General features: G+C 42.9%; 4 protein-coding genes across 6 annotated transcripts; 3 read left to right on the top strand and 1 right to left on the bottom strand.

Annotated features, from left to right (window-relative positions):
- Positions 1-36,325: 36,325 nt before the first annotated feature.
- LOC119654531 (probable U3 small nucleolar RNA-associated protein 11) lies at positions 36,326-37,303 on the top strand. The gene is made up of 2 exons (XM_038059974.1): positions 36,326-36,961; positions 37,017-37,303. Exons 1-2 carry the CDS (start codon positions 36,410-36,412, stop codon positions 37,224-37,226), a joined length of 762 nt encoding a protein of 253 aa, XP_037915902.1. The 5' UTR covers positions 36,326-36,409; the 3' UTR covers positions 37,227-37,303.
- A 205-nt stretch (positions 37,304-37,508) lies between these two features.
- LOC119656016 (RNA cytidine acetyltransferase) lies at positions 37,509-45,875 on the top strand. Its single transcript, XM_038062266.1, has 12 exons — positions 37,509-37,711; positions 37,782-37,876; positions 42,487-42,646; positions 42,716-43,003; positions 43,061-43,224; positions 43,284-43,773; positions 43,833-44,354; positions 44,416-44,929; positions 44,988-45,160; positions 45,216-45,461; positions 45,531-45,670; positions 45,729-45,875. Exons 1-12 carry the CDS (start codon positions 37,604-37,606, stop codon positions 45,829-45,831), a joined length of 3,003 nt encoding a protein of 1,000 aa, XP_037918194.1. The 5' UTR covers positions 37,509-37,603; the 3' UTR covers positions 45,832-45,875.
- Positions 45,876-47,117: 1,242 nt separating this feature from the next.
- On the top strand, positions 47,118-59,040 carry LOC119653847 (asparagine synthetase domain-containing protein CG17486). Of its 2 annotated transcripts, none has more exons than XM_038058894.1 (8): positions 47,118-47,318; positions 54,067-54,149; positions 54,204-54,437; positions 54,503-54,668; positions 54,729-54,940; positions 54,989-55,422; positions 58,333-58,516; positions 58,571-59,040. In XM_038058894.1, the coding sequence occupies exons 2-8, from the start codon at positions 54,081-54,083 to the stop codon at positions 59,024-59,026; spliced, it is 1,755 nt and encodes a 584-aa protein (XP_037914822.1). In that variant the 5' UTR covers positions 47,118-47,318; positions 54,067-54,080; the 3' UTR covers positions 59,027-59,040. The 2 variants fall into 2 exon arrangements, with proteins under 2 accessions (XP_037914822.1, XP_037914823.1); XM_038058895.1 differs by having other exon boundaries at positions 58,581-58,861.
- LOC119653846 lies at positions 59,035-69,239 on the bottom strand. Of its 2 annotated transcripts, none has more exons than XM_038058892.1 (9): positions 69,031-69,239; positions 67,338-68,485; positions 67,164-67,285; positions 66,914-67,104; positions 66,735-66,855; positions 66,435-66,671; positions 59,624-61,751; positions 59,429-59,544; positions 59,035-59,374 (listed from the first exon to the last, which is right to left on the bottom strand). In XM_038058892.1, exons 1-9 carry the CDS (start codon positions 69,057-69,059, stop codon positions 59,213-59,215), a joined length of 4,254 nt encoding a protein of 1,417 aa, XP_037914820.1. In that variant the 5' UTR covers positions 69,060-69,239; the 3' UTR covers positions 59,035-59,212. The 2 variants fall into 2 exon arrangements, with proteins under 2 accessions (XP_037914820.1, XP_037914821.1); XM_038058893.1 differs by lacking the exon at positions 69,031-69,239 and adding an exon at positions 68,631-68,674.
- Positions 69,240-71,646: the final 2,407 nt, after the last annotated feature.

Raw genomic sequence — 71,646 nt, 5'->3', positions numbered from 1 at the left:
AAGAGATCCTTGAGATTGAGAGCCTGCGTCCTAATTTCGAAATTGTTACAAGCAACCATGCTGATACAATTCTGTTCCTAGGACCTAGTTTCGGTTATCTTACAATACCAGATTAATGGCAAAAGAAAGGTGAGTTTTCCATAGAAAATTCACATAAATCAATAAAAAAAATCGACGAAACAACAAGGAAAGGGGAAGAGCTGAGTGTGTTTGGGATCCAAAAAAGAAGGCAAAGAAGGAAAAAAGGAAACAACTGACTACGCCGCCAGAAACACGTCTGTCCAAACACAAGGAGGCTGCAAACCAAAAGCCAGGAGCAGAGAAGACGAGGAAACGAAGAAAGACTAGACTGTCGGCTCTGCCCATTAAGCCGACGGAAGGCAAGACATTTACGCGAGTTCTTAGTGAAGTCCGCTACAGGATGAACCCCGAAGACAGCGAAGCAGCGATGTCTTCCATACGGAAAACGAGGAATGGACAAAGCGTCGTTGAACTGGGCCCGAAGATGAGCAAGGGTACGCTCTACGAAGCGGCCAAAGGGTTATTGGGGAAAACACTCTCGTGTCCAACCTAGAGCCCATGTGCTCTTTAGAAATCAGGGATCTTGACTGCCTCACAGAAATGGTCGAAGTGGAGGAGGCGATAAAGCGTGAATGTCCAGAGGTAACCAATGCCCGAGTAGGTATCACCTTCGTAAATGCTCGAGGCCAAAAACTCGCCGTGGTTGAAGTCCCCGACCAATATACGAGGAAACTCCTTAGCAGCGGGATAGTCTCCACCAAGTGCTACAGGTATCTGGACTATGGACACACGTCAGCAGCTTGCAAGGGACCGGAAAGAAGGACACCATGCCGGAGATGCGGCCAAGTAGGCCATCAAGCGAAGACCTGCAATAAAAACGAGAGTTGCGTTCTCTGCAGGGATCTTGAGAGCGGAATTGGAAAGGGCTAGGGTGCGAATGGCATGAACCGCATTTTATAAATTAACATGCATCGGAGTGCAACCATTCACCAGTTGGTAGCATAGTTCGATGCGGAAGTAAATGCTGAGGTAGTGCTAATTAGCGAGCAATACCGAAATAAGGACCCGGCCTTATGGCATCTCGACTTATCGGGCACCGGTCCGGATCCGGTGTGTAGATCAGCAAACTCCGCAGCGCTATAAATAAAAGTAAAGCTCGCGGCTCGCAGAACCTTGTCAACGAGATGAATGAGAACCCATGGGGACTTGGCTATAAGCTTGCACCCGGAAAATCGGGGCTCTGCGGAGGCCTTCATACTAAGTAGACATCCTGTACGGGTTGAAGTCAATAGCACGGAAAGTGTCGAGGATTGCCCCGTTTTCACAATGAGAAAGCTCGAAAAAGCGGTTCTCACCATGCAAAACAAGAAGGCCATCTGCACCAGGTGCAAAGTAGACTTGGCATATTGATACGACGGGTAAGCGGATGGATGACTGCTGATGGTTTCAGCCTTACGCTGGAGAAAACCGAAGTAGTGATCTTGACTAGAAGGAAAATCCCAACCCTGCGTCCCATATCGATTAACGATTAGAGTCAAAACCAGCGATTAAATACCTTAGTTTAATGCTCGACTCGAGGATGAGCTTCTTCGAGCAAATCAGAGCAGCAGCGGACAGGGCTACAGCTAGTGTCGCGGCCTTGTGTCGGCTAATGGCGAATGCTGGGGGCTCTATCTACTAGGAGACATCTCCTTATGGGAGCAACGCAGTCGGTTCTGCTCCATGGCATGCAGGTATGGACTGATGCCCTTGACAAGAAAGTGCATCGTAAGCGCCTTGCTCAAGTGCAGAGGCGGAGAGCTTTGCGAGTGGCGTCTGCTTATCGCACCGTCTCCGAACCGGCTGTGATGGTGATCGCGGGAGTGATTCCCGTTGCCCTCCAAGGAGCCCAAAGCTATCTACCGAGGTAAGGGCGACAACTTAAGAGAGGTAGTGGCCCGTGAAGAACATCAACGCAACCTTACCGAGTGGCAACTCTATGGCAAAATGAGCCAAGAGGCAGATGGACTGCGCGGCTCATCGACAATTTAGACCCCCAAACGCACGGCGAGATTGATTACTTCCTTACCCAACTTCTAAGGGGGCATGGAGGTTTTCAGTCTTACCTGTACAGAATTGGGAAGGCGCGATCTCCTGATTGTGTGTTCTGCAATGGAGTGGCGGAAGACGCTAAACACGCCTTTTTATTTTGCGAGAGGTGGGACGGCTTTCGTCAGCAGCTTTATGCAGACACAGGGGAGCAGAAACATTATCAGAGAGATGCAGAAGAACGCTGGCAGCTGGAATGGTGTTGCGCATTATGTTCGGGCTCTTCTTATTGCGAAGAAGATTGAACTCGACCGGCTGAGGGATCGGATGGTAAGGGGTTCCCTGAACTAACAACTCCCTTCCTCTCCCCCCTCCCGTTGGTGGAAGCGATTCCCTGACTTGAAGGCTCCAAAAACCGGGAGAGCGAGAGGGCTAGCTCAAAGTAATGTGTCAAACGGTTCCAGGCTAATTCTCTGATGACAGGGAGGTTTTTAGTTCGTAGTCCGACAGCGTACTGTTGCGGGAGTTGAATACTCTGTGCGTAAACGCATTCACCTACCCTACTCGCAAAAAACAGAAAAAAAAAAGTGGCAACAGGCAAAAAAGGTCATGATTGCATCTGCTTGTATATCCCATGATTCTTTGTATCTTCCGATGACGCAAGAACTAAGGGATCTGGTAATGTATGCGGTATTAAGTAGCCTTGAACTCTTAACAGATTGTGGCCACCAAAAAACCAAACATCATGTAGAGGAACAGGATGAACAGCCTCGAACAGCATTGATGACACAAAAAGATCCTGGAAGGTTAGGTCACTAAACAAATCTGGTGCTGTCAAAGTCCTACTTCAACAGTACAAAGTCAGGGTTCTAGCGGTACACACAATCTTCAAAAGTAGGAAGTTATCAGGGAAACGTGAGTTTGCAGTCGCTTTAATCGCGGATAGGAATTTTAAAGCAAATGTTATCGACTTCAAACCCATACACGAAAGATTATGTGCGAATTGACTTTACAAATAGCAAAAATTTAGTTATAAAATCGACGTACTTCCTCCACAAGCGCGCTAACAAAAGAACATTGGCTTCTTCAGATGGCATTACCTTCAACCAAACAGACCAAGTTCTCATCACCAATAAGATGGTCACCTACCATCCTCAACGTGAAATCATATCGAGGAACAAACTGTGACTCCGACCGATACATGGTGAAAAGCGTCTACACGCACCGTATTGTAAATACACGCGGGATAAAAACTAGCCCACTTCGAACATTTGACGAGTTAAAGCTAAAAAATGGTTTAAACTAAAATATTGATTTAATAGAGGGAGAATAAAAGGCAAAACTGGACGAACGATTAGGTCCTATTCTCCGAAATCTCATGGGGAAACCTATACATATGACCTAAACCGCGCTATCAAAACAACAGCAGAAGTGGCTGGATATGAATCCCAGCGCCGAAGAAATTATTGGTTTGACGGTAAAGAAGAAATGCTGCTTATTAGGAAATGCACTTTCTCGGCAGCTTGTCACTGGACAAAGCGAACGAAATGCGCATAGACTGCCTCCCATCTGCCCTGGGAGCTGGGGACTCAATCCCTAAACAAAATGTGAAGCAGAAAGAATTTAAGCTTGCATGTTGCAGGGACATTCAAAAGGCTGGTTAGCAAAAATCGACATGATCGATTTTCTAAGATGGTCTCCATTTTTACAAGTCTAATGGTATAACGTCACAACCAAACGCAGACATGGAGTTTGGTTTGCCATTATATTCGCCGAAGTGAGCAATATCAAATTAGGGCAAACGATACCTTTTCAAATGATTTATGAATAAGAATCCGTGAAATCAAGCGGGTAAAGGAACACTTCACTGCTGAGAAGCGAAGACAAATGCCATCCCAATCATATAGTCATATTTGCAGATGCATCTTTAACATAATCGTAAGATATTAAGAGAGTAAGAGACTTATGGGAAGATATTCACATCATAATTGTCATAAAAGAAGTCTTGAAAGTGGTAACCACTATAATATTTCTGTTCAGAACTACAGGAGCAGATGTACCCTACATGAGCACATGAGCCTGAAAATATCCAAAATTATATTTTTCACTTTTTCCTTCACCAACTCGAAACAAAACAACGTTTTGTAACACTTTTCATTTCAACTGAATGAAATTACGAGAGAAACGTGCAAGTACGTCGTTCGAGCAATTAGCGACGGTTTAGGATAAAAAGGAAATGTTCAACATGAAATAGAAATCTACATACATAAACAGTTTAACTGCTCACTTAATTACACGTGTATCATATTCTGTGGGCAATTCTGGTTGAGAATTCTCCCACATTTTCCACGCCAACTGCATGGCGTAGATTTCTAAAGGTGAAGGCGAGAACTTATTACTAAAATGACCTTTTCATTCGACCTCGTTGATTTATGAACACCCGCGAAGATATTCAACGACAATTTTCACATGATATGAGATCACATGAGGGGTGTGATAATGCAGAGTGAACTCCGCAGCGAAAAGGATGTGGAAAGTAGCTAGATATTCTCTCTCCTGTCTCCGGATCTGAGGAAGACGTATTTGTATCTTTTTCAAAAAATGGATTCAAAGTGGATGCACAGCGACTAGAGGACTTAAACACCCCCGGTGCTATCATTTCTATTGGCTTTATAATACGTACTTCAAATGTGGTACGAACGTATGAATCCCCTTCAGAGCGTAGCTCTGCCAAGGTGGTAGTTGTGACGTGTATCAGGAGCCAGCCCCTTCGGGACTCTGGTCGGGAAGTGTGCATTGAACCGGTGTTAGTAGACCGCGCTGCCCCGAGCGAGCGCTGATCCGTCCATGAATTCCGGGATCAGCTAAGCGTAGGTCAGGCCTCAGGGAACTGATGGGGGCTGTGTCGCCGAGGGTATACCCATTCCTGACTATTGCGGCCCGCTCCCTTGCACACGATGCGCTGGTTACTTTTTGATGGAGAATATTCATAAACTTATAAAAAAATCGACGAAATAACAGGCAAAAGAGGCACCGAGGGCTGACATACCCGATGTGGCACCGGGGCGCCCAAATAAAAGAAAGCCTCATCAAGTGGCGCGCCTGACCGTGCGGAAATGGCAACTCCAATACCTTGCAGTGCCCCTGTTCTGGAAGTAAGCTCAGTCAGAATCGCTAGTCCTGAGATGGATTCGGACACAAACCGAGTGGAAGTGCAGTCGACCGTCCTCGCTAGAGCTGAAAAGGAAAGGCTCATCAAGAAGTGCGCAGCAGTGGTGAAACGTATACGGTCGGCAACGTCCCTGCAGAGGAACGTCAGCAAAGGCGTCAAAAACGAGCTGATGGAACTATAGGAACTACTGAACCGCATCTCCTTTATAGACGAACGTGGAGAGCAGCGGAAGACGATTGTGCAAAGTGCTCGAGAAGCTCATCAGGAGTAGACTCGCTGAAGCGATCCGTGCTGCCGGGGACTTATCCGCAAGGCAGTTCGGGTTTAGAACAGGGAAATCTACAGTGGATGCTGTTGTGGAGGTTGTAGATGCGGTTAATCGAGCCGGGGGACACAGCCGCCGATCTTCACGGATAGTGCTAATCATAACGCTTGATGTCAGAAATGCCTTCAATTCCGTAAGATGGACAGATATGCTAGACACACTAGAGAACTCCTTTCACGTGCCAAGCTATCTCCTGCGGATATTGAGGGATTATCTGAAAGACCGCTCCCTGCTCTATGAGACGCTAGAGAGCCAAAGGAGGATGGAAATCACATCGGGAGTAGCACAGGGATCCGTCCTAGGGCCGGACCTCTGGAACGCTTCCTACGATAGTCTGCTGAGACTCGATACGCCCAAAGAGTCGCGCCTGGTCGGTTACGCAGACGACGTTGCGGCACTTGTTGCCGGACGCACTGATGAACAGGCGCAAAATAGACTTGGCATATTGATGCAACGGGTAAGCGGATGGATGACTGCTCACGGTTTCAACCTTGCGCTGGAAAAAACCGAAGTCGTCATCCTGACCAGAAGGAGAATCCCGACCCTGCATCCCATATCGATCGCGAGTTGACTATAGAGTCAAAACCACCGATCAAATACCTTGGTTTAATGCTCGACTCGAAGATGAGCTTCTTCGAGCAAATCAAAGCAGCAGCGAACAGGGCTGCAGCTGGAGTCGCGGCCTTGAAGTCGGCTAATGGCGAATGTCGGGGGCTCTATATCAACTAGGAGACATCTCCTCATGGGAGCAACGCAGTCGGTTCTTCTCTATGGTGCGGAGGTATGCGCTGATACCCTTGACAAGGAGGTGTATCGTAAACGCCTTGCTGCGCCGTCTGCGAACTGGCTGTGATGGTGATCGCGGGAGTGCCCTCCTTGCCAAGGAGCGCAAAGCTATCTACCGCTGTAAGGGCGTAAACTTAAGAGAGGTGGTTACCCGTGGAGAACGTCAACGTACCCTTACCGAGTGGCAACTTTCTTGGCAAAATGAGCCAAGGGGCAAGTGGACTGCGCGGCTCATCGACAAATTAGACCCATGGTTGAACAGAATGCACGATGAGATTGATTACTTCCTTACCCAACTTCTAAGTGGGCATGGAGGTTTTCAGTCTTACCTGCACAGGATTGGGGAGGCGCGATCTCCTGATTGTGTGTTCTGCAATGGAGTGGCGGACGACGCTGAACACACCTTTATCTCTTGCGAGAGGTGGGAGGCCTGCACCAGCAGCTTTATGCAAACACATGGGAGCTCTCTCCAGACAACATTGTCAGAGAAATGCTGGAATCGTATTACGCATTATGTTTGAGCTCTTCTTATTGCAAAGAAAATTGAACTCGGCCGGCGGAGGGATCGGACGGTAAGGGGTTCCCTGAACTAACAACAACTCCCTTCCCCCTCTCTCCCGTTCCCTGATTTGAAGGCTCCCAAAGCCGGGAGAGCGGGAGGGCTAGCCCGAAGTAAAGCCTGGAACCGTTTTATTTCAGGCTAGTTCTCTGATGGCAGGGAGGTGTTTAGTTCGCAGTCCGCCAGCGTGCTGTTGCGGGAGTCCAACACTCTGTGCGTAAACGCATTCACCTACCCTACTCCCCAAAAAAAGAAAAAAAGTATGAATATACTGAATCCTAAGAGATTTGTTTGAGAAAGTGTTGAATAGTGTGCGAAACACATATTCGCATCCTACCACTATTTTAATAATTAGATTTATGTATCTAAAAGGCATATATTCCCTCATCGACTTGGAAAGCAATTCCAGGCATCAATTCATGCATTTTCCACCTCGAACCATTCGTGACTGAGAAAAGACCACCATCGCTCCCGCCACCGTGCAAATCACGCCAAAATTTAAATGTTATGCTCTGATTTGAACAACCCATAATTTAAACATTAGCTAATATACAAGAAGGCATCGTTGCATAAAAAGTTCTAACCCAGATTCAACCTCATTCGTTAACTAGGAAGGGAGCCGTTTGCTTGCCAATCATCCCTTCAATGGGAAATTGGTATGTATATCGAACTGTTATCCACAGCACTTGGTCACGTGTTGTTATTACACGTGCCGACACGTGTACCCCTACTATCGCTATGTTACCGGATTAGAATGTCATTCACATCAATTTCATTTTTTTTATCCTGCAAACGAGATGATAAGGTATACAACGTACACGCGGGAGGTCATGGCGCCTGTCACACTCTGCCTACGCATTTGCAACGATATTCGAATGAGTTGAAGATAAGAGGAATCAGTACAAACTGTTAATCCTTTGACCATTCTTATGTACGTTTCCTGTCAAGGGACATGTTCACAGTTAGATGGATGCCACGATCTTATCTTTAATCGCTTCAAAGAGATGACGTAAACACTCAAGTAGGGTTTAGACGTGAGAAAAGCGGGGGCTTAAAAAGGGACGAAAGTGGCTATGGACGATAAAATCGCTAAAAAATGTCAACTGGCAAGATGCGATTTAGTTAAAAATCTAGTCTAACACTCATCCATTTTAAGATTTTGTGAAAACACTGAAACAATAGTTCATATGAAAATACAGTTCATGTGCGTAAAAAGTTGCCTCCATCCTAATACTCTATCCATTGCAATGGGGGCCAACGGGTAGTAAAGGCCTCAGGGCGAAAAGTGGATTGGTACCCACGATGAAGCATAAGATCTGTGAAACCCATGCTGAACCAACACCAACTGGTCTAATATCGAACCCTACCTTCTTCTCCACATAGTGATAGCTGGAAGTTCTTCCCTAATGAGAAACTACACATGGAGAAGGGTGAAGGCGAGTCTTCCGCGCCTGAAAACAGGACAAATTGTACCACCTGGTTCTCCAGGTTGGAGTTATGAGGCCCAGAAAAGGGCCTCGTACTGGACGAATTATACAACGACGGACTCGACAAGGAAAACGGAATAACGATTTGCGCATGTACTCATGGAAGGTGTACGAGGCAGTAGAAGGAACCCTCGAAGCCTGTCGCAGGAATGATATCGAAATCATACTAGAAGATTTTAATAGCCAAGTAGGGACGCATCCCATATTCCGCCGATACCTTGCTTCCCATAGTTTACATATTACTATTGACAACGGACTGCGGATTATTCAATCATGAAATGGTTGTTGCGAGTACCTAGTTCGAAAACGCTTCACAAACATACGTGCGCCTCTCCAGACGAGACCACTTTCAAACCTTGATGAATGTCAGAACATATAGAGGGGCCAAAATATAGACTCGGACGTTGACATAGAGCTACGAGCTCGAATAACAATACCATCTCGAGTCCCCTCCGACCATCAGGTGGGAGCGAACACTGAAGCCATCCATAACAGAGTCCTCCATGTAACCTTTGAGGGGGAATTGAATGCCGCAATAACCGCAGCTAACAGAGGTCCTCGAGGTGAACTACCAACAAGCAACCCCCTAAAGAACGATATTATTGGTACGGCCACAAACATACTTGGTTCGACGATGAATTTAAGCTGACAACGGAACGGAAGAACGGCCAGAGTCCCACCACGAACTTTGCCGAGTGAAGAAGCGACTTCACAGAAGGAAAAAAGGCGTTCTGCTGATTTCCGATCGAATGGACATAATGGAGCGATGGGTTGAGTACTGAATTGCTCAATAACCGAAATATCGGCGAATTAGAGGTCTCGCCAACTAAAGACAACGGACAAATGCTGCCACCATCAACTTTGCAAGAAACAATCTATGCAATCCATCGGCTTAAAAATCATAAGTCGCCGGAAGCCGATAGAATTACAGTCGAACTGGTTAAATGTGGAGGCAACCAACTACATCAAGTGGTTCATCAATCAAAGATAATCTACACTATCTTGTTAGATTGGATAGTCCCATACACCCAGAACATCATCGACCCGTACCAAACAGACTTCAATCCAGGTTGTATATGGTTGCCATTCACCCCTTGGTGGAGTATAGCGCGCCCGCCACACCTACGCGCCATCGTTCGCGATTACCTGATATGTGCTTCAGCTCCTCCATGACTTCCCGAGACACTCGCACTCCACCTCTACCGTCCCGACCCACTCGTCGGCCATCTTGGAAGAGTGAAGTCCACAGCATGGCGTAGCCCGCAATGCACCTCTTTAAAGTGGGAGCTAACCACTGCCACTTCCTTCTTCCGATCACAATGCGTACGAGTGCCAGGTCTTTCTGCCGACCAAGTTCTTTGATTCAAATATTGTCAGGCCAGCGCACTCCGATGAAACGACGCAAACAGGTGTTGACGAAACCTCGGAGCTTTTGGGTAACAGTGAAGTTCACTTTTCATGTGCTACTCCACCATAGCAACACAGAAAGAACACTAGCACAGAACAACATCAACTTGATCTTGATGTTGAGATAACTGCATGTCAAGATTTTAGACAGGACATCGAAAGCAGATCTAGCGCTGCTAATGCGTCGGGCAACATACAGTTCGGTCCCACTGTCCACAGAAGCCACTCTTCCTAGCTATGCAAATTGTTCAACGCCTTCGATACTCTGCCCATTAATGGAGATAGGCAGAGTGCGATGACCCCTCAGACTGGAAACATTGGTTTCATTGGTGTTTACATTCAGTCCAACTCTACTTCCCTCTCTTTCCAAACCAGAGTCATTTGGTTAAGGTCCATGACCGTGTGAGAGAGCAAGCGAGGCAAGGAGATCCCTTCTTTGGGATCTTAACAACCCTAGGGCGGATGGGAAAGGTCTCGGATTCCCAAGATTTCTGGCAGCAGTAACTGCAGGCTCAGGGAAAAATAACTCTGCGGAGTGACCGTGAAGCCCTGCGGCTTTACTCCATTTGAGCGCAGTGTGCAAGTGTTCTTTCCACCTCTTCAGTCGTTCATCATCGTGGATGAGAAATCAACCGTTGATGTCCTTCATAGGACCATCGAAAGACTTGCGACCACATGCAAGCTTCCGCTTCCCTGAACAGCGAAACAGCACATTTTCTCTTGTCACGGCGTACACTATGCCATCACTCACAGTGGTCAGTAGTCTTCAACCCCTTTCGTTCATCGATCCGCTTCCACGATTCCACAGTCAGCTAGATCTTATAATGCTGACGACCTATGTAATACCCGAAAGAAGATTATTTTTGATGGTGCCCCCATGCTCATCGATATTCTCAGGCTGGTCAGTCAGAATATCTGCCGTTCGATCAGCAAGATAGCTTTTCCACTGTCAAATGACAGCTGAGTCATAAAAGCGGTTGATGTTGAAATTTAGGGGGTGGTAGCTCTCCAACCCTGCCAGAAATGACGTACCCAAAACGCAAGCAAACATAAGCGACCATCAGATGCGGATCCCTTTCAAAACCGATGTCAGCGCCTCTCTTGTTACGCACATCCCGCATACAATCCCTAAATCTGCTGTTGATCGCGAAGTGGTCGATCTGATTGATCGTACGGTGTCAGTCAGTTGAAACTCAACTGCGGTGGAAGTTACAGAAGAGAGAAAAGAGTTACACGAACCTCCCACCATTACCGTTGCGGACGCAAGACCGTGTTTTCCCATCACATGTCCGAGCAAGGTGTTGTCAGATCCCACCTTGGCATTCAGATCACCCATCACCACCACAGTGTCACCTTTAGGAAGCCCCCTGAACTGCGTTCAATTCCTCTTAGAAAGCATCCTTCTCCACTACCTCAACTAGGGCCGAAACGTTGCAGTTAGAAGTTTATCAGAAACCGGCTCCCAGGTTCTTATTCTTAATTATTCTTATTCTTAAGCCCCACCTCAAAGGGTTTTTCAGTATCCCGATCAAATTGATAACATTGACTAGGCTAATCCTGACCAATGTGCAAGGCCAGATAAAAACAGCAGGATCACTCTCGAGACCATTCACCATCAACAACGATCTAAGACAAGAGATGCCCTATCATGCATCCTTTTTCATCTCGCACTGCAAAAGGTGATCTGTGGTGCTGATGTAAATGCGAGAGACACCATCCTCTTCTAGTTCATCCAACCACTTGCCCATGCTGACATGACATCATTGAAAGAACAACCCAAAATATACAATTTACCTTCATCCAGATCAAACAGTCAGTGCGAGATCTTGGGCTGTACATTAACCAGCGCAAGACGAAATACATGATGGCAACGTCAGCACCAAAAACCAAAGAACCAACAATATCAAATGGCGCTGATCAAATGAGAACAATAAGGACAGGAGACTATAACTTTGAGACCTTTGATAATTGTTGCTATCTAAGGTCAAAAATCGCAACCGATAACAGCTACGTCAATGAAATCCGCGCACGGTTGTTAGTAGCCAACAGAGCCTATTTCAGCTTGGAAAGACTGCTTCCTTACTAAGACAGGCCTCTCCCAGATACCGGAGGTTTACGACGTTGAAAATTATGATTAACCCTTAACCAATTGAAATTCCTCCTTCCAATTCCTAAACGAAATAGAAGCATGTTTTCAACAAGCTTCGAATTTCTGAAGACGCCACAGTTATATTAAAAAATTAAACCAGGCATTCCAAATAAATGATCGAACGGTAAAGCTTCTTCGACAGGTCAATTTCATATAGAAACATCGACATTAACAGTTTTCAGGTTTGTTTCAGAAAGTACTAATGACAACCTTTTATTTGATACCCCACAGGTTATATTCGGGAAAAGGTTTTTACATCCTCAACTCAACTTGGGTTCTTCACTACATGCAACATGGGAGGACCTTAGTTACAGCTCCCTTCAAATTACGTATGGCAGACAGGCAGATTACATACATACCTGTGAGGAGTTGCCAGATATTCCATCGGGTGCGACCCTAGGCGACGAAAAGGGGCATACCTATTGATGTGTGGTCGGTGGTGATCAAAGCGTTTCACGCCACTAGTCCAACGCAACATCTTTGTCTTCATCACCGCAAGACGCCGTTCATTGTTTTTATAGTTGGCCAACAATCAGAACCATAATGAGCGACAGGGCGGACGACATTGCGGTAAATTTTAGATTTGAGTGGTACGTTGATACGTCGATACCAAAGGACGCCAGTTGTGGAATGCAACTCCATCCAAGTTGCGCTAATGCGTGAAGCAATTTCATAATGGTTATATTTGTCCATATACGTTCATCATCAAAAGGATGGTTCAAAATGTCCCAACCATCCAAAAGTTACAGGGTGCCGTTAGCCATGTGAGATCTGGCATTGCCATCCAGCAGGGAGACTCCATTTGTCAGCATGCACCTCATTTTATTCTAAATGATCCTTTTCAACTTTTTAATTTTTTTATGCCGATGGTCTCCTTCTGAACCACACATCCAATCAAGATTTTGTCGTTATGATCCCAAAACTGAAACTGGCTGAAATTCTGATTTTCAATTTTTTCGGCGTAGGGTGGTGCCACTATGAGACTGTTTTTTGGTTTGAGGCGTGTAGTAAACACCTCAAGTTTCATCTCCAATAACAACGGAGTGAAGAAAGTCGTCGCCTTCGAGTTTCTAGCGCTCCAAAAACTCTGCACTCGAGCCAACTTGTGGCGTTCTATTATCTATTTTGAGACTCACCTCAAAGACAGTTGCCGATAACCAAGGGTTTAAAAAATATTAGGCGAAGACGGCTTTACGGTTTCTTACCAAGTCCATTCAACTGCAATTCGTGATAATCAGTCCTAGATTTTTTCCACAAGTTCGCCAATTACAATTGAAGGTTTTCCACTCCTCTGATCGTCCTGTATGGAAGTACCGCTGTTTTTAAACTCGTAACACCGTAACTCCAACGCCATAAAGAGTTTTAACCTCATTAAAAATCTCAACTGGGGTTTTTCCACTGACAACTATGTAGCGAATGACGGCGCTAAATTTTTCGTAAGTGATGCTCCTGAGACAAGAGTTTTCAATTGGTTTCATTTTGAAGGGAAGGAGTCAGGCTACATGACCGTGTTCCTAACTTGTCGAAGAACCATTATTTGCCGACCGTAGTAGCCCCATTACATTTACTTTCGGGACATGTTTCGTACTTTCAAAGATAGTGCCAATTCAAGCCGCAAACCACAAATCAAATGTGAAAACGCATCTTCTTCACAAACAAGGCATTCGCCACACAGTAACCGAACAAATACAAAATGGTTGATCCCCAGAGGCTCCTGACACATCTGCAACTACTGAGTACAGCTAAAATCCACAGTTGATCATGATATTGGGTCGAATTTTTACCAGCGAAAGACCCTAATTTTCATGGATCAAAATGTCCATATCAAATGAGAAGTGTACCATCACTAGATTCCTAAAACCATGACCCTTCGGTGGGCCCAACAGCATTATAGAGAGGTTTCAGCAAGAGTGCGATTGGCACCACTTTTCCAACTTCATCACATCTGTGAAATGATCACTACACCCGCGGATCTCAATTCAATGGACTACGGTGATTGATCGACCCAAGTGCCTTAGAGAAGTTCTTTAGCGTTTCCCCGACCTAATCTGGGCGTCAACCACAACTGCTCTATAAATCTCTCAACACGAACCACTTCACGTACAATGACCTCCACTTTTGAATATATTTGCATTGAAGCATTCGGGAAGAGACTTCCCACAAGAATCTGCTTGAAGTCACGCGAAGCCAAGGTAAATCGTAACTTTTGTAATCTTAGACTATGATAACCATCAAAAACAAGTGTATCTCAAGTTCCTTTTCGAGTTCCGCGAGGCACCTGGACTGCCTAGGGGTAAAGTTGCCTCCAGTTGCCTTCAGTGGGGACCTCCTAAGTTTTGAGCTTTTGCGAAAAGGACCCGGTGTAGAACTCATTTCCACTCCACTAAGATCTCTTCTCGCATTAGATGCCAAAGTAGCCAAGTTTGCCACTCCTGAGGCACTGCGGTCGCTGGATATCGGCGGCCGGGAGTCCGTTTGCCCACTCCCAAAAACCTGGGCAGCGCTACCACAGTCACCCTGATGGAGAGCTTTTCATCTCGAACATTAAATCCTCCTTTGTCGAACGGCTAAAATTCGATTCAAGTTCTCTTCAGCCGTCTCCCGTTTGTTTTTAGGAAGGGAAAAGATATTTTGGGTAAAGCGACGTCACTCCACTTTATTTAGAAGGTCTGGAATTTCCATAATTGTTCAGGGTTCAAAAGCCTCGGGACTTATGAAATATTAAATATTTCGACTAAGGAAGCCTTGGAGGTCAAGTAGTGCACTGCAGAATATACTGACAGCCTATCTCTCTTTGAGGGTGAGCGTCTCTCCTCTAGGGCGATGTGTGGCTTTCCAAACCTTTCGTCTACCAAGGTCGTTAGTGAGTGGTAATAGCCACACCCTGTACGAGGTGACCCTACAATTAACAAAACGCTGCAGACTAGGCTGGGGAGTAGAAAAATATCTCCCCTAATCTAGGGTGTTATTCCAACCGTGTCCATTGGATAGTTTGCAGGCGGCGGTAACTGACTGTATTCGAAAGGAGCCTCACTAATACCTGGTCGCCTGAGTGAGTATCTTTGACCTTCCCGTGGTATGGGTGACTATGGCACGACGGACCTTCTAACCCCCATGCTCGTGGGAATCAAATGAGTACCGCACACAAACTGGTTAACCAGACGGAAGCATATCTCCGGAATACTGAGAGCCAGGTGACTACACCCAAGGATTCAGAAGTTAGGACGTCAAGCAAACATTGGTATACTGCGAGGACAATAACCAACAAACACCACTACTCAAAAAGCAGAGACAAGTAAAAGCACGTCTGAGATATCAGACGTCAAGAAGGAGACAGGTCTCAAGAAAGGCCTGAAACCAGAAAAAGCAAATAAGAAGCCTCAGGATAGACCTAAGCCATGTTTATCAGAGCGAAGAAAGCGGTGAGTAGCGGAGATTAGCCCACACGAAGGGGATGCTCCCAAAAAATCCAAATCTGAAGAGAAGATCAGGGGTGAAGGCAGAAATCAGGAAGCCCGCCATGGGACTGGACATACTACCAAAAATGTTTCCCGAGCAAATATTCACTCGTGAGGAGCAGGAAACTATCGGAAACCTTGACGTCAGACAGATGTGCAAGGGACGGACTGCGAAACTTTTTACCGGGATACGGTTTTGACCAGGCCAATACTGGTGGACTGTGCGATGAAAGACACTGCAGTGTGGCTTAGGACCACAGTTCCTAAATTGGCAGGCTGGAAAGGAGCAGAACTGTTGACTTGTGCTGGGCATGATATATCAGGAGTACACATGGTGACAGGTGTAGTGTGAAAGCCGCAACAATAGAGACGAAAGATCTCATGGACCTCCTAATCGCTCAGAATGACTACCATACCTCAGTTTTATGATACATATGCATATGTAAGCATCCACTTGAGCTTTGCGAGGTACATCCTACACCCATTCATGCAAACTACTAAAAACAAACTAGCTCAAGGTGCGAACAACCCCGTCATGAGAAATTATATGAACCGTGTAAAATTTTAAACAAATTATAAACCATGATCCTTACAAGCACAATAAAAACAAAACGACCCGACATTTGTGTTGTCGCTGTCTGCATAGGGGTAGCGTAATCATAAGTGACGGGCACTTTCAAACAAACCACTCATCACCCCCTTCTAATAAAATCGAAGTTAACTGTGCATTGTGTGTATACGACCCTAATTTGACCCAAACTCTCCCTAAAGGACGATTAATCTTCATAGTAAAAATCAGATGGGTCCCTTAATATTCGAGCTTCGACAAAAACGAGGGTGAAGGGTGCGCATGGATTCAACGTGTCTATCTTAGAGATTCAGGACATCGTTAATGTGAAATGACAAAGTCCTGCGTTCTTTTTTTTCACCAGTCCCGGTTTTTTATCCACACAAGACTTTAACTTTATCTGGACCAGGTAATTAATGGGTGGGTTCCTGGCAATGGTAACGAACCGAAGGGAAATAGTCGAATTTAAAGTCGAAGAGAAGTCGCAACCACTTGAATGAATCGCCCAACACCTACCGTCCCCAACCTACCAATTATGAAACTAAACAAGGCAATTTGTGGAAGTCTGTAATTTGTGGATATTTGAGAAGATGGCTTACAGGTTCAGACTAAGGAAGTCCGCCCGTTGGGTAGCAGAAGGTAAGAAGCTCTATCCAGTCCTCCTTTCGCTATCCGCAATGCAAAAGTTATTGGCCATATTAAAGGCGAATGGGAACACATCTGTCGAGAAAATTTGCAACTGTTTCTCTGCGCTCGCCCTCGCCATTCAAAAATACAAACTACAGGGTGTAGTGTCTATTATAGGCCAGGGAACGAGGGTGTTGATGGCAAGAGAAAACCATAAATATAAAAATGATAAGATATAGATGAGGTGCACAGATGGCAATGGTGTTAACATTTATGTGTTGTACTCTCAAGGGCGCAGCAACTATCTGGGCGATGGTAAGTTTGTCCTATGACAAGAACGAATTGCAGTTGAACCCCTTCGTGATACACATATGCTCCCCTGTTTGGATATATTATCCTTTGAATTGCTGACGAACTATTTGCTGGGCAGTAATGAACATGTAGATCCATATGTGATTCGAAATTGGAATATGGTGATATGTGTATGTTCGCTCATATGTGATTTACTTTTGGTATTGATATAAAATTGTCATATACAGCATAAGGGCAGGTATCTTATTTAGTTGCGACTCCTTATCGAAGTCTTGTTCTTAAATTTCACCAGTTCTTTAAGAAAACTAACCTTAGTGATCTCCTCATGAATTTATGAGAAAAGTCATAATTAATTATACCTACCTAATCGGATAAATAAGTTTACCAAAAGTACCCTCCAGGATAAATAGTTTCATCCGAGTCCCAGCCATAGCCAAATGAGGGCCGACATGTAATTTTCCTGATAAGTCAACCTATCTGAAAAATTGATGGTGTACTCTACATGGATATGTTTAGTGTCCACCACTTTCATGGCCTACCGAAATTCTTCGCTAGTCTTCTGAACTGGTTGGTATCTCCCAGAAAATATAACCAATCAACCAACATGTTTCAAGTTCTTTTTTCGCATATTTCCATATTATAACCTTAAAAATCCTTAGCCCTCTACTTGCGAAATATTTATTTACATCTTTTTCGTCGGTGACATTGCTATCATTTGAGCAACTGTATGTACAGTTTCGACGTTGCGAGCGAAAATGGTTGTTGGGTGGCCGGAAATCCCTAGCTGGTAGCAACTGGTTTTTCGGTTGGGCAGTTGATTTGAAACCGCTGAGTGAGCTAGCTTTGATAGGAAATCAACCCTGGCTAGTTCTTTAAAAACAATGTAGAAGATTTGTACTAGGACAACGAGGATAAAAAGTTAGTGGTGAAAGGTTTTACATGTTTTTTTTTTCGACCAGAACTTCGTTAATAAAATAATTAATATATCTTGGCATGTTTCCTAGTTGTCGAGACTTTTACTCTAGCCGCCGCAGTGGATTTCACATTTTTCTAAATTATTTGGGAGTACATTATGGAGAAAGTTTTAGCGTAAAGGTGAATTTCAAAGAATACGCCACAAACATACCAGAACACAGAAAATCCCTCAGACATGCTTTCTGAAGACATTCAAAATGAGACAAAAGAGGAGCATATAACATCAAAATAACAATATAAAAATACCTGTCATTTCGGGCCAATATTGGAACCTCTGTTGAAGGAGAGTTGGCAATGTTTGGTAACCATCCTCATTCAGTGTCCGAAAATTTGGAATATTATTTATTTGTTACAAGGTCCAAAAATCTTGTTGCGTGGATCGATCAAAGAATATTAATGAGGCAGCTTTACGTCAGAACCATAATACTTTCATGGGTTTCAAATTGCATTAGGAAACCTATAATAAAAACTCTTTTTTTTTATTTGAGAAATAAGGGAGTCCCAAGTTCGCATCCAGTTTATGTCGTACCGGACCACAGACCCTTCCTTTTAAGCTAAATACTCAAACTTTCAAAAGAATGACTTGACGGTTTCAGCCAAGGCAAAGCAACTCATCAGCCGCTACCTCACTTCTGCCCTGAGAGCAGCGTGACCGAAAGTGGCCGCAGGTGGCAATCACTCGTTTATGTATAACCGCAAACACGACATGAGCGCGAATTATATCCAATTGAAAACTGCCTTATATATTCAAACCCAAAATAGGCCCAAACCAAATTATTTTGTTTGAGGATTGAGGGAGCTTGGGCCTCAATATATCATGCTTGTGATTATAAATAAGGGAGCCGGTAGCCAATTTCGGTCGCTGCTCCCAGGGCAGAGGAGAGACAGCATCTGATGAGTTGCCTATGTCGTCGACGAAACGATGAGTCATTCTTTCAAACAATTTTCAGGTGTTGATGAAATATTTTTGGTGGTCAAAGGGTGGTATAGGTCCCAGGGAGAAACGTGGATTGGAACACACGATGGAGCATAAAACCTGGGAAACGCCTACTGAACCAACACCAATAGCTCTACTACCAAACTTTATCTCCACCTTCACGTGCACAGGCGGAGCAGGTAACCGATACCCTGTCCCAATATAAGGCTGAAGTAGCAGCGTTGCAAAAGATGCACTGAACAGGGACCGGTTTCCTGGAGAAGAGCCACTATACCATATATTACAGTGGCCATCCAGTACACCATGTGTCCAGAGTAGGTTTCTTAATCAGCCAAAAAATTAAACCTGCTGTTATCGGCTTTGAAAATATAATCGAAAGGCTATACACTCTGCATCTGCGGAGAAATTTAGAAATATAAGCCTCATTAATGTTCACGCCCCTACAGAGGAGACTGCAGAGTCGAAAAAGGATATCTTCTACGAAGCCTGTCCCAAGTATGATATCAAAATCATACTTGCAAATTTCAACAGTCAAGTAGGGACGGAGCCTGTATTCAGGCGATACGACGGCTCCCATAGCTTACATAGGGATACCAATGATAACGAACTGAAGGCATTCACAACACAGCCCTCCGTAACACCTATAATGGGGAAATGTATGCCGTAATAACCGCAGTCAACAGATGTCCTCCAAATGAAGCATCAACAAATGATCTTCACAACCACCTGAAGAACCTTATCATTGATACGGCCACAAACATACTTGGTCCCAGCCGCAAAAAGAATCGGAACGAGTCGACTGGTTTGGTGATGAATGTAAGCTAGCAACGGAACCGCAGAATGCTCCATACCGAGTAATGCTGCATCCTCAAAGAACGCAGGCACGCGCAGAGACTTATCACGAACTCCGTCGAGCGGAGAAGCGACTTCACAGACGGAAAAAGGAAGCCTGGGAGAACCAACAAGTCTGTGAACTAGAAAAGTACACGGAGCAACCGCACCAGGCGCGCAAGTTTTACCAACAAGTCAACAGGATGAAGCCTTATACACTCCGATGCTCATCCTGCCGAGACAAAGAGAGAAATCTGATTTTCAACAGAATGGGCATATTGGAGCGATGGGTTGAGCACTTTGATGAGCTACTGAACAACCAGAATATCGACGAATTGGAGGTACCGCCAACTGAAGATGACGGACAAATACTGCCACCACCACGTGTAGAAAAAACATTCCGTGCAATTCATCGGCTAAAAAATCATAAGTCGCCAGGAGCCGATGGAATTACAGCCGAATTGTTTAAATATGGAGGCGACCAGTTACACCAAGTGATTCATCAACTTGTGCTCAAGGTATGGGACAGCGAATCAATGCCTGACGATTGGCAACGAGGCATTATCCGTCTCATACACAAAAAGGGAGATATCACACAGTGCAGCAATTATAAAGGTATCACGTTGCTGAGTATCATCTATAAGATATTCTCCGCTATCTTGCTAGGCCCATACCAAAGAGACTTCACTCCAGGCAAATCAGCAACAGATCGGATTTTCTCTCTGTGGCAAGCGATGAAAAAACTGTTGGAATATGGACAACAGTTGCACCATCTATTCATGGACTCTAAAGCCGCCTATGATAGCATAGTCACGAAATTAATAAGACTGACTAGGCTGGCCCTGACCAATGTGCGAGGCCACATAAAAGCAGCAGGATCACTCTCAAGACCATTCGACATCAACAACGGTCTACGACAAGGGGATGCCCTATCATGCGTCCTCTTTAACCTGGCCCTCGAGAAAGTGATCCGTGATGCTGAGGAAAATGCAAGAAGTACGATCCTTTTTAAGTCCACCCAACTACTGGCCTATGCTGACGATATCGACATCATGGGAAAAACCACCCGAGACGTACAAACTGCCTTCACCCAGATCCAGCAGGTGGCGAGAGGAACTTCAAATACCTCATGTTCAGATACTTCGTGAAGGTATGCTCCAGCGGCGTATTGCCAAAAAGTGCTATAAGGACCCCAAACGTCTATTGTGTAAAGGGAAGAAAGGACGGGATAACCGACATATTGCCGAAAGTGGTAAACCTCCGGAATTTAGAAAGGCGTTGACTGTAATGAAGAAATGAGGTTTATTCAAATAAATCTCATCATGGGTCGCTTAGGATTTATTTGATCAGATCACCTATAGATCTGAGACGGAAACTGTCATCATAAATGAACCTTACAGAAAACTTGACAGCGGTATTTGGGCCACAAATTCTATTAGCAGAGCGGCGATATGGGCGATACTTGATGGTAAAGCCAAGCTATACAATGCACCATGAGTCAGCCGACCAGCGACTTCATGTGGATGAAAATAAGCAATGTGTACGTGGACAGCTGCTACGCCTCACCCAACGAAGGTAACGTAAACACTTTTCGGAAAGGAGAGCCTGGCTCAGTTGCAGGCCTGACATTTGTCAGTCCCGCACTAGTAACATGCCGCCCTGGCACCATAGCGAGGACTATACCCATAGCAATCACCAGACAATTTTATTCGAACGATGGAGAAAGCCATACAGGAAGGAAAGAGCATACACACCATCACCAAACCATACATCGACGCGTCTATGCCTAGGAAGTAAGCATTCCGCAATAGAAAAACCAATTGCGGGTGGTGGAATAGTGAGATGACCAACCTTCGATCAGCATACCACCTAGCCAGACGAACAGCTCAGAGGGCGATAGTTAGGATCGATCAGGTGCAAAAAGAATATGTGTATAAGGAAGCCCCCTCAAGATTGCCATCCAGCGTAGCAAGAGGGGATGTGTTAAGAAGCTCTGCTCGGAGGCGGTTGTAACCTGCGAAATCATCCAGTGTTCTACTCCCAGTTAAAGAGGAGCGCTGAGACAGCTCAAAGATTTCTGAATGCCGGGCCTGGACGGAATACCAAATAGAACCCTTAAGCTCGCCATGAAATCCAGGGTAGACATATTCGCTGAGTTGTCCGAATTACGCATGTTCGAAGGGATATTTCGTGCAGTATGGAAGCGACAGAAGTTGATACTACTACCAAAGGCAACTTTCGTCTTTAAGACACTATTGGTAAAATTTTAGAACGCGGAATCTATAATAAATTGCTCCTGGTTGTTGGGAGCCAAGCAGGCCTGTCATATCGGCAGTATGGGTTCCATAAAACCAGATCAACTATTAATGCCATCAGATTGATTACTGGCTTGGCTCGATCGTGCAGTGCAATTCACAGTAAAGGTAGCACTAACAAATATTGCGTGGTTGTGTCCCTGAATGTGAAGAATGCATTCAATTCGGCGATCGGAGCCGTATACAGAGGTCACTGGCGACAATTGGTGTTTCCACCTATCACGCTGTTATTGTGACTAGCTACTTGCAAGAAAGCATCCACCACAGGTATGGTTCTAGCAAGACTGATCCCGAATAGAAGAAACCTGCAACATACTTTTAAGCCGCTTATAGCCAAGGTGGTGAGTTCCAGCTTGCTGTATGCAGTCCCAGTCCAATTGGGGAATAACGCTGCATGTTTTATGTACAGAAAAACAATGCTAAAGGCAAGTTCTGCCTTCAGAACCGTCTCAGATGATGCGGGGTTCATTATCTCAGAAATGTTCCCGATTGACATCTTAGCAGACGAGATGGCAAACTTAAATAACGTCATGTCCCTCTCCCCTATATTGCAGATGAAAAAAAATCGAAGGGAAGAGATCTATAAGTAGATGACAACACCGATGAGATCACTCAAAAGAGGGTCGCTAGACATGCAGGTTGAACCCTGCCATCGGGGAGTGGCTGGAGAGAGAGCACGGGGAAATAATTTTACCCAGAGTCTCAACGGCCATGGAAGATATGATCAGTACCTGTACAGGTAAAAATGAGAGACTCTACCTGATTGTCCAAATTACGATGGAGTCCCCCCCCCTCCCCCTCTCCGCAGAATGCTAGCATGCCAGGAGCCCTAGGATACGAACAAATCCATAACCGAAACAATCCAGGAATGTTGCTCATAAAATAAAGGAGATCTAGTTAAAGAAAGCTAATTAAGAGGGACGGAGCCGGGGGTGGTTTCCCACACACTGACATATCCACGCCAGTGTCTTTTCAACATTTCCATCTCCTTAAAAACGGAAGTGTAAACAAAAAGTCTCAAGGCAGAATTCTACCACAGAAATACTATTGACATCATATTCTAGATTACTTTGAACATTCTAGGGTGGTAAAAGCAATGCTGCAGGTGCAGACTAATTCCTTAGATAGTGTAGATACCTTGGGGAGGATAACATTACGTGAAATGGGTTACATTCACAGTTTACCTTGCTTCTCTTCATTTCTGGCATGCTGACGCCCACAATCCTTTTTCGATGGGGGACACAAGTTGGAAGGTAAACCCTCCCAGTAGAAAATGGCAATCCTACCATATAGAGTGGCTTTTCTGTTCTCTATATAAGACCTGAGGTTGGACTTGTGGGAAGCGAACAAATTCTTGCAGTAGCATTTTCCAATCGGTTCACTGTATACTTGACACAGTATTAGTTTAAATAAACCTCGGTTCTAGCAAAAATATTAGGGATCCCACATCCTTTCAGAGACTGCCACTTCAGCAAACTGTCTCTCCTTTTGAGGCGGTCATCTTCGTTCCCGAAACGATAACTACTCCGCGAATCGTCCATCTTATGAATCCAAACCATAACTTGGATTTAAAACCGACGAAAAGGACCTCCTCCCGGTTATACAATTACCATTCATCAAGAAGTGCTCAGTCATGTTGGCTACGTCTTCCCACTCCCACGGATCAAGGTCTGACAATCTATCTTAAAACTGATCCCCGAGAAGTGTTCTTAAGACTCGGCCAACTATCACTTCCTTAAGGGACATGAACAATTTCACCACTTTGCCCCAAGTAGCATTTTGGCGTGCGCCGTCAGAAGATGTAAATTATTTTGCAAAGCGGATCTGGTTTAAGCCTATATGCGGTACGGAAACTTATCGATTGGTAGAGATCCTCCCATTCCGATAGACTTCAATACTCGCAAATGCAGAGCTGGTACCAATCGATAAGAGGAAGAAGTAGAAGCTAGAATTATATTTGAAACCTGAGATGGTGCCAAAATGGATCTGTACGCAATCCTGGGAAAGACTTTTAAAGTGGTAGTCTGCTGCTCGCCACTCAGTACTTTCCTAACGAGCAACCTTTGGCCACTTCTGAATCACGAGCCTCCGCAACGTTTCGAGTAAAGACTGTGTAGGTTTCTTCGGCACCATTACAACAACTTCTGAGTTCTCAGACTCCAAGAACCAGATCAGCGCAAAAACCAAAGGCTCTGCAAAAATTGACACCTTTAACCACGTTTTTTAAAAAAGGGATTAACAAGCCAGTCCTTTTACATAAAGACTAATATTACTGTCGTGACACCAGGTCGATAGGGCGATAGAGGGATGATCTAGGAGTCCAGCTATGCGAATTCACTATGAATAAATTCTAGTCGAAAGGAATTAAAAGGGAATTAGAGGGATCAAAAATAAATGTAATAGAATGATAGGTCCTGCTTAAAGAAACTATAGTTTGAAAGACCCCAAATATCCCGTTTAGTAGGTATCCCCTATCAAACACCGTCTTAACCTCTGAATAAGTGGAAAACTGCTAAAGACCAGTCATAAGGCAAGCAAAAGCAAATCCCTAAAAATATAGCATACCATGGCAGAAAGTCTGCTCGTTATATTGACCATGCTGAGCGCTCAAACCACTTGATGAAGTAACATAAAAAGAAATTCAAAAAGTTTATGCTTAACTTCCCTTACACGGGAGCCCGGCAGCACACCTCGATAACTCCAACATTAAACTTAATAAAATACATAGCCCGTGGATCCATTCCAGCAAAGGCAGACGATAAAGTCCTAACAATAGACCCTTTCTTCAAACAGATATAATACAAGCGCCTTTATTCCCAAATGACAAAGCATACACATTCCGGCATTGTCTTCCTTAAAGCAGATAAAAATCCAACTATCTTTCACGTTTTTAACCCAAGCACCTCCGACACCTGAATGCATTCAGTATCTTTTCATCAACTTTTTGAAAGTTTTCCTCATTTCTTTTTTCCCTCCTACCGCCAACTGATAAATCCTCCCACCGAGAACTTCAGAAACCTCTTATCCTTTATCTCTGGGGCTTTATAACGTTTATCAGTTGGGCAAAGTAGAAAAAAAGAAATAACGAAAAAAAAGTGTTTTGCAGCGGCAAATGTGAACGCGAAAGACAAGAATATATCCGCCGTCAACATTTACTACGACACCGACGACGATGACGACAAGGACGAGTTCGAAAAAGGACCAGAAAGGAAAAATAAAGCGCATGTCATGAAAGGCTCTAGAATTTGTGATATCCATCAAGCGAAAATTCTTATTTTCTGCAACAATGAACGGCACCCTCAACGTGTTTGAATTTATGCTCACGTACAAGAGGATTCGCTGCCACTGCCCCGGCCACAGCCAGCCACAATCATCCCCTGTGTTGTGTTGTTCGGCTCTTCATTCCAGGGGTTGGCCGATGACGGTACGATGCGTCCTTGTTGTCTCGGTATTAGTACCGTGAGCCCCCGAGAAGTACGAGCTCACTACGAGCACCGTAGACCGGCACTACTCGCAAGTACTATCCGAGCTGCAGACCATAGAAAGTATAAAGAGTATATTTTACATCCCCCTCTTGAACCCTAATCTGGTATTAGATTACTGATCCATGTCAAATCTCAGGCTTTAGGTTTTTGTTTTGATTGATATGAGCACCAGCAGCCAGAACATGGATATAAAGTTTGTGAGTCGTTTCCTTTTTATGCCCTTAAAGCTGTCTTACTTTTTCGCCTTCGTCTCTTTGGGTTTTTTTTTTCGCGGAAGCAAAGGAAATTTCAACTTCTACGACGAGGAGTTGAAAACTAAAACATAAAAGAGGACCAAGGTGTTATGCTAATCACTTTTTCACACCATTTTCTTTTCCAGACTCGCTTGAGATAGATCTTTATAGACACTGTTGACTTTAGGAGAGCCGAATGTTGTAGATTGAAAGAAGTTGGCTTGGGGGTAGTTGGAGGAAAGTACAAGAGAGGTTTGTGCAGAGTGTTATTTTTGGAAGAATAACAAAAACAGGACTTTCCTGAAACTTCACTTTAGATAGCTTAAGATACTTTCGGTTATTAAACCTTATTGCGGCCCCAGGCTATGAAAATCGACCTATTTGTCCGTGTCTTCAGGAAAAGTAAATTTGAAAAATCAGCCCCGTATGGCAGTAGCTTATTTAATCCTTACCTTTAATCCTTACTATAAATCTAGGGACAACCCTAGTTTCTTCTTCTTTACATCAATAGAAACCAAAATTTAAACTCGGTTAAGGAAATGGAAGAGATTGTAGCTCAAAGAATTTGGGCCCCATGCATACTGGACCCTGATACATTTAGTCAGATAATTTTCGCTTTGAAAATCTGAGGACGTCCTCCAAAGGCAAAGAGCGTGCAAAACCCTCGTTGGAAAAGAGCTTTCTGAGATATCTTCATCTAAGGTCTGAGGAGGTCAAAAGTTGCTTATGAAGTACAGCGCCGTCCTATCCTCTTCCTCACATTGACTTCAAATAGATACACCTAATTTCCCCAAGTGAAACCATAATTTAGGCTTCAGTGCTCTGCTAGACCATCTACTGGGGTTTTCATATTCTCTTTATTAACAGATTTTCAAGTGCGGGATGCCAGACCCTGACAACTTCTAACCGTCAACGATATTCGAATACTGTGATATTCCCATCAGCGGCAATATGAGCTCCGTATACTGCTCCACGACGACCCTCAAGATGTTGGTGAACCCAGTGCAGTGGAATTCAAAACTTTCACCACGATTCTTAATCGTGAATGTGATTGCAGCGGGTACTCCCTGACAATCGCGATAATAAACTCCCTTTCATCACCGGAAATCAAGTGCATCATGTTGACCCTCACTTTGCAACAGCAATAGAATCCTCCAGTTCCTTAGAATTGTTAATACGCTTCCAAGTTTTTACAGTCAGGCAGATTTTATGGCCCCTTTTCGGGATGTGACCAACTACTTTCACCAGAAAAAATATGGCGAACCAAAGCTTATTATTATACTCCTGGGAGCTATTCAAGAGCTTTGGCAACTCGTCCGAACAGTAGCCCCACTATCGAAGGACAGCCAAAACACGAAGGTAAACCATGTCAGGCTTAGGGAGACGAGATTCTCCGCGCTAACCAAGTTTGTATAAATGGGGAGGTCCTTTTGGATACTTCAGTCACTGTCACGTTATACACAAAAGCTTCATATGTCCTTAACCTGTTGTGATGGGATGCATCCGAACCTGAAAAGCCTAAACAAGTAGCGGAAATCGCGACAGGTATCCAAACGAGGCGACATAACATTAGGAATAATAATACAACTGACACTTGGCCGCGAGCGTGGCATCACAAAACACGAAGTCACGTAGTTGTGATCGAGAGAGTGAGAAATCCGTGACAAATTGTACCCCCGCAATCATCCTTTTTCAGGTCTCAGTTGTTAAGGGGGCGTGACCTTTAAGGATCCCACCCGTCCTTGACATCTCTTGGTTGCAGTGTTGTGAAATGTGCCATAACTGAAAACAATAAAGAGGAGTTCCGCCAGAAATCAGGGAAGCGGAGAAGTGGGGAGATCTTCAAGTAAGAATACTTATAAATTCATGCTGAGCTGCGAATACTTTGAATGAATTCTCAATCCCCAACTAGATGCCTCTTCTCTTTTCATGATAACAACATAATAGGTTGTGTAGGGATCAGACTTGATGTTGTCCCTTTTGGCCTACAGAAGGCAAATTAAGTTAGCCATTACGAGAAACATAACAAGGAGGATGGAAACCCTTCTTGTGAACATCCCTTAAACCCCAACCCCTCCATCAACTTCCTTTTAAACACAATATGTATTTTATTCATCGAACAAACAGATCCTTGTTTGTCTGCTGGCCATATTTCAGGGTTAAGCAGACCTGGCAGGGGAAGAAAAGAAAAAACAGCCCGAAGGCCATTCTCCCTGCACTGAAAAAGAGGCAAATAGGACCCCAAGCCAAGATGGAACAACATACGCCGAAGTCTGCATGGGCAGGAGGGGGTTAGTCTCTAGTATGCGCACTCTGTATATCTTGGGCACCTTCAGTTTCAAATAACAGCCTTACTCCGAGGGCCGGGCCAGCCAGGGTAGATATTTTTCCCCCATTACTCATGTGACCAAAACGTGGATTCCAATCTAAAACCAAGAAAATGTTGACATCCAACCAGTAAACAGTAGCCGCCGAGGGCAGCACTGCTATGCTAGAACCAACAACAGGCACTTCCAGAAGGGGGTCGACAAACAGACTAGCGGTTTCCAACCTAGACACCACTGTCGCGTACTGAACATAGCGAGTACCAGCTCCTACTCTGAAATCGTCGACGTTAAATCGTCGGGGTGACAGGAATATCGGCTACCGGAAACCAACGAAGAAGTGGAAGTCCAGTTCAGAAGGCCATCTGTATTCTGGATAAGATGAAAACGAATTCACTAAATACCAAGCAATTTTCGGGGAATATAACACAAACGCGTGGGAAATCAGCAGAAGATGGAACTTACCAACTTCAAGCGCTGTCGATCCCAGGATGAGGTCGAATAAGAAACCAGAAGGATCAGAGTGCAAAAGGGCTCTGACACCAAGCAATCTCTGCAAATAACGAAGCAGCAACGATCGACTGACGAAACATGCACTAGGAAACCCTTCAGTGACGTAGCCAGGAGTCACTTACATGTGGCGCTGGCAAATGGTGATATACTAGCGGCAAACTGACGCCGGTAGTGTGGACTACTGTTGAAGTGCCGGAGATGGTTACCATTCATCATTCATACATACAATTCTCCAGGGACTTTCTCAGTTTGCGCATCATTAAGAAAATCGACACCTGCAAAGGCCTAAATTTCAAGATTATCCCATATGACGAGATTCCCAGGAAACCAGCGGCAAGCATTTGCTTGCCGGAGATCCGTATGAATAAGAAGATGCCCATCCAATTCCTGTGTCTTCAAAACCCCACGTACCCATGGACGACTCCTTGATGATCAAGAAGGAAAGCCAGCCTTTTCTACTCCGCATAAATGCAGAGCGCCTAGGGGCACTAGAAAACGCGGACTACAAAGTGCGATCCGGAGTCAGGAACACAAAGGTGAAACGAACTCTTGAGAGACATGAATTTCGACGATCCGAAGATAAATAACGATCCTCCTACGGAAGCAGATCATGCTGAGAGTAACGCAGATATGTAAACCTACAGCTCTCGAAATAAGCCTCAACTAATCTGTTGGTTTACTCCGAACAAAACACATTGACGTCGCATTGGTACAATAGCCCTGGATCGGAAGAGGTCAAACTACTCCAAAGCTCCAAAGTAAATATTACAAATTATTCTACAGTACAAAGGACACTGATTGGGACAGAACTAGATCATGACTTCTTGCCAGAAAGAATCTCTACGCCTTTCTGTGACTGGACTTCTAGCGACCTAACGGGAATCAAACTGGAGCAGACGGGAGCGGAGAATGTGTTTATCTCCGCGGCGTACATAACTTGTCACCGATCGGCTCCACCAGAAGAACTATAATACTACATCTAAAGTCCATCATCACAAAGAGGGAGGCTGCGATACTAATGTCAACTTGTCAAGTCAACGAAAAAGGTGTGTGACATAAACCTATCGGTGTATAACAGGGACAGTACGACAACCTTCTACAAACTTGCCCAGCTCGAAGAACTCTAACGATTAGGAGGAGGACCTTAACATCAACCTACTAATCTACAATGGGACTTTCAGGGTGGAGAAACGGATCCTTCTCAGATCAAAGTTGGATACTTTTTAGCCTAAATCCCTTCAGGGACCCCAGGAGAATCGAATGGAGAAAGTTTAGTGAAGTTATCATAAAAAAACTCTTCGATAGTCGTAACGGCTACATCGGCATGCAGGCAAACTAGAGTCAAACGTCGAGGCTCAAGGAAAGCATTCGAATTTACCTTTAAAGCCTCATGCCCTGCGAAATACAGCAAAAAGACATTCCACCGCTGTTAAATCAAAATCTGTAAATTCTCAAGAAACTGACCAGAGAGACCTTCAACATCTGCTACAAGCACGAATAGCCATACAAGGATTGCCAAATGAAGTACAAGTACAAGACTGCCGGGAAGCGGTCCTGGCTGAACTGTTGCCAGAACATTGAAATCACTATCAAAACTGCGAAACTCAATAAGATTCTAGGCAAGGAACATAGAAGGAAATACTTTCTTTAAAAATTGAAAGGCTCCTGGGCGGAATCTTCGAATGAAACCCTGGAGCTGCTCGTTTATACGCACTTTTCAGAACCTTGCTTGGAGGTATGCAGCCACAATCATGTGAGATTATAGAATCAGTTATTAATTAGGATATAATTAGCTGGGCTGTAAACAGTCAGGGCATAAGCCTCCGAGGACAGGCAGCATAATGCCACTCACGCTCTAGAAACAGCAAGAGCTGTATCTCGTTCGGATATGTACCTCACTCCTAGAGACACATGCACTTGGTATTCATACCGAAAGCGGGCAGGCGGAAAGGAGGCGCAATCTCTCCGGTGCCATAGATTATTCCCTTCGACAGTGAAACCCTACGGCCATAGTAACATCCGAACAGACAAACTAGCTCGCGAACTCTATGCATTTCCACGGATTACGCCACTTGCAAGCCGAATTTCGTGATAGGTCTGCCATACAGGCCAGAGTGGATGACCAGCGCCCACTGCAAACTTGTGACACAGTTTTTTCCGCAGACGCATCAAAGATCGCCTGTGAAGTGGGTGCGAAAATTTTTTTGGGTACACACAGTCGTACGGTCTCCCAGCATGCGACAATGTATTCCAGGTACCTGTGGCCTGATCGGAACCGCAAGTGTAACATAGCCATTCTGAACGACAGCCAAGGGACCATTAAGGCTTTGTAGTCAATGGCGACATCCTTCACACAGGGTGGGGCAGTGCAGGGAGTAGTTGAACAGACTGGGTGGCCTACTCGAAGTCACCCTCTTCTAAGTGTCCGGTCATAGGGAAATAAACGGTCCGACGGATTGGCTAGACTAAGCTAAGGCTCAGGCACTTAATTTGCGATTGCCCAGCTCTAGCCAGCACCAGACTACGTACACTGGATAAACAATTCTTTGGACCACACAAGGAAATCTCTGGTTTTACGGTGGGGGAGCTACTATCCTTCGTAAATGCCACAGGCTGGCTCTGAAGATGCTTTTTTCATTTCGCCTTATCCATCTTGTCACCGTTACCTTTATACACATACATATTGTAGAGAATCGGCTATTCCCCCTAGAGGAAGCCTGTGATACATCAAGAATATCATGTAAGTCTCGGCAAAAATTCATTTAAATTAGCCAATTGGAAAGGGGATTGAAGGCATTTTAGCTAAGCAAAGTTACTCTGGCTATTTGTCCCAATTAATCGGGTACGAAAACACATTTTTCCGCAAAGATTACGCAAGCAGATCAAGACTCTGCATTTGAACCTCTGTTGTGCAATGTGATTAAGAATGCAGCGATTGACCTTGTCAAAGGGCTATACTATCCTTTGGGGTAGGGGCGAAACATGGATTGGTACCCACGATGGAGGATAAAACCTGGGAAACGCCCGCTAAACCAGCACTAACAACTCTACTACCAAACCCAATCTCTTCCTCCACGTGGTGACCACTGGGAGTTCTTTCTTAACGAAAAGCTACAGAAAAAAACGGGCGAATAAAAACGGGAAAAATTGTACCAACTGGTCTTTCAGGTTGGGGTTAGGCCTGACAACCACACATGAAAAATAAGAAAGCCACAAAACGAGCCTCGGAGTGGATTGACTAAACAACGACAAACCCAGCAACAAAAGTGGACTAACGATTTGCACATTTTCTCATGGAGCCGATACCCTGAACCAATATAAGGCTGATGTAACGCTGGATAGGGACAGATTTCCTAGAGAAGAGCCACTACACCATATATTATAGTGGCCATCCAGTAAACCTTAGGCTCGGAGTAGGTTTCCTAGTCAGCCCAAAAATTAAATCTGCTGTTATCGATTTTGAAATTTTAAGTACTATGCACTCTGTGGTTCGAAATATAAACCTCATTAACGTTGATGCCCCTACAGAGGAGCTGCAGAGTCCGACAAGATTTTAACAGCGAAGTAGGGACAGATCCTGTATTCAGGCAGTACGTTTGCTCCCATAGCTTACATTTGAATACCAATGATAACGGATTGTGAATTATTCAATAAGCAGTTTCGCACGAAATAGTTATCGGAAGTGCCTAGTTTGCGCGGAAAGCGGTCCGCAAACAACCGTGAGCCTCTCCAGAGGAAACCACTTTCAATCAAATTGGACAAGTTTTGGTTGAACGCCACCATCTCTCAGCCTTGAAGAATGTCAGAATATATAGGGGGCCAATATAGACTCGGATCACTATCTCGTTTGCATGGTGACCCGGGCGCGAATCGCAACAACGCCTAAAATCCCGTCTGACAATCAGGTGAGAGTTAACACTAAAGGCAACAGAGATCCTGGAAATTGAGCATCGACAAATGATCTTCACAACCACCGGAAGGACGTTGTCATTGATATGGTCACAAACATACTTCGGCACAGTAGCAAAAATATTAGAACGGCTAGTTCGACTTTGAATGTAAGCTAGCAACGGAATGGGAGAATGCTGCATACCGAGTAATATTGGATTCTTAAAGAACGCGGGCACGAGCCGAGACTTATCACGAACTTCGTCGAACGGAGAAGAGATTTCACAGATGGAAAAAGGAGAACCAAAAGGTCTGTGAACTCGAAAAGTATACGGAGCAACCGCGCCTGGTATCTTACCAACACGTCAACAGGATGAAGCCTTATACACCTCAATGCTCATCCTGCCGAGACAAAGAGGAGAATCTGATTTCCAACAGAATGGACATATTGGAGCCATGGGTAAAGTATTTCGATGAACTATTCAACAACCAGAATATCGTCGAGTTAGAGGTCCCGCCAACTGAAGACGAAGAACATATGCTGCCACCACCAAGCATGGAAAAACAGTCAGTTCAATCCATCAACTTAAAAATCATAAGTCGCCAGGAGCCGATGGAATTACAGTCGAATTGGTTTAATATGGAGGCGACCAACTTCACCATTGGGCGGGTCACTTAACCCGTATGGATGAGGATGATCCAGCCCGGAAAGTCTATAATATCTATAGATGGAGCGAGGGCGTAGATCAGGACGCCAGACAGCTTTTAGGGATATCGAATTGGTGGACCTAGGCTCTAACCCGGGGTGTGTGGGGTTCCTTACTAAGGCAGGCTTAGACCAGATGCCGATTGGTGCATCGTTGATGATGATGATGATGATGAAGACGCCCTTCAATAACTGGCAATGGTTCAACATTCGCAAACCCTGCATTTACGAATATCAGACTAGGTCCTCACATTATGCCAGTCTCAAAAGCCGATTTAGCCATGCAGTTTCATCTGCTTGAAATCATTTTCGCTACTTTGAAAGCAATAGACTCTCAGCTCCAATTTCAACTAAATATTCCCAATTTAAAATTTGACGTATTACAGAAAGTGTTTGTTTGGGCTTTTGGAACACTGTCAGATTGGAGGCAAAAAGGCTATACAGTGCTTTCTGTAACTGCGACGAGTAATGAGAGCGCTAATAACACACAATCTACTTTCGTCCCGCAAACTTCCGGCAAGAACTCAGAAGATCCTAATGGCAGCCAATCAGACCAACTTAGATAAAACGTAGTAAAGTTAGCAACAAGATCATACAAGATTTCTAATCTTCTTCATCTGTATATCATTACCTCAACAAAGGTGCAACTTTTGCACAAAGAGTAAAGTTATTATAGGGATCCCCCTCCTTAAACCTATAGATGATCAAAAACACTCGGCGCCAGCGGTAGCACCGCTGTGCTGAAACCAATCGTAGGAACCCCCCGGAGCGAGGCGGCAGACGGACTAGTGGTTTCCAGCCTGGAATCCACTGCCGTCAAACTGGGTATAGCGCGTACCAGACATAGTACTCCTAACCCGAAACCCTCGACGTCGGGGGATTCCTCAAAAGTGAAAACCAACAAGAATGTTGGCCGCCGGTAACTGACTAAGAAGCAAAGGTCCACTGTTCAAGACCCAGCATCAGAAGGCCATATATATTCTCACCAAGATTAATAAGAATAAGAAAGCCGGTACTGTCGACGAGCGGAATGGAATGACCTTGCTAAATACCAGACGATTGTTGAGGAATACAACAGCAAACGCCTGACAGACGAGCAGAAGGCGAAACCCATCGCTCTAAAGTGCAATCGATCTCAAGACGAGGTCGAGCAAGATCACAAGCGAAGCAGAGTGGGCAAGAGCTCAGATGCTAAGCAACATCTGAAGAAAAGTACGCAGCAACAGTCAGCCGACGAGCCACGAACTGCGACACCCTTCAGCGACGTGCGGGATGGTGATTCCGCTAGCGGCAAACTAACGCTGGAGATGTGGACCAGTGTTGAGGCCAGGCTGTCGGAGATGGTTATTGAGCATCTCCTGGACACCGAAGGCAAACACACGGGAGCCATTTCCTGCTTTGATTCATCTCAGGTGGTTCGTGGGTTCCATGTTATAGCTTGAAGATCCGCATGGATAAGGACAAGCTCGTCCAATCGCTGCGCCTTCAAAACCCCAAACCGGGTTGTTGTCAAGGAGTTCCTTCTCCTCCCCGACAAACAGCCAAACAGCCGGCACTGGAAAAGGTCAACTATCCAGTGCGGTTCGGAGTCAGGAACGACAAATAAACTGGCCCATAGGGGACCATGGCGCCAGGCTCGGTATACCCTACAATTCGCATTGCCGAAGCTGCGGATGAGGAAAGGAAACCTTCATACACTTTCTCTGCGATTGCCCAGCTCTAGCTAGAGTCAGGCTACGGCCACTGGGTAAACTATTCTTTGGGAACCTCAGAGAGATTTCTAGCTGCAGGGTAGGAGAACTGCTTTCCTTCGTGAATACTACGTGCTGCCGGACGAACCCGCTGGACTCTGCCTCCCTGCTCTCATAACAGCAGTCACGGTCTTAGGCGTTTGTGGCATCAAAACAGCGCACTACAGAGCCCAATTATAGGCTCCTCGGAGCGGCAACTGATACCTACCTACCATACAAGCAAAACTCTTCATACCCTCAAATTATGGCTACGTATGGTAAAACTGGACCGGGCGAAAAAAAAGACGAAAAGGTTTCTTATCGTTACCCTCACGAAATGATGGATTGATGACCATGTCTGGGAGTGACGATCGATGCCAGGCTGGCCCTCGTTAAAACGAGTTTTTGGATTATGCCCAAGAATAGTCCGGAGAGGTCAGTTCTCGTCTGGCAAGGATGATAGCTTCCGTCGAGGGTCGAAGTATAAGTTGCAGGAAGTATCGACAACCTCCTTGATGTACGGAGTAATTTATTTGTGGCACAAATAAGAAATTGTGGATGAGCAACCGTAAGAACGGAGCACGATGGTTATAAGAAGTAGCTTTGGAATGGTGAGTCTTCCGACTGCCCTGAACGCACCAAAACCCTCAAGGATCCGGAACATGCAATGTTCCATTGCTCAAAGTTCATTAAGAAAAAAGTTTGAGGAATGCCATAAATGCAATTTATTCCAGGAGATCCTGAACCTAGGAGGACAAACCGGACTGCGTGAGTTTGACGAGAATTTCCCGCTCCGAAAATCGAATCTAAAATCCATCGTTCCCATTATACTTCGCTCAAAATCAGGGACTTAGCCTTGTGATCTGTCGGAACCCACAAAGTGAAGTTTTCCCTAGGTCGAAATATGGAGAAAATAAGCATCCTAAGCAGGAAGTTTAGGAACACAGATAGTGCATAATGGAAATGGCGAAATATTTCAACTTACCAAGTTCTTTCGCCGAAACACTACTCACTAATTTGCAAAATGTTTTCACTTCACAATCACTAAAAAGTTGCAAAAAGCAAGATCACTTCGGAAAACCACAACACAAGAAACCCGCGAAATTTGACACAAAAACATCTTCCCGTACAACTAGTGACATCTTCCTATCTTCGTAGAAAGCGTACAACGACGTCCTTACGAATATGTTCCGTTCAACGCAAGACTACAAATCGCAAGAAACAAACTACCATTTCTCTGCCATTCAAAATTAAAAGGGCTCGTGGGGAAGAGGGGTACATAACATATTTAAATCATACAGATCATGACTTTCTTAACGATGTTTGCTATTTTCCGTTACAACCGGAAGTAAATATTTTATCGTTAGAACCATTATGAGCGCCATCTTCTGAGAATTATTTGCTTTCTAGCTAGAATCCACACCAGCAATTACTTTTGTCAGCTCATCATCAATATTTTTCTCTTCATAATTGCAACAACAACCTTGACGTTTGACAGTAGAGTAAACATCGTGGTTTTCGGAAGTTGACGTCCTACATCTCTCAAAAGTAAATTCCAGTAAATATAAGCAAAATGTCGTCCTGGAAGAAAGCCTCCAAAACAAACCAACGCACCCACCGTGAACGTCATCAGCCCGAATCACGCCAGCACTTAGGACTCCTCGAAAAGAAGAAAGATTACAAAGTTCGCTCGAAAAATGCCCAAAACAAGGAGAAAACGCTCAAAATATTGCGGAAGAAAGCGCTCGACCGCAATCCAGATGAATTCTACCATCACATGATTCGATCCAAAGTGCAGGACGACGAGCACCGTGAAAATGAGCAACCAGACGAGCACACCGGGGAGCAGATCGCCCTCATGCAAACGCAGGACATCAAGTACATAAGAATGAAGCGAACAATCGAAACCAGGAAAATAGACCGTCTGCAGTCCCAGCTCCACATGATCGACGTCGCCAACGAAGTACCCAACAAACATATTTTCTTTGTAGACGACGAGGAAGAGGCGAAGCATTTCGATTTGGCCAAGCGACTGGACACCCACCCGAGCCTGGTGGCTCGTAAGTCGAACAGGCCTCGAATGCAGGATTTGGACAAACTGAATATTCCGGACATAAGTGAAGAGGTGAGTGCACCATCAAACGAAATATTATCCACGAACCTGATTGTGGTCTTTATAGAACCTGCGGGAACTGGAGAAGAAACGCGAAGCAGCTTACAAGGAACTGCAGACCCGGATCGATCGGGAGAAGGAATTGAGCGTAATCGAACAGAAAATGGAATTGAAACGTTTATTGCGTCAAAAACGGGAACTGAAACCGAAGAAAATCAAACCAGGAACCAAGACTTCAGCTCCTGTTTATAAGTTTGCGTATGAGCGGAAGCGATGAGTGCTCGGTTTCCAAGCGTTTTGTATGTTTTGTTTAGAGAATAAGACCCAACGAGGAATAAAATTTAGTTGACTAAATGGAGGCTGCGCTATTTTAGTCCAAATTTACAGGAATTTGTGAGGAAGAAAAGAATCTGGGATCGGAATGTGTCTAGGAATCCGGCTTAGGTCCAAACCCTTTCTAATCAAGTGTCGTGTATATCAGCTATGGACAAACCGACTACATATGGTAATGCTGCTGTTTTGACACCCCGGCAGCAACACGTGCGATTTGTTATGACAGTTCTAACGTGCCGGACACGCATTGATTGGATACATCCAGTTGAAAGTGTTTTAATTCCTCAGTAAATTGTAAAGTGAGTTCCAAACTAATTCAAAATGGTTAAGAAAAAGATTGACAATCGAATTCGTGTTATGATTGAAAATGGTGTCAAGCTTGGCCACCGGACGATGTTTATAATCATCGGCGACAAAGCGCGCGACCAGGTGATGTGATGTAGATGTGGAGGTGGAGTTTGAATGAAAACTTAATGCAAATTATTTTTCAACCGAACAGGTGCCGATTTTATATGATATCCTAACAAAGTCAACTGTAAAAACGCGGCCAACTGTTTTGTGGTGTTATAAAACAAAGGACGAAGCAATTTCCAGGTAAAGTAAGCTTATGAAGTCATGACCCCCACATTGGTTAAGTGGAGGATATATGTAATTTCAAGTAAGAGAATGTTAATATGTATGTACCAAGTCACAGATTAAGTCCTGAATGGTGCCATAAGTGGTCCTGACAAGGGAGTGAAGGTAATTCCCCCAATCCCGGACCGAAGACTTGAACAAAATCAGCTGAAAACGCAACGAAGTGTGCTAAAGGAGTCCACATAGTTTTCACTCCGATCTCAAATTCTCTATGGTTCTTCAGGCATGTTACGTCATTGCCCCCCCCCCCCCCCCTTGTCCGTTTCTGGTTATGTTCTAGAAATTCCGCCAGGAAGTTTTCCACCATGAAGCTGGAAAGCATTCTCGCTCATGAGAATTATTGAGAGAGTCGGTTCCACTGCATAACCCATAAGAGATCCCTCTTACGATAAGAATTCAGCGTGGCATCACCTTGGCACCAACACAGTCACCAAGGCTGTGAACCGTAGCAAAGGGATCCATCCTAGGGCCGAATTACTGGAACGCTTCCTACAATAGTCTGCTGAGACTCGATATGCCCGAAGAGTCCCGCCTTTTCGGTTGTGCAGACGACGTTGCGGCACTTGTTGCCGGACGCACTGTTGAAGAGGCGCGAAACAGACTTAGCACATTGATACGACGAGTAAGCGGATGGATGACTAGTCACGGTTTCAGCTTTGCGCTGGCAAAAAACCGCAGTAGTCGTCTTGATCAGAAGGAGAATCCCGACTCTGCGTCCCATATTGATCGGCGAGTTGACTATAGAGTCAAAACCGATTAAATACCTTGGTTTAATGCTCGACTCGAAGATGAGCTTCTTCGAGCAAATCAAAGCAGCAGCGGACAGGGCTGCAGTCTGCAGTCGCGGCCTTGAGTCGGCTAATGGCGAATGTTGGGGGCCCTATATCAATTAGAAGACGTCTCCTCATGGGAGCAACGCAGTCGGTTCTGTTCTATGGTGCGGAGGTATGGGCTGACAAGGAGGTGCATCGTAAACGCCTTGCTCAGGTGCAGAGGCGGAGAACTTTGCGAGTGGCGTCTGCTTATCGCACCGTCTCCAAATCAGGTGTGATGGTGATCGCGGGAGTGATCCCCTTTGCCCTCCTTGCCAAGGAGTGCAAAGCTATCTACAGCCGTAAGGACGAGAACTTAAGAGAGGTGGTTGCCCGTGAAGAACGTCAACGCAGCCTTACCGAGTGGCAACTTTCTTGGCAAAATGAGCCAAGGGGCAGATGCACTGGGCGGCTCGTCGGCAAATTAGACCCGTGGTTGAGCCGAACGAACGGCGAGATTAATTACTTCCTTAACCAACTTCTTAGTGGCCATGGAAGTCTTCTGTCTTACCTGCACTGGATTGGGAAGGCGCGATCTCCTGATTGTGTGTTCTGCAATGGAGTGGCGAACGACGTTGAAAACACCTTTTTCCCTTGCGAGAGGTGGGACGTCCTTCGCCAGCAGCTTTATGCAGACACAGGGGAGCTCTCTCCAGGCAACATTGTCAGAGAGATGCTGAAGAGCGCTGGCAGCTGGAATCGTATTTCGCATTTTGTTCGGGCTCTTCTTATTGCGAAGAAGATTGAACTCGACCGACGGAGGGATCGGACGGTAAGGGGTTCCCTGAACTAACAACAACGCCCTTCCTCCCCTCCCCGCCCGTTGGTGAAAGGAATTCCCTCACTTGCAGGCTCCCAAAGCCGGGAGAGCGGGAGGGGGCTAGCCCGAAGTAATGTGTCAAACGGTTCCAGGCTAGTTCTCTGATGAAAGGGAGGTGTTTAGTTCGTAGTCCGACAGCGTACTATTGCGGGAGTTCAATACTCTGTGCGTAAACGCATTCACCTACCCTACTCCCAAAAAAAGGCTGTGAACCAAACAAACTCCCCTAACAGTCGTGAACACCGACTGCGCAAGATAATATGTGAAACCGAACGGAACGTGCTGTAGCTAACCCCAATGCTAGCAATTCGGCGAGATGAGGGCCGAGATTCTTGGTTCACAAATATGATCTCCCTGTCAGGGCACAGATTTCATTCTCACTAGTCAATACTCAAAAAAAAAGAACTAAACCCACCCGGGGTAAACTACTCTAGCAGAGACATAAAGTTTCGAGGAGGGATAATACCACCGACAATTTCTTCACCAAGGGAGCTAAACTGCCTAACGGCCTAATAAAGAAGGGAACAAAATCACAAAAAAAAAACTAACGCGCAAGTGATTGACCGGGAAGGAACCAAGAACCCCGGCCCTGGATGTTCATGACTGGCAAACCTGTTAGGGAAATTTAGTTGGTTGACGGTCTTCGTGATTGTGTTGGTGCCAAGGTAATGCAACGCTGGACTTTCATTGTAACATAGCTTTGCCTTATGTCAGACTTATGTACTGCCTTCCACCACGTTCCACCACCACTCATCATCCACATTCGTGTAGCTCGCCATTAGATGATCGACGCTGCAATGGATCACTTATATACCACTCGTCATGACAAATAATGACTGTTGATTGACGAGACATCAAATTCTGAAAATTATTGGAAATTTCACCCAAACAATCGGACATTGGAAGATGAAGCAGGCATGTACTTCAATTGCGAGCCAGTAGAGCTCCTGAATTATCTAAGGAACGAGACTCACGACAGGAAATAGAAGAAATTAGAGCCAAGAACTGCTGAAATATGAAAAGAATAACGCGCACTTCGACAATATGACCGGATCAGAGATTCTACTTCAAGCGATATTGAAATATTGGAAAACCGAGATACAGGATTTGACAAGAAGCGAGTTGCTTCCACTTCAAGGGCTACCGAAACATCTCAGCAACATGATGTATGAATTACAAATATTCGAGCAAAAGGAGGGTCTACTTGCTGCTTCAATTTCCGAAGAGCAAGACACACGATTTGAACCTGATCGCTCACGACAGGCTGGAACAAGATTAGGAATCGATCCCAATAAGGCACTATTCAATTACAACGAAGACTACGATTACTCGTACAAAACGCATCGAAGCGTTCTCACTGATCTAATGGTTACATTGTGCTTACACAGTCGCGCTTCGAAGTTGCAGTAAGAAATGCTTGGCAAGTGTTATTCCATTGGTAAGGCCAATTTATCTGGCCTGAATATACTCAAGAATCCAAACACTTTTTACAGCATATTCGAAAATACAATACTTGCTTTTAAATGGCATCGTTTCGAGTGACGTATGTTCCAAAATATGCTAATTTCACATCCACATTCGCGTTGCAAGGACATGAAGGTCCAGGGGGTTTAACGTAAATGCCTGCCATGTATGCATAATCCCGCGATCCTCTTCAGGCACGGATTGATTTTTAGATCACAATCAGAATCCGGCCGAGATTGGCACAGCGGTACTAGTTTGTACTGAATGTATGAGAGACCTATCTAATACCTCTACCACAACTAAGGGGTACGGCGCCCGAGTTGTCGAGCGCAACTCTAAACAAAAGCCCACAAAAAGCTCTGCTCGCGATAAGGGCAGAACTACCTCGAAACTCCCACGACGGGGTCAACCGCAAATAATCAGGCCAGGAGCACATCCCCCAAGTATTTTTCTAAAGCATATGCTCAGACGACCATCCCGGTTCTGATGGTGCCAGCTAACCTCCGGCAAGCTTCGTGGCAAGCGCCACAGACTCAAATCTGATCGTCCTCTTCAAGTACGTGAGGAGGAAACGCCAGGGCAAGTGTATCATCTGATTTGTTAACTTCTTCAGCGCGTTCAGCTAGCTCACTATAAACTTATGACTAGCTTAGGGACTAACTAATCTGTTAAACTCTCAGGAGGAGGAGGATATCAGTCTTGAAGATAAGAAGTGCGTACTTAACAGGGCTGTAAAGAGATAATTCGGTCCCGAAGTGAAAATTGTGCGAAAAATGAGGCCCGAGATGAAAATTATCCAAATCTGGAGAGAAAATTATGCGGGCCTGCCTTTTATCTCTTATTTTCATTAAAATTTCTTTTCCGGGCCTGGGGGAATCCCTCACCTTTTCACCTTGTTTTTGGACCCCAACGGTACTTAGCTTCATGTTCCTTAGGGTGAATTTGTGAAAAAAAATTTTGGCTGGATTAAGGAAGTTAATGAGTTGGTATGGATTGAAGTTTGTCTATGGATTCGCTAACAACGCTAATGAATGTAGCTCCTTGGAATCCTGGTCTTTCTATTTAAATTGTTATGCTAACCTAGGATATATAAGCATGTGAACTGGTAATAACCAATTATCACTACTTTTTGAGCACCCCTCGTATGTCAATAATTGTATAATTGTCCAAATAAAAGCATGTCATGTCAACGAGTTGGTTCGAAATGGTATGCTCTTTTGTAACGACATACTATGCGTTTTTTGGTCGGTCTGTCAAAGTTTCTGTTATCGAGAGAGAGCAAGTAGCATTTAGAATAGTGGGGTAGCTCCAACTATACTTTGTTTATCTCTTTCCCTGATCTCAGCATTTAATTTTTATTTTATTGTGGATAGCACTAAGCAGAGTGCCTCAATGCTTGTTATGTAGAAAATATGTCAGGAGACAACAGATTAAAGTAACTATCAATAACCCCATACAATATTATTTTCCAGTCATGGGAAAAAGCGAGCAAAGAAAATCCAAGCGGGAAAGATTGACATCAATGAGGCCGATATTTTCGACCTGTTTCGTCTATCAACCACCATTCACGGGAGATATTATTCAGAAACACATGCCATCTTAGGACGAACTTACGGTGTATGCGTTTTGCAGGTAATGTGTCGCATGGAAATGGTTCCATTCTTTTAATTTTTCTTACAAATTTATTCTAATAATTTCCAGGATTTTGAAGCAATAACTCCAAATTTGCTGGCCAGGACTGTTGAAACAGTTGAAGGTGGTGGTCTGATCGTTTTATTGCTTAAATCGATCAACTCTTTAAAACAACTCTACACTATGAGCATGGATGTGCATAAACGTTACAGAACAGAGGCCCATCAAACCATAACGTGTCGTTTCAACGAGCGTTTAATTTTGTCTTTAGCGGATTGCAAAAGGTGTTTGGTTGTTAATGATGACCTCACCGTTTTACCGCTCAGTTCGAAGACGATCGACGTGAAGCCTGTGAACGTAAGTAACAATTACTGCCTTCTAAAATAGTTGCATTAAAGAAACCCACAACAACAGGTGGGACAAAATCTAAATTCGGAAAATGAAGAGCTTCTGAGGGAGTTGAAAGACAACCTACGGGATACACCACCAGCTGGTCCGCTGGTGAACTTATGCAAGACTTACGATCAAGCAAAAGCCGTGGCGCAGTTCATTGATGCCTTGGCTGAAAAGCAATTAAAGTATGAAATGCTTTATTCTGTCAATAACGTGCATATGATAATCTTTGCCAACATTTCAGACCACCAACATCATTAACAGCGGCAAGAGGTCGTGGGAAGTCAGCTGCAATGGGATTATCAATAGCGGCGGCGGTTTCTTTCGGTTACGTAAATGTCTACGTAACTTCACCACATCCCGAGAACTTGATAACGTTGTTTGAATTCGTTCTGAAAGGATTCGACGCCCTGGAATATCAAGAACATTCTGACTACACAATTATTCGTTCAACGAATCCAGATTACAAGAAAGCAATTGTCCGGATAAATATCACACGCCATAATCGCCAAACAATTCAATATATATCACCAAATGATACACATCTATTGAATGCGGCAGATTTATTGGTTATTGATGAAGCGGCAGCTATCCCGTTGCCTTTGGTAAAGAAGATGTTGGGTCCGTACCTGATTTTCATGGCTTCAACGATAAATGGGTATGAAGGCACAGGACGGTCATTGAGTCTGAAGCTGATCTCTCAGTTACAAAAGGAAAATAATGCTCCCCCACCGGTAAGATATTGAATAAAGGGTTAGTGTTCGTTTTTAACGATTAAACTTGTTTGCTTTAGATAAAACTGGAAGAATCTATTCGTTATCGTGCTGGCGACGATATTGAAGCTTGGCTCACATCCTTGTTATGTCTCGACGTTTCCTCACTTCAATTCATAACTTCAGGATGTCCCACACCAGATGTTTGCGAACTTTACTACATCGATCGGGACGCATTATTCTCGTACCACAAAGCTGCCGAAGTTTTCTTGCATCGCGTTGTTTCAATTTACGTATCGTCCCATTACAAAAACAGTCCAAATGACCTTCAAATGATGAGCGATGCTCCCGCGCATCACTTATTCTGTTTGCTAGGACCAATCTACAAAACAGATCAACTACCCGAAATCCTGGTAGTCATTCAAGTTGCGCTTGAAGGAGAAATTTCCTCAAAAAGTGTTAACGATTCACTGGCTCGGGGGCGTAAGGCTAGTGGAGACTTGATTCCTTGGAATATTTCTGAACAATTTGGTGATCGTGAATTCCCGAAATTGGCTGGATTACGGATAGTTCGAATAGCAACTCATCCAAACTATCAGAGGGTATGTATTGTGAAAATTCTTCCAAACGGCTATCAATTATAGATGAGAGTCTCCGTTTCAGATGGGATATGGTAAGAGGGCAGTGCGATTGTTGCGCGACTACTATGAAGGGAAGTTTGCTGACTTGAATGAAAATAACGGAGAGGAAGCCGAAAATAATGGAATCGAGGAAGTCGAAGAAGAAGAAGTTGGTCTTCTCAAAGAGGTTATTAAGCCGAAGAGGAACGTCCCTACCCTTCTGAAGCGCTTAACAGAACGACACCCAGAACGAATTGACTACATCGGTACGTCCTATGGACTTACAAATGAGCTACTTAAGTTTTGGAAGAGTCAACACTTTGTGCCAGTCTATCTAAGCCAAAAGCCAAATGAGCTAACAGCAGAGCATTCATGCATAATGATAAGTACACTGCAAAAAGCAGGCATAGCAAAGTCTTCAGGGGAATGGCTTCCATTATACTTTGCCGATTTTCGTCGAAGGATCATAAAGCTTCTGGGGAAATCATTTCGGGAGTTTCCAACCAGTTTGGCTCTTTCGTTATTGGATAACAAGTTCGCGAAAGTTGCAGATGAAGGTAAGGCTAATTTTTGATCAGTGCAGGGACATTGATGATAACCAAAATTTGTTGGTAGATTTGGATCAAAGAACTATTGACACATACTTCATACCGCACGATATCCAGCGTTTGGAGTCTTATACACGCAATCAAATTGAATATAGGCTCGTTCTGGACCTAACTACTGATATTGCTACTTTAGTTTTCCAAGGAAAAATGTCTAGTCTTCAAATTGACACGTTACAGAAGGTAAGAAAAGGTTTTCCTTTGTATTATGGATTTATTTTACAAAAGCTCCTTTCAGGCAGTTCTACTTAGTATTGGATTGCAAGGGAAATCCACCGAAGCCTTGACGAATGAATTCAACATGCCAATGAACCAAGTCCTGGCCAAGTTCTACGATATGATGAAGAAAGTCACAAAATATATAGCAAGCAAAATTGAAGGTCATATTGAAAGCACGATGATCAATGAAAGGGAACTGGATAGGGGCGAAAAATTACAACCAATCACGAAATCATTTACCGATGAACTAGACGAAGACGCAGCGGTATGGCTAGCAATAATCTCCTACGATCATTGAATGCAATTTCATTGTCATTTATTTCCTTCATTCCAGTTGATTGCAAAGAAACAAAAAGCAGAACTGAAGAAATTGAAAAAGGAGAACCTGGACGAATACGCGATTAAAGGATCAGAAGACGATTGGGCAAAAGCTTTAGCAAAGAAAAATAAAGCTGGATTAATATCAGTCAAAAGGTAATATATGAATATGTGCCGTCGATAGATGTGTGTTTGTACGTTAATCTTTCAACAGCGGAAGCAAAAGACTAGACGAAACTATAGAAACTGAGCAGCCTGCCAAGAAAATGAAGAAGGACAAAAAGAAAAAACACAAACGTATGTCGAGCGTAATTTAAGTTTTAAAGTATTGAGTAGATAATAAAGTATATTTTTTGAATGATATCCGAATTTTCAATATATTTAAATGTAACTTACAACGTGCTTCATCCGTCAGAGATAAGAGCAATAATCTTACCCTATGCTTAAAACTACTTAAAGTAGAGAAATTAAAAGGACCAAGCTGTTGTACGTTGTAATTTCGGCAAAGCCTAGGAATCGGGGAATGGCAGTAGACTTCGAGCTCTGCGAAGGGCAGGTTAAAAATGTCTTTGTTACGTGTGTTATAACACGCAGGACCGCAGATGATGTCGTTAGCGGCGGAGCAGTCCAGGTCGTTGATAAAAAATAAAAATAACAAAGGGCAAAGAATAGACCCCTGTATGACGCCAGCGGAGGGGGAGAAGGAGCGGTCAAAATAGACGCGGCAGGATCTATTGGAAAGGTAAGAGGCAAGTCATAAAACAAGTGTTATGGGAACGCTTAGAGACGAAAGTTTGGATAGAAGTATCTTTTGACTTACAGTGTCGAAGGCTTTAGCGAAATCAGTGAAATAGTTCTTGCCGTGAATTTAGACATTTGGCGACAAAGTTGGTAATGTTAAGCAGCTTGGAGGCAGTAGACCTACGCTTAGCAAAGCCGTGTTGCTCTTTCACTATGTGGAAACTTCTACTTCTTAGTAGAATCTTTACGAGGAATCAAATCTTTGGGTCCGGAAGGAGACTTTCAAACCGCAAAAAAGGCACAGCCAATGCTCCTAGCATTGTGGAAGCCCTCGCTGCTGTGTGCTTACCACTTGCACAGTGTGATGTGTGATGATAGTGAAACTGAAGTACAGTCCCGACTATGCGAACGCCCTATACTTCACTAAGGTGTGAACAGGAAGGGCAATGGCATTCAAATTGGATGGTACCAACAACGACTGATATTCCCGGTTATCTTGTTGCTTCTGCCGACAACTTCTGAGGAAAGTGAGCTCTTGTACGATGATGAACTGAAGTATTATATTATCTTCGCAGATGTCCCCCAGGGACGCTCCACCTCCCACTATTATGGAACATCATATACATACTAAGTGTGTACTCAACGTTCAACAAGCCGCGGTAGTGGATAATGATAATGAAAATATAGCATTAGTTGTAGCTGCAACGCATAAATTGCCAAACAAGTTTCTCAATAAATTTTCAATTTTAAACTGCTTATAAGATTAAACACCGCCATCTATCATATCAACTTAACGTCCATAGAAAACCGCTCAGCTGCTCAATTTGCTCAAAGCATGTCAACAATCGTGGAATTTAGAGAATGTAAACATAACCCCTTGATAGAAAGGTGGACACCAACTTTTTCTAAGTTTATCTCCACTAAAAGTTGTCTGAATACTCCTTTAAACATCCACTTTTTGGTGTGACCCATCGTTGAAGTTTAAGTTCACACCAAGATTAGTTTTTTTGCAGGCGACTAATAGATGATCATATTTTCTGCAGTTCAAGTCGAGTAAAACTTTGTGAGTACAATCAGAAGACTATTTTCGCCGACATAAAATAATAGAATATTGTAAATATTGACTACATCACGAATGGTGCCCATTTCAAGTTACAGTATTTCCCGGTTAATTGAGCCAGCAAAATTTCACTAATTTCAACCCTCTTAAGCGGGGAACGCAATTACGGAAATCCCGGTTAATTGCGTACCTAACGCAATTACGGAAATCCTGGTTAATTGCGTACCTGACGCAATTATGGAAATCCTCGTTAATTGCGTGTCTAACGCAATAAACAACATTTTCAATAAGGTCACTGGATTTGAAGTAAACTCACTTCTTTACTACCTGTGTTTTATTTTATTTTATGAAAAAAATTAACATAAACAAAAAGGAAAGAAATCCAATAACAAATCATTAATTTTAAACTAAAAAATTTAAAAACTCAAAGACATAAAAATTCATATTAAATAAAGGAACTCAAAAATCACAGAAATGGATATGAAGATTTAATAAAATAAAGGAGAATGCGTCAAAAATTTCATTCTGAGGAAGGAGTTTCTTTAAAATAATCAGTAATTTTCGACTGAGTAATTTTTTTTAAATAGTTTTTATAAACATATTCCTCAATGTTTTCCAGCTCCTGTATGAACTCATTTTGAGGCAATAAAAACTTTCGGACGGTTGTTAGGGAATTTAGCACATTCGGAAGACTAGGAATTTCATCCTCTGCATCACTATCGGAGTAGTCTTCATTGTCTTCCTTTTCCAATGAAATTTCTTTAACTATCTCTTCATCTGTAAGTTGTCCCCAGCACATCAAATTGTCGTCACAACGGATGTAGTTGTCGAATTCATCCCCTGATAAGTCACTGATGGTTTCAGTGATATCTTCCTGCTCATTTTCTGCAGATGGTGCTGCGTCACATTCGGAAATGAATTTAGCCTGAAAGTATAATACTTAGCTAATTCAAACGCACAACTTACTGAAATTATTTACCTTTTGGAAACACCTTGTTATAGACAATGGTCTGACTAACCACCAAGCATGTTTAATTATATGCAATGCATTAAAAATATTTATAGATTTCGCAAATTCTCCAATAGTCTTTCCACTTTCAATAGCAGAAATCTGTTTTCGTATTATAATTTGCCTATAATACGCTTTAAAAGAGTGTATTATCCCTTGATCCAATGGTTGGATCACGGAGGTAGTATTGGCCGGTAGATACTGAATATTAATGTTTTTCAGAATTTTTGTTGTTTTGTGAGATGCAGCCTTATCCACGAACAGAATAATCTTACGGTTTTGTTTGGCCATCTCCTCGTCTAGAGAGATTAGAATACTTTCCCAGATTTCCCTCGTCATCCACGCTTTTTGGTGGAGATAGTATTTAAGAGGCACAATTTTATTTTTAAAACAGCGTGGATTTTTCGGTTTACCTATGATAATCACTTTTTTATAATCACCGGTGGCATTACATATGAAAAGCAAAGTTAAACGATCTTTTGACGATTTAAATCCATTATTATGACTTTCTTTTCTGCTTAGGGTTGATACCGGTAAAGCTTTAAAAACCAGACCACTCTCGTCGGCGTTAAATATATCTGATGATTTGTAACCTTCAATCAAATTCGGGAAAAGTGTGTTGATGAAATTATTTGCACTTTCCGAATCGGCAGATGCAGCTTCTCCATGGATTTTTTTCAAGGATATTCCCTCACGTTTCTGCCAGCGCCACAGCCAGCCGGTAGTGGGATTAAAATCCTTGTTCAATGTCACAGCAAACTGTTTTGATTTTTCCAAAATCATATTTGTTGAAATGATTGCACCCGATGCTCTCATTTGATCAAACCAAATTGAAACAGCTCGGTCAACATCGTAACATGCACCATTTCTAATTCGCTTGCTTGACAGGTTATGCATTTTGGAGTTTTCTAAAATGTTTTTTTCATTTTGGATAATTCTATTGATCGTAGACATTGAGCATTTGCATTTGACACACACTTCCTGTTTGGTTTTTTCCTTACACTTGATTTCCTTAATGATTTGCATCTTTTGTTTTAAAGATAAGGTTAAGTGTCTATTAGGACTCATTCGTTTCTGAAAAATATGCAAAGTTTTGCACTTTAGATATTATCACCATGTGTACATTTCTTAAATGCGTACCTACTTTAGATTTTTCCGTTATTTCACAAGAAATTTAAACACTTAACTTGCTTTATGAACTTGCAGAATCTTTATAAACGCTGGAAGCTTAAGTGACACATTTGACAGAAAGAAAACAACATTTCAGTGATGCCATATACATTTGTTGGGTTTTCTGTATTACAACTAATATTCATTTAAGTCTATTACGATTTCTTCAACCAATTTTTAGCGGGAAGATATGTGGACATTTTCTTAGGGACAAAAATTTGCTCTTACTTTTAATGCAATAAAAAGGGAAAATCAATTAAAAGGGACGCAATTAACCGAGAAATACTGTATTTCTCCAATTTGAAGCACCAGTTGGGAATGGAACATTCGAAAAATTGCTGGTCATAGAGCAACAGATTCAGACAATTCACACAAATTAATTGAATTTGTGAGCCATTGACTCCATAAAGACCCATAATATGTTAAGCCAACTCATCTAAAAACATGTCACCTCTGTTTTTCACTTACGTTATGATTCCTCTTATCCTTCTTTCGGTACAACCGAAGGATGGCCAAACAAAAACTGCTGAAGACCTGCATTACAACGGGGATGAATTTTAAGATAAGAGTATTCTACATCCTCGATTATCGCAAACGCCTCAGAGGCAAGTGCGCTACCACCCCCCAAAGCTATTCGTCGCTGAAATGATAACTGGGACTAATTGTATTTTCCGTAATTTGCTCCATGCCATCTGCCAAATAACTGTTGTTGCGCATATTTTTCTTGCAGTTCTGAAACCATGTTCTGATCCAACGGTGCATTTACAGTGGCGGAAAAAATGTGCTCCAATTTTCTTAATTTATTATTGTGTTATTAAAAAACAATTACCAGAGAAGCTGAAGCCCTTTACCGTTAAAGTGGTACAAAGAGGCTCTAGTCAGTGAGTAGTCGCTAAGGAACATCGCATCTCGCAGTCCGATTCTGTAACACCAGCAATGTTGCAAAAAACAAGAGTAGCGGTCATCCGAGGAAATCAACTGAGACCCAGGATCGTCTACGTCCGTATCGGTTAGAATTATCTTACCGTGGACGATGAAATTTATTTTTTTTTATGTTGTCATATATCCAAGGATGGAAAACCAAATACTTCCCGACCCCTTCCGTTGCTTTCCCCGATTCGCAATTATAACTGCACGACAGGGCTAGAACATGGAGCCAACAAGCCAAGAAATCAGATCCATTCGCACACTCTTACTCATTGGCAGTGCATAGGTCAGTTGATTTTGTGTAATTACATTCCCTGATCTTTCGTCAATGAATTTCCAAAGATGTTCGACGAGATTCAAGTCAGGCCATAGAAGGACATTCACATGATTGCCAGCCAACTAACTATTGGCCATGTTTCGGATTCTTTTCATGTATCAAAATCCAATCGTTGCCAAATGTGCCACGAGAATGAGGTAGCATAGATCCCGATAATAAATTACTGTATTCGGCAGCATTACAATACGCACGACCTTAAACATTGTCCCAACTGCATCTCGAAAAAGCGAGATCCTCCATCATAGATGCACGTCCATGTTTGACCGCGAGCACTTGGTGTTTGACGTCCTAACATTTTCCAAAAGGTAGTCGAACATCGTTATGTTCTCCCTTCTGTTGAAATGTTATGTTATCTCTTCTGTTGAAAAGAGCATGAATTTTGATAAGCCAAACCATAAGATGCCCTATCTCCACACTCCATTCAATGTGTTCCCTGTTGCCTAACAGTTTTTTCTGATGTTAATGGATTTCGAGTTTGTTGGAAAGCAATCGGTTTTGCTTGCCTAGACATACGACAACATAATGTAACATAAATAAGTCTAGCCGAACCTGTCGTAACTCCTAACTTCTATGAGTTGTCGTAATCTGAGACATAAGGGCATCACTTTAAACAGATCTTTTCACATAATACGGACATGCAGACGTTCCTGAGTCTCAGTTGATATCCTCGGATTTCGTGTTACAGAATCGCACTGCGAGGTGCTGTGTTTCTCAGCAACTACTCTCTGACTAGAGCTTTTTTGTATATCTTTTACGGTAAAGGGGATCAGCTTCTGGGACAATTGTTTACTACCAATACAATAAATCAAAAATAAATTAAGAAAATTATTTTGAACACGTTTTTCTCCCAATAAATGGACCATAAATTAGAAAAATAATTTTGAGCACATTTTTTTCCGCCCAAAAAACTGACAAAAATGGCAATAATGAAAGTAGTTACTTTATTGTAACTTTTTTTCGAAAATTTAAATTACACCTCTAATTCATATAAGATATGGCCATGTACAGCTTTACCTTGGCTATGCTATCAAAGCTGACTTTGAAATCAATGAAGGGATGGTGCAACTGATGACCATATTAAGACAGTTTTTTCATCGCTGATTTTTAAACCGATGAATTGAACAGACTGTTTCTTCCATGCTTGGCGCTGACAGCAAATGTACTTCGTCTTCAATTGGCCCGACCTCCAACTCGCCTGGTTGTTGGAACAGTTCATCGAAATACTTTACCCATGGCTCCAATATGCCCATTCTGTCGGAAAGCAGATTTCCCTATTTGTCTCAGCAGGATGAGAATCGAGGTGTATAAGGCTTCATCCTGCTGACTTGTTTGTTCTCCCAGGCTTTCTTTTTCCGTGTGTGAAATCACTTCTCCGCTGGACGAAGTTCGTTATAGGTCTCCGCGCGTGCCCGCGTTCTTTGAGAATGCAACATTACTCGGTATGCAGCATTCTTCCGTTCCGTTGCTAGTATTAACTATGAATATTAATTCATCGTCGAACCAGCCGTTCCGACTTTTCTGGCGGCTAGGGCCAAATATGTTTGTGGCCGTATCAATGATAACGTTCTTCAGGTGGTTGTGAAAGTCATTTGATGATGCTTCATCTCCAAGACATCTGTTAGCTGCGGTTAGGGCGGCATCCATTTCTCCCTTGTAGGTGTTACGGAAGGCTGTGTTGTGAATGACGGAGCACCATTCCAACGAGATAGTGATCCGAGTCTGTATTAGCCCCCCTATATGTTCCTACATTCATCAATGCTGAGAAGTGGCGGGGTTCGATGAGCAGGTGGACCATTTGGTTGAAAATTGATCCGTCTGGCTTCCTAATCTACTCCGAACACATGGTTTACTGGATGGCCGCTATAATATATGGTGTAATCGCTCTTCTCCAGGAAGCCGCTCCCTGTCCAGCGCGTCTCTTGCAACGCTGATACATCAGTCTTATATTGGGACAGGTTGTCGGCTAGCTGCTCAGCAGCATTTGGTCTGTACTGGGAGCGCACGTTCCATGAGAAATTGCGCAAATCCGTTGTCGTTGCCGGGTTCGTCGTTTTAAAGTCCATTCTGTCTGAGGCTCCTTCTGTGGCTTCATAAATCGGTTTTTCGTCTAGGGTTGTCTGCCCAACCCAACCCCCAACCTGGAGGACCAGTTGGTACAATTTGTCCCGTTTTTAGGCGCGGGAGACTCGCCTTCATCCTTCTCCGTCTGCAGTTTTTCATTAAGAAAGAACTCTTAGCAAGGTGGAGATAGGGTTAGGTACTAGCGCTGTTGGTTCTGCAGGCGTTTCCCAAAGGGTACCAATCCACGTTTCGCCCTGGGACCTATACTATCGTTTGACCGCAATGAGGAATAGTAATCTCTAATTCTTCTATTTGAACTACCGTAATTCGTCTATTGACGTATTAAATCTAAATCATATGACGAAGCTGACAGTATTTCTTCACTTTTTGTGGGATCATTGCGGTGTGAATTTGAAGTAATCTAGGGGAATCCACTGCCAAGAAAAATCATGGGCTTAAAAGGCAATTTGGTGCATAGAACAATCTAATGTATACAATTTTTCTCATACCTTTACATGAAATTACGATTTTAAAGCCCAAACCATGTACGACCAACTCAGTAATTTTTATATTATCACCGCATTTCCTGACCAATTACGTTCATAACAGGTTTAAAATTATCAAATCTTTAACCGAGTTCAGCGTTAATGTCAAAATCATACCAAATTTTCAGTAATCGTCTTTTGACTGATGCACTCACATCTTTTGTATCTGTCTCTACTGATTGATGATTGATTTCGACCCTTTGCTCGTTTTATGAGCTGCTTCAACTGTTCACTAAAAAAATACTTGACTTTACACAACAAAAAGGCGTAAAATACAGAAAAACACTGGTGAAGCCTTTCCAACGAGATTAGATGATCCTGTAGAGGCATAGTTTGGTAAACGTAGGCAACTAGTAACCCTTTATAGGTCTTTTTCTAAACATCTGTCGTGGTTAGTCCTGCGTAGCAAATCCCAGAAGGTGCAAACTCATATACTTTACGCGCGTTCCTGATGGCTTTCAATCTGCCTTTTCAGGACAGTATCATTTTCAAATATCTCGGTACAGTCATTTCAAAGACGACTGTTTGAGAAAATTGTGGAATTACTTGGACATTTTGAAAATTGCGAATTTGGTTGAGAAAAGTTATAAAAACTACTAGTAGATAAAACTCTGAGCAATCTGAGCAGTTTCCAACTGCGGTTTTCCGTTGCCTTTTTATATTAATTTTGAGAGACGCTCCATTAATTATATTAATTTCTAGTTCTCCATAAAAAAATGTGTGGCATATGCTGTACACTTCCTATTCAAACTCAAAATGCACCGTATAACCCCAAATTAGCAGAGGTAGGTACACCGATTTTTATTGCCTAGTCAGATATGCAATTTGAAACTTTTCAGTCATTAGCGGAAATATTGAGAAATCGTGGTCCAAACGTTCAGCATCAAATATCACTGTCAAATGGAGTTACATTCTATGGATTTGTTTTATGGCAACAAGGAGACCGACCAGCCAAGCAACCTCTTGAATCAGATAAATTCATTTTACTTTTCAACGGCGATATATTCAATGCAACAAAAGACAACACAGTTTCGGATACTACTTGGTTGATTTCGAAATTGGACGAATGCAATGTAACTAATTTTAGAGGAATATCTGCCAAATGTTTCAGATTATTTGTTTTTATGTTGGTTTGCAGGATGAAAAGGATATACTTAATTTACTGAGATTGCTTGAAGGTCCATACAGTTTGATAGCTTACGACAAAAAAGCGCAATGTGTTTACTTTGTGAGAGATCCTTTGGGGAGGAATTCACTTCTCTTAGAACGAGACCAACATAGCATAAGAATACTGAGCAGCTCTTGTAAGTTTCGAGTTCTCTGCTATTTATTACAAAAACACTACGAAACATTTATATATTCAGATATGTCGAAGGATACAAAGACCATTGAAATTCCTCCGGTGGGTGTCTTCAAATTTAACGTATCTCTTAAATCGAATCATATATTATATCCATGGACTGAACTTGATGATGATCAGAAAAGTTCTCTAACACTCGTTTCAAGTTTTATATGCGCTGATATCACTATCGGTGAAGCAATAGATGTTCCATGGTCAATTTTGAAAAGGAGAAAGGTTTGTTGCTTCCAAACTTTCAAGTAATCTACTTACACATTAAGAAAGCTCGTTTATGACTTTTCAGAAACACTTGCGCAGCATAGCAGAAATGAAAACGTGTTTGAAAGTCTTCTGTCGTCTGATGAAATCGCACAAACGGTGCATCAGCTGAAAAGCCTTATTCACAAATCGGTTAAAGACCGGGTAAGAAATTCACCTAGATATTGTGTAAACTGTATAGAAGAACGCATCAACGTAACGGAGGCTGACGGTGAATGCTTACATGCAAAATTAGGAATACTATTCTCAGGTGGAATAGATTGTACTATTCTTGCAGCAATTGCTCATGAATATGTTCCGGAAACAGAACCTATAGATCTTATCAATGTCGCTTTCGAACCTGTGAATAAGAGTGGCTCCAGTTGTGAGGGTTATAACGTTCCGGATAGATTATCGGCTCTTGATTCATTCAATGAACTGCAAAGTCTGTTTCCGCATAGGTAAGAAAAGATTTATTGGTTGTTTTGCTTATAAGATTTTAAGATATTTGCTGAATTATAGAAATAGATTCAGATAAAAAAATACATGAACGAAAGTACAAAATAAATGAAAGCACGATAGCCTAAACTACCCATTGTTATGGACCCAGTCCATATTATAATGTTTGTAACCCTTCTAACACACTAGACCCTGTAAGGTTTATTCGTATGTATACATAAGTCCCTTTTTTCCTACCCGGAGGTGGAAAATCTTAGAAAGACACGTCCGTCCAACTCCGCCAAACGCCGGAGCTACAACGGGCGCGTGTGGGATTCGCACGTATTACTCCGCGGGGTAGGTTTGCCCTTAGGCACTCGTCCTTCTCCTATCTGCGGCTTTCCTCCTTCTTTGTTCCTTTAGCAACCCCTCCTGCATTTGCATTATTGCGTAGGAAACCGTAAGCCACTTCTCCTCGGACTTCGGCATCTCCGCAACCAAGCTCTCCGGGGTCATGCTCCTGTCTAGCACCTGGTTTAAGCTCCTCCTCTCCATTGTAAATCTTGGGCAGTGAAACATCACATACAGTCGTTCAGCTTTTCTCGCAGCCTTCTCCCCGGTATATCCCCTTTGGTATTTTGAACAGACGTTACGTGACTTGCCTGGTACATTTTTCAATCGACGGCTTCCCTACTCGTTCGTCCTGGGTCTCGAAGACTCTCGCTATGCGCTTCCCACTAGGGAACTTGCAAAGAATCGAGCTCCTTCTGAACGGGTCCGTCAATGGAGCTCCCGTATGCTTATAACATTAGATGCCACAGTAGCCAATGTTCCCACTACTGAGGCACTGCGGTCGTTGGATATCGACGGCCGGTAGCCCGCTTTCCCACTCCCAAAAACCGCCGGTACTGGGTTTCCGAAGCCCTGCACCGTAACTTTATTCTCCTTGTTCTTCTTCTTCTCCATGTTTGGCTTGATTTCTGGGTATCCTTCCCATAGCCAATTTTTATCCACGGGTGGGCGTTTACTTCCCACCTACCCGGCCTGCGCATAAGCATGCCCATACACGCACATCTCCGGATGCGTGCATGTGCCATGGGCATACACATTCAATATACAACTGCCGGGTCATTCGACTACTTCGCACACAACAAATTGGCGACGAGGGTAGACGAGAAGTATAAAACACCTGATAATTAACTATATACCTGCAACGGGAAAACACATTCTGTGTAGAGAAATTAACTATGGAGGCGGCAACATTACTCGCCGTACAAACGTATCGATTAATTAAATCCGAAAACACCACGAAATCTTAAAAAGTTGAAATTGCGTAAATTGCAGGAGACAAAACAAGAAAAAGAAAACAAAACCCGGTACGATCAATATGAGATCTCTTATAGAGAGAACCACCAAGTGGTTCATCAACTTGTGCTGAAAGTGTGGGTCAGCGAATCAATGCCCGACGACTGGCAAAGAGGCATTATCTGTCATACATAAAAAGGGAGATATCACACAATGCAGCAATTATAAAGGCATCACATTACTGAGTACTATGTATAAGATATTCCTCGCTATCTTGCTTGGCCGGATAGCCACATACGCCCAGAACATCATTGTCCCATACCAAAGAGGCTTCACTCCAGGCAAATCAGCAACAGATCAGATTTTCTCTCTGCGGTGAGTGATGGAAAAACTGTTGGAATATGGACGTCAGTTTACCATCTTTTCATCGACTTTAAAGCTGCCTATGACAGCATAGCCAGGGTAAAAGTATACACGGTCATGAGACAATTTGGTATTCCGGCAAAATTAATAAGTCTGACTAGGCTGACCCTGGCCAATGTGTGAGGCCAGATAAAAGCAGCATGATCACTTTCAAGACCATTCGACATCAACAACAGTCTACGACAAGGGGACGCCCTATCGTGCGTCCTCTTTAACCTCGCCCTGGAGAAAGTGATCCGCGATGCTAAGGTAAATGGAAGGGGCATGATCCTCTTTAAGTCCACCCAACTACCTACCTATGCTGACGTTATCGACATCATGGGAAGAACCACCCGAGACGTACAAACGGCTTTCATCCAGATCGAACAGGCGGCGCGAGATCTTGGGCTGCACATCAATGAAGGCAAGGCAAAGTATATGGTGGCAACGTCAGAACCGAAAGCCAACCAACCAACATCATCAAATCGCACTGGTCAAATAGGAAGAATAAGGATAGGGGATTACAACTTTGGGACCGTTGATAATTTCTTCTATCTATGGTCGAAAATCACAACCGATAACAGGTACGACGATGAAATCCGCGCACGGTTTTTCAGTGAACAGAGCCTATTTCAGCTTACAAAAACTGTTCCGCTCAAAACGTCTCACCATAGGGTCAAAGCTCTTACTGTACAAAACAATGATCTTGCCAGTCCTTATGTATTCTTCGGAGACTTGGGTTCTTACCAAGAAAAATTGCGAACTCTTGGCCGCGTTCGAGAGAAGAATCCTCCGAAGAATTTTTGGTCCCCTACATGAGGATGGACGATTTCGTAACTTACATAACGACAAAATCTATGAGCCATACCATGACCGTCAGGTTGTGGATAAAATGCGGCTCAATAGGTTACGGTTGGCGGGTTACTTAATCCGTATAGATGAGGATGATCCAGCCCGGAAAGTCTATAAGGGCAATATCTATGGTAGAAAAAGAAGACGAGGCAGACTCTGCCTGAGATGGAGCGATGGCATAGGTCAGCACGCCAGACAGCTTTTAGGGATATCGAATTGGTGGACCTCGGCGTAAAACCGGGATGTCTGGAGTTCCTTATTAAGGCAGGCCTATACTAGATACCGGTTGTTGTGCCGTTGATGATGATGTCGGATTACCAAGTAATAGCAACGATGAGCAGACATCTTATTAACTCAAATTTCGATATTTACAGGCAATGGAATTTAGTAGAAGTAGACGTAGACCGAAATCAAATAGAATCAGCAATGAGAGATCATATCTGCCATCTAATATATCCATTGGAAACAGTTTTAGATGAGTCCTTAGGTTGCGCCTTCTGGTTCGCTTCTCGCGGAATCGGAAAGATACAGGGTGACCCATACAGTACTCCATGTAGAGTAAGTACCAATTAAATTTGATGGGTTTCACACGTTATTAAATACATAAATAAGGTCATTTTAGTTGGCAGTGGAGCCGATGAACTATTCGGTGGTTACATCCGTCATCGGAATGCCTTCAACCGTTGCAAAGGTAACTTACCTGAAAAGATCAAAGCTCTCGATGATGAACTTGATTTGGATTGGAAGAGGATACCAACGAGAAATTTAGGTCGTGACGATAGGATAATCGCTGATAATGGCCGAACCTCACGGGCACCTTTTATCGAAGAGAATCTAGTGCAATTCGTACGTCAGTTGCATCCGTTGGAAATTTGCTGCTTTGAATTAGATCAAGGAATTGGAGACAAACTACTATTACGTCTTGTTGGCTATAGTTTAGGATTGAGAGGCGCTTCACAATTTAAGAAGCGAGCGATACAGTTTGGTTCGCGCATAGCTGATAAGAAGCAAAATGCAAAGGAAATATCTGTGTATCTTTCTCATCCAACTGAAAGAGATATTGAATAAAACTAATGTTTTATGAGTCACACGTTTTTATTTCTTCATAATTCTCAGGGAGAAAAAGATCCTAACAAAATAATAGTTTTCTCTAACCCATATATTCTGGGGTCACTGCTTATCTACTTTTAAATTAGGGATTGGTAGTCTTTTAGTGACGGTTGGATTGCATTTCTCATCTGTAACATTTCGGATTTATTCCATGGAATCGAAGAGATCAGTCGATAGGAAGTCAATGCTCAATATATCTGACAAGTCGTCTTGCTCTGGGCTTAGCAATCGCATATTAGCACCTAGTGACCCTTGGCCGCATTCAAAGTCATCATCAATGTAAATATCCTCAATTGATCTCATTTCCTAAAAATGATGTATGGATTCATTCCAAGTAAATCAATAAATACAGGAACTTACCTCAACAGATGATGTAGGAAGGATCCTTTGCGAAACATCAGACGATTGCATTTGGGTACTTGGTGAAGTCGAAAATCGTCTCAGAAATTTTTTCGTCCGAATTGCTTTTTCATTAACTTCAGAAGGAAGAAAGGAAATATTGCGAATTGTGACAATTATAATAATTTGATGAAATGCTATATATGTCCTACTTACATGCAATCTCATCTAGTTTAAACACTTTCGATCCACATTTCCAACAACTGAGTTTACAATGTTGTATATCGCTTTCAGCTAGACTTGCTACCGATTTTGAGGACTTTTGCGTGAGCACATTATCAGAACTTGATTGTTTCGGTTTGAGACTCATTTTAGCTACATTTCGAACTAAATCAGTTCCACAAATAGAATGTCTAATCGAGTTCTCGCGTTTAGCTAGTTTTCGAACACAGCCAATGTCTGAAGCGCGTCTATTTATTTTACGTACGTTGATACTAAATAGAGTTGGTTTCGACTTGCGTGCTGGAGAGAGGCTAGTTGTCTTTCTTTGCAATGGCGGGATTGTCAGTTGACTAATTTTCTCCTCCGCGATAGTAGTCGTGGATGAAGCAACGTTCGGTGATTGCAACTTAGATGAAAGGGTTTCCATATTAGTATTCTTTAACTGAATATCAAGCTTCGCTGTGGGCAGCCTGTCTTCAAATGTTGTACTGTCTACATTCGGAACATTAATGTTAGTATTCACTGCCACTGAAGATTTTGCATTTCTAGATTCCTGCTCAAACGTTCTATTCGAACGAGTACTGACAATATTATCCAATTTACTCCGACTCACATTTAATTGCTTCTCGCTGTGACTTCTCAGCGGAATATTTCGAAAGACCTTACGTTTGTTTGTGAAAGATTCGAATTTATGAACTGTATCTTTTACAGAAGTTCGAAGCGGCTTCACTACGCCATCAACCTCTTGTTCCTTGCACCGCGGGCTGAGTTTCTCACATCGTTCTTTTTCTCGCTTCCATAATGTACTCTCAAAGTCACTATCATCTCTAAAAGATCTTCGCAAGAAAGTTTCGCTTAATAACTCTGGCATGTTTGGATAATATTTTGCTCGATCTTTCATAACTTTCCGCGTTGAGCCTTCTGAAGACTTTGAAATGACGGCTCGAGGTGTACTTTGCCCTTTTGGATGGTCATCTTCAAAACGTCCTTCAGGGGTCTTGCAAAGATCGTTGCTTAATTGGGATAAATTTGATTCGGTGTTATTCTGCTTTTTCAGACTTATATCACCTGGTGAAGTGATGGAATTCCAATACTCAATCTGGGAGGAAACTTTTGGTGTATTTTCGATAGCTTTATCCGAGGATGTAGCCTCTTTATTCTTGCCAATTTTGTTTTGGATAATCTTAATGCTAACGTTAATGAGCTTGTTTTTAGCTGCAATCTGTGAGCTATCGTTTTTGTTGTTCAAGTTTTTTAGAGCATCTTCTTCGCTCTCATTGAATGACTTGTCATAAAGGGTTTTATTGGATAACCAAGCATTTCGACGAAGTTTATTCTTCCGAGCGATTGGTGTAGATGGTAATGAAAATTCGTCAATATGAAATCTATATTGCTTTCTCTTCTCCATAGTCGAATCTCCCTGAAGAATGTCATCAAGGGATCGACTATTGTATATTTTTTTACTTTCTTGGTTCCCCAAACATTTCCGAACAATCGGTTCATCCTTTATTACATACTGATCACTAGCAGAATTGTTATGCTGTTTGAAAGTGCTACTTCGGACGCAGGCACTCTTAAATACTTCCGAACTTTCTTGCTTCTCCTCCCCAAGGAATTTTTTTTCAATATTTGATACTGTAGATAAGTCATTTCCAATTGCTGGAGATTTTGTAACAAATTGGTTTCGCCTGAAATTGGCTCGAGCTTCGTCAACTAAAAACTTCACGGACTGTACATTATCGATTCGATTTTGCGGTACACTATTTAGGCCGCTTTGCAGTAAATTTTCAAATAATTCACATCGGTCACTGTCGAATAGAGGAAGTTGATTGCTGCAGTTCAGTCGAAACAGGCTTTCTGTTTCTTCATACGAGAATACTGCAAAAGGAACACACGAATTTAACATTTCCCAAAGCAAGAGCGATATACTGTAAACATCAGATGATTTCGAAGGGAATACGAAATGTTTTTCAGTGGAAAGAAGCTCCGGTGGTTGATAGTAATGTTCAGAGTAAAGTTTCCGATACTCAATAAGGAATGGTAGAAATCCACTGGGAATTTTATTTTTTGATATCAACGAACTTAGGCCCTCGTCACTGATGCTCCATTTTAAGATTGATTTCTGTAATGAAAATAAATGAAATCATTTACATTTAAACCTTAACTTACACAAAATGCCAAAATGTTTTGGTGAATAAAATATTTCCAATTTGGATTCATAACCATCAAAATTATTGGCAACGGGGCATTATCTGTCTCATACATAAAAAGGAAGATATCACACAGTGCAGCAATTATAGAGGTATCACGTTGTTGAGTACCATCTATATAAGATATTCTCCGCTATCTTGCTAGGCTGGATAGCCCCATACAACAGATACAACATCATTGGCCCATACCAAAGAGGCTTCACTCCAGACAAATCAGCAACAGATCAGATTTTCTCTCTGCGGCAAGCGATGGAAAAACTGTTGGAATATGGACAACAGTTGCACCATCTATTCATCAACTTTAAATCCGCCTATGATAGCATAACCAGGGTAAAACTGTACACGGTCATGAGAGAATTCGGTATCCCGACGAAACTTATAAGACTGACTAGGCTGACTCTGACCAATGTGCGAGACCTGATAAAAGCAGCATGATCACTCTCAAGACCATTCGACATCAGCAACGGTCTACGACAAGGGGATGCTCTATCATGCGTCCGTAACCTGGCCCTCGGGAAAGTGATCCGTGATGCTGAGGTAAATGCAAGGAGTACGATCCTCTTTAAGTCCACCCAACTACTGGCCTATTCTGACGATATCGACATCATGGGAAGAACCATCCGAGACGTACAAACTGCCTGTATCCAGATCGAGCAGGCGGCGATATGCGCGAGATCTTGGGCTGCACATAAATGAAGGCAAGACAAAGTATATGGTGGCAATGTAAGCACCGAAAACCAACCAATCAACAACATCGAACCGCACTGGCCAAACGGGAAGAATAAGGATAGGAGAATACAACTTTGAGACCGTTGACAATTTCTCCTATTTAGGGTCGAAAATCACAACCGATAACAGCTACGACGATGAAATCCGCGCACGGTTGTTGGTTGCCAAGAAAGCCTAGTTCAGCTTATAAAAAACTGTTTCGCTCGAAACGTTTCACCATAGGGCCAAAGCTCTTACTGTACAACACAATGACCTTGCCAGTCCTCATGTATTCCTCGGAGACTTGGATTCTTAGCAAGAAAAATTGCGAACTCTTGGCCGCATTCGGGAGAAGAATCCTCCGAACAATTTTTGGCCCCCTACATGAGAATGGACGATGGATGGATATGAGCGATACCATGACCGTCAAGTTGTGGATAGAATCCGGCTCAATAGGTTACGGTGGGTGGGTCACTTAATCCGTATGGATGAGGATGATCCAGCCCAGAAAGTCTATAAGGACAATATCTATGGTAGAAAAAGATGACGAGGCAGACCCGGTCTGAGATGGAGCGATCACGTAGGTCAGGACGCCAGGCAGCTTCTAGGGATATCGAATTGGTGGACCTCGGCGCAAAACCGGGATGTCTGGAGTTCCTTATTAAGGCAGGCCTAGACCGGATGCCGGTTGTTGCGCCGTTGACGATAATGAATGAAACGAATGAAATCGGCGAAAGCAACTGGACCTGACGACATCGCATCTAAGCTCTCTCTTCAATCAAGGTAATCCAGCAGAATGTTCAAATTACCGTCCGATCCGGTTACTTTCCCATACCATGAAGATTTCTGGACGCATTCTTGCCAACAGTATTCCCGAAATCGTTAAAATAACTGTGAATCAAGCCGAATTTGTCAAGAACTGTGGAACTACTGACGCAATACCCGGTGCATGGTTATTTATGGAGAAGCATCGCTCTCTTTACATTGCATTTCTGGATCTAGAGAAAGAGTTTGATCGTGTGCGACACGAACTCATCTGGTACGCTTTACAACAACACTTAATGCCAGAAAAACTCCTGCGCTGGGTCCAACTGCCCTACCACGGTCCGAAAACTAAAGTTCGAAGTGTGGCGGGTGTATCAAAACCACTTCGTGTTTCTGTTGGTGTTCATCAAGGCAGCACCCTCTCACCACTCCTCCTTGTTCTTATTATTGACACTTTCACACGGGACATCCAACGTCCCGCGCCTTATACACTGCTTTAGGCAGATGATGTTTTCCTAGAGTCTAAAAGCAAAAATGATTTCGAATAACTTGTCCAAAAATGGAATGATCGCCTCATGCAACACGGTCTGAATCTGAATAAAACTGAATTTCTGACGGCCGATCCCCGTGAAAGAGGCACAATTACTGTCAGCGGCAGTCACCTGCTCAGGACTGAGCGATTTAAATATCTCGGATCAATGCTATCAGCCAATATAGAACTGTGTTATGAGATTGCTTCACGCATTAGCGCCACCTGGATGAAGTAGCGTTCCACAACAGGTGTTCTTTGTGATCGACGCACCAACGAACGTCTCAAATCTAAAATTTACCGCAAAGCCGTCTGTCCTGTCGTTCTCTATGGTTTTGAGTGTTGGCCGACTATAAAAGACAATGAACTGCGTGTTGCAGTAATAGAGACGAAGATGTTGCGTTGGACTAGTGCCCTGTGATACGTTTTGATCACTTCCGCTATTCGCGATCGATATGAGGCTACCTCGATCGTGGAAAAATTGCGAGAGAGGCGTCTCCGATGGTATAGCCATGTACTTCGCGCTAACGAAAATTCACTTGCCAAGATTAGTCTGAACAGCAAAGCCGATAGTAAGCATCCAAAAAGCTGACTAAAACAGCGGTGGCTTGATACGCTGGATAGGAATTTGAACGCCTCGCGATTGTATCCAGATCAGGCTTTTGATAGAATCAAATGGTGAATACGATCACGACGAGCCGACCACGCTTGTGAACGGGACAAAGACTGAACAAAAAGAAGATGACAAAAACAATATCCACATACTATGCCAAGCTGACTGATTGTCGTGGAAGCTTCGCAATCGTTTTTAAATGGGTGCCTTCGTTAAGCGACTCTTTTTTTATTATTTTCATTGATAAGTTCATCACTTTAGCTTTTTTGATCTTTTTAGATCATCACACATATGGATTTTCCCAAATTTTTTTTTGGTTTTCACCAAATATAGTCATGTGGGGTATCAAATGAAAGGTCTCGGTTAGTACTTTCCGAAGCCGAAGTCTTAGTTTTGACATTTATTGGAAAAGTGAGGAGTGCGGGGGCGAAAATGATCATTTCTTTAACTACTCAACCGAAAAATTTGAAAAAAAAAATCAAGAAGCTGCCACTGTATGTAGGCTAGGCTCCGAAATGCCTTACATACCGATATCCTTTCAAATAAAGTTAATAATAGTTTATTACTATTATTTTTAGTAATTGACTGCAAAACCCCCCCCGTTCATCCTAGTACCACGAAATTTTGCAGTAGACTATAACATAGGATAGGATCATGCTCCTACCAAGTTTGGTGGAAATCGCACTATTGCTAACAAAGCTATAATAGGTCAAAGTTGTCGCTTCTTTGCAAATTCAAGACTATGAATGTCAATATCACGCGAAAGTGGATACTCCCACATAATGTATGCATATATTACGTGCTACATACTAATGGGGCAAAAGCACACTCAAATGTCTTTATATAAGATATACACAAAACTTTTCATACTTGAAGCGTCCAGCTTCCGGTTTCCCGATTTGTAGTTGAGCGGTTCTCGATACTCATCACCAAATCAGTTCCTCCTTCACCGCCAAAGTTGTTTTAGTTGATAAATTTATATTGACGAGAAACATTATTTCGAAGTTAGTAGATATCTAGGCCTATTATCTCAGTGCAAGGTTATCAATGCCGTGTCGTTGGTTTAACATCTTGTAGACCATACCATCCATATTATCATCATGATCACAATTCACTTCTCGATAAGTGTGGTAGCTATCGTATTTTACTTATTACAATTCGATGTATGCTTAATTTTCTGCCTGATGGGATAATTTCCTAAAAATGTTGGCATCAAGTCAAGAAATAAAATAATATAATATTTCAAGACTGCTGCAGAAATTGCCTTAGTCACTGCATATTTTACTTCATTGTGCCATGACTTGTGGGATTGCGAGATAGCCAGAATAACCATTCAGGTTACCCTTAAGCAACCACGAGGGCAAAACTATCCCAAAACCCAAAGAAAATGGCGAAAACAACCGAGCAAGTCCGCTAGTATCAAAGTGCAGACCTACTGAAGTGTCTCTTAGACATGCGCTTACTCGCCTTTTTGCTAGCTGGGCTCGCGAATATGTAGGGAGAGGAAGACTTTTGACACTTCAATTCCTTTTTTGTGATTAGAGAAATTGTTCACGTGTCCTTCAATGGCAAATAACCGAATAATCACGCAAATGGAGCCGAAAACCCTGTCACCTGGTTACTGCGATCAACAAGGAAAATCGACGCCTCAGATCTAAAGAAGGTGTTTCACCAAACGTTGATGCCATATAGAGGGTTTAATGCACGAAATGCAAGTATGCACCAAGAAAGCACCCACTGTTCGTTAAGAAACTAGAAAACACTTTTGTAGGGGGTCTACTAGAGGTATCGTGTACATGATCGTCAGGTTTAAATGCATTAAACCAGGACAAGGGCGTGGGCTGAGATGAGTGATCAACGAACGAAAAATTACGAAATAAATAATATGCACATAATTTTAACGAAATTAGACACCCATCACCTTAAACGTATTAATAATTCCACTTCAAAAAGATGAAGAGAATAATCCAATTCACTTACTTGAAAATTTTCTAAATTGCCATAGAATGCATAAATTATTTCATTCTGTATCCTAGTGACATCGACTTCAGTTGCCAGTTCAAACGACGATAATTTTATCACCTTCTTATTCTCACACACTAAAATATTATGGCTACATATATTTGAGTGTATTATTGCATTTTCGTGTAAATAAATAACAGCTTTGATCACTTGTAAAATATATTCTACACAGTCTTCCATCGATATTTTACAATCCTTGAAAAAAAGAAACAAATCTTTAGAGTTATCAAATCAGGAATCCCTCCATGCATTACTTACAGAATCGTATATCATAGAATTTATATTTGTAGTAAATGGTTCCAAAACTAATGATAAAATTTTATTGTTCATATCGAGACATACGGCCATTAGTAATGTCACGTTGGGGTGTTTGATTTTGCTGAAAGATAGAAAAAAAGGATCATAAATAACTATTCCAAACAATCATATAAACTTACTTTAACACGCTCAATTCGTGCATCAATCCCTGCTCGCTCTGAATACGGAATCTCTTCTCAATTTTTCTTAAGGAAACAGTGGTTTTCCGAAAGTTTCCAGATGATAACGATATAGGACCTTTCATAGTGCTTTTCAGTGTAGAAATTCTTTGGCTTATATCACTAGCTGTACAAATTATCAAGTTGTTACCCTAAAATTATTACAATATGAATCAACGAGATCATTTAGTCAACTAAAATCTGATCGAACCTTTATTTCTTTCATTAGATGGGGTTGAAAATCCAACTGACCGTCCAACCGCTTACTCCACTTTCCTAAAGTCTCTAGTTCAGCGAAAATGTCATCAGCTTCAAATTTATTTTTCGAGTTATCTGTAAAAAGTTTAATTTGATTAATGTGAACTAAATTTCAATCGGATTATACCGTCAGACTTATCCAAATCGGTGATGATGGTATTCCTGCGACTCTTATCAACTTCGGCGTAGTCATCCAGATTACAAAGGCTTCTGCTTACCCGCCTTTCATTTGGTGAGCGATTATCCCAAACCGTGGGAAGAGTCGTTGCATTCAAATTAGTCGAGGTTTGCACTAGTTTCGAGTTCTGATTCTGCAAATCAGCGAGTTCACAGAATTCTTCATCATTTTGATCGCTGAACGGAATTGCATACTCCACTAGATCGCCATGTTTATTAACAACAGTCTGGTACATAGGCGTTTGTGAGATCCGTTTCGATTTCCCTTCATTTTCATAGATCGCTGATGGATTGAAGTCATATTTCTTGGGTTTTGAATTTGCAGGAGCTACGGAATTATTCAGAACTTTAGGAACTGCCTTGCTTCTAGGCAAAGAATCGCGAACGAACTCATCGATAGATGCATTAGCATCAGTAAAAAGTCGTTTCGGGTTTGAGAAAGTTGCCAAGTTGTATTTTGAAAGCCGAATAGGTGATCTGACCTGCGCGAAGGGGTTCGAATTATCCCGGAAAAATTTCTCAGGCGGTGATGTTTGCTTACGCAATTTCTCTTCTTCGATTTGTGCCTCTGGGGTACAGTGCTTGTTCTCGAACTCCTCCACTTCGTTCTCATCGTTCTCACTAATAGCTGAACACTTCTCACTAGACTTCAACACATTAATTTTATTCTCCGCTTCCACGTTATTGTTGTTATTGCAATTAGCAATATTTGCGGGATATGACTGACTTTTTTGCAAGAACTTTTTTGCACTATCCAACAAGTGTTTCGGTTTCGTTCTTCGCGGAGTCTTGAGTTCCTCGTATAAATGACTGCCATCGTTATTACCGTCTTCCGGTGTTTTTGCTTCTTTCATCATTTCCGAATTAGCAAGAGATCTTGATTTCTCCGAATTCTGTTTGTTACTGGACTTTTTGCTTGACCGCCTCGATGACCGTCGAAAACTGGCTGAGCGTTCTTTATGGCGCCATTCGTTAAATTTCTTCAAAGCTCGAACGTAGGCCTCATCTCTAGATCGAGGCGAGTTAAAATTACATTCAGACACTGGCGCAATTGGTTCACTGTCTCTTCGCCTACAAGACTGTGTTGTATCCCATTCCCTGCAACAATTCATAACAAATTAAAATGTCTTTAGAAATATACCGGGAAATGGATCATCGATCTGTCCGATTAGCACCCTAAATCAACACACAACCACACACAAGTCCATTGTTTTAAAGCCACAATTCTTTCTGTAAATCGCACGTTTTCGCTAATTACTAGATGCGTTTCACCGGGTTAGCAGCAGCCGAACTAGACTTCCGAGACTGAACTGATTTGCTTTCAGTCGGAGAGCTACATCTCGCAGCCATTCTATGCAAGAATGTTATTCAACGAGAATTCAATGAGGAGGAGATACGCTCCAGGTAGCACAAAAGTTCCAATTCATAACATGCTAGGAACAACAGGTACATGCAGCAGTGCAAGTGGAATCGCATCATCGCAGACAGATTTTAGTGGAATCTTTGTCTAAAAAGAACCAATTTTCCGGCTAATATAATTGGAAATGAAGGTCGAGTCGGCGAATAGTAACTGTTCGACATGATCTTGGAGATGATAAATGAAATGAGAGGCAGGACAGATGACCCATCCCAGACTTACTTGCCTTTTTAGCCAGCGGAAAATATCCATCATAGACTCCCGAGCGATTCACGATTCTGTAGTATTTCTTCACTCTAAAGTTTATGTGAAAATGAAAATGAAACTAAGAAAGTCGGGGTTAATGCCGATTTTTGTTTCACGGTAGTTAATCACCGCCTGTCTCTGTCCGTGTTGAAATTATGTGAAAAACGCACGATACCGGAACACAAATGGCCATTCGGATGATCTCACTTTGCTAAAAAGTTTTTCTCTCCAGTTAAGTACGTTAACAGAATTTCTCACCGTGATTTAATCGTAAATAAATTGGATTCATTTAATTTACTTTGAAAACTCGACTGCTCTTTTCATTTCCACTAATTAGGCATGCTCACCCGCAACCCGGTACTGTTAGGCTGGATGCCGAAATATTAGGAAAATTTAATACAAAGAATTTATGTACGGTTAGAATTATTGACGCGTGAAAAAGCGTTGACCGGTTTAATATGATAAAGTGAAGGTTTTCAGTTAGGAAAGCTTGAGAACTTAATATGAAGGAGGGTTTTTAAAGTCACACAACGTTTGTTCGTTTCCCATTTACATTAAATTTGTAAATTTGAAGAAATGAAAAGCGTCTTGTTGTAACCTTCGACTATTGCTCAAATCTTCAAAAAGGATAATAATCTGGTTTCGACAAGACAATTTTGAAGATATATTTTTTCGATCTGCCATCCACAAGCAGGAGGAAATCGTTTCATAGTTTATTGTAGGCAATCAGATTATCTCACAAGTTGCACCCATCAAACATCTTTATTTGGAAACTCTAAGAAAGTCGTAACAATCTGGAATTAACAGGTAACCCCATTTCTTCAGGATCCATCCGGATCGGCGATTTAAAAGCCCCATGGCAATTGTAGCTACGCAATCCATGGAGTCAATCCGGTATTTAACCATTCAGTTAAAATGCCATCAATGAGATTGGATCATCTGATAGGTACCTCAAAATGGATCCTCATAAAGAATTTTCACTTTTCCTTATAATAATCTTATTACCTTTTCTTGCATTTCAATGAGTAAAGGACTGCAAGCTAACTTAGAATTCCTCTTTTCTCCAAGACTTGAGCCTGTCTTTTTATAATATGCAACTTGTTTTTATCTTTTTTGTTTTCTTACATCCAACAATCATCATTTGTTTTTTTATGTTTACAAGTATTTTCAAAGAACCCTGCTTACGATTTTTAACATGCTATGGTAATCATCGTTTTTCTCAATGTAATCCAACATTTTTTTAGGTTTCTATAGTAACTTGACATAATATAGTTATAGCAGTAACAGCAGTAGAGAAAATAAGGTTTAGGGTACAGCAGCATTAACTCTCCCTTCCATATATATATATTATGTTACTAGTTAAGGGATCCTACTAAAATCGGTGAAATCATAGTCGTGTTGAGTCAACACTTCACTACACTCATACGACGTAAATTAAAATTAGGCGACTTCAGCGTAAAGAGAGGAAAAGCGCTGATCCACCGTAGAAATACTTCAGACCATTGTCTCCACGATAGAACTAACGAGAAAGGAAGCAAGCTCCTATAAACATGGCAGTCTCACCGGTTTGTTGATGGGACCCCGGAAAGTAAGTGTTGGTCGAGTAAAGTAGCCTTAGTAAGGAACCCCAGACATCCTGGTTTTGCGCCGGACGTCCACCAATTCTCTAAAAGATGTCTGGCGGAAATTTTTCTTGCTAAGAATCTAGATTTCCGAGGAATACATGAGAATTGGCAAAATCATTATCTTACAGTTTTTGTAAGCTGAAATAGGCTTTATTTGCAGCCAACCACAGCGCGTTGATTTCATTTTCGTAGCTCTTATCGATTGTAATTTTCGACCCTAGATAGGGGAAATTATCAACGGGCTCGAGGTTGTAATCTCCTATCTTTATTATTCTCACTACATCATCACCATCAACGGCGTAACGGTATCCGCTCTAGGTCTACTTTAATAAGGAACTCCAGACATTCCGGTTTTGCGCCAAGGTCCACCAATTCGATATCCCTAAAAGATGTCTGGCTTCCTGACCTACGCCATCACTTCATCTCAGGCAGGATCTGCCTCGTCTTCTTTTTCTACCATAGATATTGCCCTTATCCATACGGATTAAGTGGTCGCCTCCATATTTAATCAATTCGGCTGTAATTCCATCGGCTCCTAGCGACTTATGATTTTTAATCCGATGAATTACACGGACTGTTCCTTCTGTACTTGGTGGTGGCAGTATTTGTCCGTCGTCGTCAGTTGGCGGGACCTCCAACTCACTGATGTTCATCAAATTACTCAACCCAGTGCTCCAATATGCTCATTCTGTTGGAAATCAGATTTCCTTTTTTGTCTCGGCAGGATGAGCATCGAGGTGTGTAAGGTTCCATCCTGCTGACTTGTTGGTAAAACTTGCCCTCCCTGTACTTTTCGAGTTCACAGACTTATTGGTTGTCCCAGGCTTCCTTTTTCCGTCTGTGAAGTTGCTTCTCCGCTCGACGGAGTTCGTGATCTGCGCGCGCCCGCGTCCTTTAAGAATGCAACATTACTCGGTATGCAGCATTCTTCCGTTCCGTTGCTAGCTTCCATTCATCGTCAAACCAGCCGC

Source organism: Hermetia illucens, chromosome 4 (genome assembly GCF_905115235.1).
Source record: "Hermetia illucens chromosome 4, iHerIll2.2.curated.20191125, whole genome shotgun sequence".
NCBI lineage: Eukaryota > Metazoa > Arthropoda > Insecta > Diptera > Stratiomyidae > Hermetia > Hermetia illucens.
The sequence above is the reverse complement of the archived record's forward strand: the minus strand, read 5'-3'. Positions and strand labels throughout refer to the sequence as shown.

What these genes read in the sequence shown, in the direction of transcription:
- LOC119654531 (XM_038059974.1), top strand. Translation starts at nt 36,410, where the DNA reads ATGTCGTCCTGGAAGAAAGCCTCCAAAACAAACCAACGCACCCACCGT. An exon ending in TTCCGGACATAAGTGAAGAG is followed by an intron (nt 36,962 to 37,016) that starts GTGAGTGCACCA and finishes TGGTCTTTATAG; the next exon opens with AACCTGCGGGAACTGGAGAA.
- LOC119656016 (XM_038062266.1), top strand. Translation starts at nt 37,604, where the DNA reads ATGGTTAAGAAAAAGATTGACAATCGAATTCGTGTTATGATTGAAAAT. An exon ending in AAGGACGAAGCAATTTCCAG is followed by an intron (nt 37,877 to 42,486) that starts GTAAAGTAAGCT and finishes ATTATTTTCCAG; the next exon opens with TCATGGGAAAAAGCGAGCAA. An exon ending in CGCGAAAGTTGCAGATGAAG is followed by an intron (nt 44,930 to 44,987) that starts GTAAGGCTAATT and finishes ATTTGTTGGTAG; the next exon opens with ATTTGGATCAAAGAACTATT.
- LOC119653847 (XM_038058894.1), top strand. Translation starts at nt 54,081, where the DNA reads ATGTGTGGCATATGCTGTACACTTCCTATTCAAACTCAAAATGCACCG. An exon ending in CGAAATTGGACGAATGCAAT is followed by an intron (nt 54,438 to 54,502) that starts GTAACTAATTTT and finishes GTTGGTTTGCAG; the next exon opens with GATGAAAAGGATATACTTAA. An exon ending in AAGAATACTGAGCAGCTCTT is followed by an intron (nt 54,669 to 54,728) that starts GTAAGTTTCGAG and finishes TTATATATTCAG; the next exon opens with ATATGTCGAAGGATACAAAG.
- LOC119653846 (XM_038058892.1), bottom strand. Translation starts at nt 69,059, where the DNA reads ATGATGGATATTTTCCGCTGGCTAAAAAG. An exon ending in ATCTAATGAAAGAAATAAAG is followed by an intron (nt 67,105 to 67,163) that starts GTTCGATCAGAT and finishes TAATAATTTTAG; the next exon opens with GGTAACAACTTGATAATTTG. An exon ending in TAAACTAGATGAGATTGCAT is followed by an intron (nt 59,545 to 59,623) that starts GTAAGTAGGACA and finishes TTCCTTCTGAAG; the next exon opens with TTAATGAAAAAGCAATTCGG.